We start from the raw sequence: 65,984 nt of genomic DNA, 5'->3' as shown, positions 1-65,984 counted from the left end.
ACGTATTGACGAGAAGGGCCAGAACTTCATTGGATCATCTATAGACGATGTCTGGTAATAGTTGGTTTAATTAAGACTCATGGCTCAGTTTCCCTGTGCATCTGCTACATAGAAGCAGCCTTAATGAGGGAAGCAGCTTGGGTACATATGAAATCCTAGCACACACACGCAGAACGTCTTGAACTACTTTGTCATACTTTCCACTTATCTTGGCCCTAGGTCAGACTGAATACGGTTACAGTATAACTGACGCCAGAGAGAACTTGCCAAAAGCCACTCTCAGGAAAGTGGCATTTTGTTTGTCTTATGGCATGCCAGTTAATACAAAACATTATTAAATAATTAAAATGTCCTTTTAACTCCTTCACAGCAGTAATATATCTGTCGTAAATTCTGTGCAAACTACGTCCTGGATGTGTACACTTTTTCAAGAAAATTAGCAATTTAACAGGTAACTCACTAAATTGCAAACTGCATAGAAATCAAAGTGAATTCAACGTAAATTTCAAATTGTTAGTCAATATACCTTAACCTGAAACACTTTCCAAATAATCTATGTTTCCATTTAGGAATACTGGCCAAGATTTTGAAAGACACTTATTTTGAATTCCCAACAATTCACACTTCAGTAAATAATGATGTTTGGAGTTCTGTACAAAGAGAAATGACGGAGCAAAGTTCTAAAAGTGGAGCAATCAAGTTCCACTGTGACTGTTAGAACTTTGCATTACATTGATCAGTCATTAAAAGGACACTGTAGCCACCAAAACAACTTTAGCCTAAAAAAAATTCTAGTGCCTGGAAAACAAAGTTATTTAAAAACCCCGGCTGTCACTTACGTGTGTCCAGCGCCGATGACCCTTGGTACTGGCTCAGACTCCACCTTCACTCCTCCGACAATGGCCGCGCTCGCATTAGGACTTCCCCGTAGGAAAGCCTTATACTGGGAACTCTCATTTAGCAGTAAAACAGTTTAGCGCTGAATGGAAGGACTGCACCAGGGGACCCCAGACACTATAACAATTTCAAACAGATAAAGCAGTTACAGTGCCTACAGTGTCCCTTTAAACAGTGAATTGTTATTAATAGAAAGTCATATTACAAAATATGGACAAAAATACTAATTTTGCATGGTGACACCATGTTCTTCATTTTAATTTCTGGCCATATGCAAACATTGCACATCTCACAAAAAGACGTATTTTTCCATCAGTGATGACTGTGATGGTGGAAGCTGCTTGGAACTTCGCCCTTTGCCATATTGTCCACAAAACTGCTCTCTTTTTCTCTCACAAACATCCTCTATGGAATTCCAGCATAGTCTTTATGTGTTTTTTTGTATTCATCAGATTCAAATTTTTAAGACTCAAAAGTGACAATGCCACTTTAAGGGCAAAGACATATTGTGAGGTACATTAAACAGGTTTAAGACAAACTATTATTACAGAAACGGGGAACAGTCCACTGGTATTAATTAGGTGATGCTTGGTCTCCAGTCGTGTGTACATTGGCATGAACAACTGTATCATAGACATGCTATATATGGGCGGCAGGAAAACTCTCATCAGTTACTATAGAGACTGTGTGTTATGTTAACAGAAGAATAAGTGGTAGCCAATTTGGCACATTGCAGCACTTTCTGACCTACCACCACTACTACTGGCTAGCAATGTTTCTCTGTGGGAGAGATAGATTAAACGGGTACCAGGACCGGTAAATAATTACAGACAGACAATTTTTCCTAAAACATAAAACCTAGTGTCCAGTTTTACAGAACTCTGCATCTTAAAGGGACACTCAAGGCACCATAACAACTTAATTGCAATGAAGCTGTTATAAGAAGAAAGTTCCAAGTGCCAGCTTACCTGAAGGGGTTAAACCAAAAAACGGTTAACTCCAAAGTCTTCTACCCGCGTCTGGTAGTTCTGCACCTGTACTTCAGCTTGTTGAAACGGATGAGCTTGACATTCTGTTTGAACAGTCTCATACACAGAATAGCAATATATATTTATACAGTGAGGGTATATGGGAAGCCAATAGAAGCACGCGCGTGCACACACACACAGAGTAGATTGCAGGTTAATTTAATTGAAAGGAAAGAATATGAAGAGGATACACCAGTTCAGTTTTCACAGTTGTTCCGTGTTGTATGCATAGACGACATGTCTGTCTGCAGTGAGCTAGCTTGTCTCTAAAGGTGAAAAGACAAGGTGCATGCAGTGTTTGTAGGAAACTCCATCAGAACATTCCTAGAATAAAACTGCTTTTTGATGTTTTCAGGATAGAATTAGAATCGAACCATGTTAAGGGACGGGAAAAACAGTCAAATAAAAAATAACCCCATCCAGGTGCAAATCAATTAAATAGACAAGTTACCTACCGTTTACACATAGATAATCCAACCAATTAAACTATATATATATATATATATATATATATTTATAGATAATAGACTATTTGCAACATTAACAATACAATGAGCTTTAACAACTTTGTACTTAGTGCTCCTTTAAAGGGATACTATAGGAGCTTTAAAGGGACACTCCAGGCACCCAGACCACTTCTGCCCATTGGAGTGGTCTGGGTGTCAACGCCCACTACTCTTAACCCTGCAAGTGTAATTATTGCAGTTTTTTATAAACTGCAATAATTATCTTGCAGAGTTAACGCCACCTCTAGTGGCTGTCTACTAGACAGCCACTAGAGGTCACTTCCTGACTCATAGCACAGATTATCTGTGCTAGAGCGTCGCTGGACGTCCTCACGCTGTGTGAGGACCTCCAGCGTCGCTCATTTCCTCATAGGAAAGCATTGAAAATCTTTTTTAATGCTTTCCTATGGGAAGACCTAATGCGCATACGCAGCATTGGGGGGTGGGAGGGAGGGCGAACCTGCAGTGCCAGGAAAACAGATTGTTTTCCTGGCACTGGAGTTTTCCTTTAACTGTTTTGTACTTAGTGCCCCTTTAAAGGGATACTATAGGAACTTTAACTGGTTTGTCTTACTGGAGTGGTCACAGTGTCTGGAGACCCCTGGTTTCATCCTTCCATTCAATATAAAATTGTTATTAATGTTTTATTGCTAAATAAGAATACCGAGCAGCATGGGCATATGCAGAAATGTATGTTGCGGGGGCATAAGTGTAAAGACCTCTGTGTGTCACTGTCCCCTCTCAGCCCCTCAGTGTGTCACTGTCCCCTTTCAACCTCTGTGTGTCACAGTTCCATTTCAACCTCTGTGTGTCACAGTTCCATTTCAACCTCTGTGTAACTGAACCCTCTCAGCATGTCACTGTCCCCTTCTTGTTCCCTGTGAGTCCTTCCCCAGCCCATTTTTGTTTCTCTGCCCCTCTGTGTGTCTTTTCCCCCTTGCCTAGCCCCTCTGTGTCTCACTGCCACACATGAAGAATTACAGAATAGTTTGATTCCATTTTGATAAAACCCTAGTGGTGAAACGCGTTAATGGTTTTAAATATTGTGTATTTTATATAATAAATATGTTTTGGCTATATTACTGTGCCACACTCTTTTTATACACATTTATTTAATTATTTTCCTGGCATTTTACTTATCAACTTATCCTGAGGGGATTTTACCACCAATACTATATCCAGAGTGCAGCGATATCTGCACTCCCCTTGTGAGTATATTTTCTCATTTTTTATCCACTAATTCATCATATTATCAGAGAGCACTATTTGCTGTTTTATTTTCCCCCTTCTTCTGAGAGTTGGACACCATTACCTTTCGGAGAACAAGCATCGACATATCCTACAAGCGGGGATTATTACGCTGTATGCCTGTTACACCTGAGCTGGCCATAGCTCATTCAAATGTGAGTGTAATATCTATTATTTAATTTATTATTAATCACCTTATACACTCCACACGATTTGTCCTCTTCTTGTGTTTTTCATATCACGAGACGATCAGAACTACTATAAACAGAGAAAATACTCTACCAGCGGAATCTGTGGAAAAGACAACTAATCCTCTGATATTTTTTGGGACTATTTTATTTATTTATATATATATAATTTTCAACACATATATACTTTTTTATCTCCATTTGGCGCAGCCTTTCTTTTCCTTGTTGTACACTTTACCATAGAGGGTTACCCTCTGTAAGGCCGCTGCCTATCTTTTGTATTATTAGCGCTAACCTTTTTTATTTCACAAACATTGACACACATGCAAATACACAAGTGATGTTAAACTTGCTTTGTGTGTTTTTTTTTTAATTCTACAATAATTTTTGAAAACTAAGGCGAAGATGCATTATGCTTTGTGTATCAATGTCCCCTTCCCCAGCCCCTCTCTGTGTCACTGGCCCCTTTCCCAGCCCCTCTGTGTCATTAGCCAGTTTCCCAGCGCCTCTATGTGTCTTTGTCCCCCCTCCCCAGCCCCTCTATGTGTCTTACTTCACCCAAACTACTTTGTGTGTCAATGTCCCCTCTCTACCCCTCTGTGTGTCACTGTCCCCTCTCTACCCCTCTGTGTGTCACTGTCCCCTCTTAGCCTCTCTGTGTGTCACTGTCCCCTCTTAGCCCCTCTGTGTGTCACTGTCCCCTTCCCCAGTCCCTCTCTGTGCCACTGGCCCCCTTTCAGCCCCTCAGTTTGTCACTGGCCCCCTTTCAGCCCCTCAGTTTGTCACTGTCCTCTTTCCCAGCCCCAGTGCAGTGTGCTCCACTCTTGCTGGTCACCAAAAATGGCTGGTGGGACTCTAAAGTTCTGCTGGCTGACCACTTTTTAAAGAGACTTTTTAACAGAGATCTGTTATTTTTGCAATATATCTAGAATGTTGTTATTTCAGCTGGTTTTGTAGATTTGGGATGTACACGAGGTACACGAGGTACACAAGGTGCACGAAGTACCGATACTTTTTTTACGAGGTTTTTTTTTTTTTTTTGCTCATATATATTTCTTATTAGCTGTTTATCTATACATTGACAATTTCTAGATATATTTTATGTCTTGCGAGTCACATGCACACATAAAAAGAGTGCAGCCAGGTCGTGCAAAGATTGAGGAAGAGGTATGTAAGTTATTATTACCAAAAGAATGAATATATATTGTCATCAAATGTCCTATGGTAAAAATAAAAAAAAACCTTGGTAAGATAATGCCTTCCTAATTTAAAGGGACACTATAGTCACCTGAACACCTTTAGCTTACATAGTTACATAGTTACATAGCTGAAAAGAGACTTGCGTCCATCAAGTTCAGCCTTCCTCACATATGTTTTTTGCTGTTGATCCAAAAGAAGGCAATAAACCCAGTTTGAAGCGCTTCCAATTTTGCAACAAACTAGGAAAAAAATTCCTTCTTGACCCCAGAATGGCAGTCAGATTTATCCTTGGATCAAGCAGTTATTACCCTACATTGAAATTTATATCCTTGAATATTCTGTTTTTGCAAGCAGTTTTGGTGTATAGACCATGGACGTTTCAGCATGCAAAGAAAATGTACAAGGTATTAAAAGAAGCTATAGCTTTTTTTTTTAATGAAAAAAATGTAAACTAGATTGTGTGTTTAAATAAGAGTTACAAATTAGTTTCCAAAATACCAGAAAAGAAGACTTAAAGCAAGAAAGCAATTACAAGAGTATAAAAAGCTATCGATTATTGACTAGCTTGAAAATAAACAATTCCTACAGAAGAAACAGAACAATCTGTTTTGATAAAGTTTAATAAATCATGTAAAATAATAGCATTACATCAATGCACAGACAGTGTTACAGAGCTGCCTAAAATGTAGCCAGGTTTATAAAAAGGCAGTAAATGAGCTCACAGATACTGTGAATAGTTACTTTAAATCTCAGGTGCAGAACATTTTATCCTAAAATATCTGCACTAGGATACAAATACATCTTTCTACATATAAAAAAAAGAAACATACTGAACAGCTTTCACAAAAATCGAATTCCAGATTCTGCAATCATGAAAGTCCGTCTAACAGCATTCTGATTCTTTAAATGACAGGAGGTCATAGAAAACGTCTGATCATTGCTATCAGTTCTCGGTCCCTTTGAGAAGAATATCCTATGTGTGCTGACCTGCTGCCACAGTTTACAAAGATAAGGTTTATAGTCTGCTGGGACACTTTGTGTCTTCGCAGTATGAGAAGACCTCTCGCTGCCATCATAAAACGACTTCTGCATCAGGGTTTGAGTTGAAGCAAACAGAACGAGCTGGTACTCTTTAAGCAGCTTATCGAGAAGCTCGGTACATTTCCTTAAGTTTACTTCTTGTTTCCAAGTAATGTCTCCTCCGTTATTCCTGTCGATCCAATAAAAAGATGAAAAGCTGTCTATGATCAGGAGGCAGAGGGACGGGTGAGTGCAGAACATATTTTCCAGAGAGTAGAGAGTGAGGAGGAGTTGGACGCTGTCATTACAATACACTAGGAATAGCCTGGCCAGACACAGCTTGACTGCTTCTTCGGAGCTCTCCAAGAGTCTGTGTTCGAGGATAGTAACCAGGCGCAGGATATCAAAGTGATGGTCCGTGTCTATAAATATCACTTCTACTTGAAGACCGCCTTTTGACTTTGGCAGGATGCAGCGCGATATCAGATGGTAAAACAGTTCTGTTTTTCCTGTGCCTTCTGGACCATGGCATTCAATGATGTCACCTGTGGGTGGAGGAAAAAAAAAAAAAAACCCTATTTCTAAAATTCACTGAATATGTTATTAATTAAAAAGGCATACTATCCCTCTGCTGCTAAACGTCCAATGGCAGCCTTCAGAGATGAGAAATAGACCTGAGATATGTTGGGAGGGATCACAGGGAAAATTGCACAGATCACACATCACTGATTCGGATTCTGACAGCTTCCACTCTTTTAGGTCAATGACATATTGGGGTGTCTTTGCATTATTATTACAGAATCAAAACCCCTACTCTTTTAGGGAGGGAACTGACACGAGCAGGCAGTTCTCTGATTAATTTGTGATATTACTAAAGAAGCACATAACATGCTGACACCTTAAATGTATTAACTCAATGATGCATTAAAAAGAGTGCTAACTCCACCAGAATATGTGCTACAGATCACAAGCTATATCAAACGGTTTCTGTTTGTATGATATGCCTGTTTAGGAAAGGAGATCACAGAAAATAGAAACGTTTAAATGCAGCCTGCCACCCATAAACTAGATTCACCTTTAGGTAGGCGTAGATTTCATCTTAACATTGCGCTCGGAACATGTAGCAAATGCCCAATTAAACAGATTTGCTGAAATTCAGATACTTTCCTCCAGTATCATTCTAAAACAGACGGGCAGAGGTATGTGCATTGTATCCCATGATTTCAGGCATGTGAATGCAACTTAAAACATACCTCCCAACAGGCCAGGATTTAACAGGACTTTTCTGACGCCACGCCACAGACCAAGATGAAGCACAGCACGATTGCATTAAGACGTGCTCGAGCTACACAGCGGAAACGCAGGACATTGAGTGCTGTCAAATGACTTACCATGAACTGGGTATTCTTCATCAGCAAAAATCAACGGCTCGAGATCCTTCAAGGAAGCACGTCCTTCAAGTCTAGCGAGAAGCTATGAAAACAAAGTAAATCCGTGGTTGATATTAGGTTTGTTTGATAGAGAACATCCATTCTGCACACCAAAACAAATGGAATAATGGATATTGATTAACAAGGGTCAGCTTAAATAAAATATCTTTCATTATTTTCCTTTGTAAATTACATGCATTTATCTCCTACCCCCCAAGGTCTTGAAAGGCATTGGACTGTCCTGAGGAAAAGTCCTGATCATAACGGAAATGTTGACCATTGCTTGTGAGATGGAATAAAATAAGATTTTTTTTAAAGGTTTTAAAAAGGGACACTATAGCCACAAAACAACTTTAGCTTAATGAAGCAGTTTTGGTATATAGATCATAACCCTGCAGTCTCACTGCTCAATACTTTGCCATTTAGGAGTTAAATCAGTTTGTTTATACAGCCCCAGTCACACCTCTAGAAACACTTCCTGAAAATGAACCTTGGTATTCTAGGTTCCTGTATTGCACAGTTTGTTTAATCTAGAATTTCTTATTTCTCGCTCTGTTAATAGCGTCCTAGACCCTGCAGGAGTCTCCTGTGTGGGAGTCGAGTTCAAATACAACAGCAAGAGATAAAAAAGTCTAAAGCAAGTTGACATCTGATTGAACATAAAACCACTTGTTTCATGCAGGCTATGTGAAAAAAACAGAAACAAAAGTGATTTAACTCCAAAAGGGCAGAGAATTGAGCAGTGAGAAAGCAGGGGCATGATCTATACACAAAAACTGCTTCATTAAGCTCAAGTTGTTTTGAAGCTTATGGCTGGTGCAAGAAAAACGTCTGGCATCTCTCTCAGTGAGTGAATTTTTTTCAGCATCTCCCCCACCCTCACCCACCCATTAATTCGCTTAAAATAAGGTGATTTAGTGGGTGAGAGAGGCGAGCGGAGGCTGAAAAAAAGCTTTCCTAGCTGAGAGGGGTGCCAGAAAAAGCTAATTGACAAAGTTTATAATAGGTTTACAAACCTTTATTATATATTTCTTTATACTTTTCGTGTTTTTTTTTTTTAAGTTTATATATTTGTATAAAAGGGTTTGTTTGATGGTTTTAAAAAAGAAATATAACTACAAGTGATACATGTCGTTGTTGTTATACATTAAGATAAACCTGTCTTGACAGGTTCACTTTAAGACAAATCCTTAATAACAAATTAAGAGGTTTAATGGCTAAGAGCTTTAATGGTCTTTTCCCCCACTATTTTAAACACTTAAAAAAAAAATAAAGCCACAATTAAAGATAAATGATGGTAAAACGGTATGTAAATTTTAAGACAAGACTATCTTGTGCACAGTTGAATGCAATGCTGGTTTCACAGTCCACTGCGTGTTCCAGTGTCGCACAACACCTGGATGGAGATTAAACGCACATTTCTCATTTCATATATGGAGAATTTTTCATTTGAGTACCAATAAGGTGAACACAGCATGGCTCTCTTACCAATACTGCTGGTTAGCTGGCCTAGAATAAAATGGCATGTATCAACAAAGATATGTCTGTTTTACTCAGAAATGGAAAAATACATTCGTTAACTTTTAGTTTCTATTAAAGAAGAAAAAGTTAAAATATAAATACTGTAGTCACCAGTATATCCATGCTTGACATTTTCTACCAAACATTTTCACATTTCTGCGCATCCCAAGTGCAGAGAGGAAGCAATCAGATGGAAATGAGCACAACAAAAATAAAAAGAAGTTTAATTCAGCCATAAACCTCGGTCAATTAAGAGACCTACATTAATCATGAAATAAATTATGATCACCCTCAGTACAATTTAATTCTTTATGGGCAATGCATGCAGTAAATCCTAAACACCCAGGGGCAAGAGGGCTTGCGTCTTGTGATTGAATCATACATCACTTTTCAAAAGACATCGGCAGCTTACATTTCAATATGTGGGTTATTTTAAACCTGCTATTTCTCTTGTGTGTCTTTACCCCTTCCTCACAGATTGTAAGCTTTTTTTGAGCAGGGCCTTCTTGAGCTCTTATTTTGCATTTAAACTGCTTGTCAAGTATTCACATTTTTTAATTGTAAAGCGATGCAGAGTAAATTGGCGCTATATAAATGACAATTATAGGCACTATTTTTTTTTGCAATGTAAAATTATTTATTGCACAATGGTTTTATATAATAAGATTCATAACAATAACATGAATTCTTGGAGAAGAATAAAAAAAAAGCGTATTGTTTGTACATATACTATTTGTAACGACAATGAACACACTGTGCACAATGTAACAGTTGGATATACATTGAATTATTATTATTATTGGCATTTATATAGCGCCAACTAATTCTGCAGCACTTTACAATATTATGAAAGGGGGGGGAAATTTACAATAAATGAGACAATTACACAGTGACACAGGAACAGTAGGTAGATGAGGACCCTGCTCAAACGAGCTTACAATCTAGAGGAGGTGTGGTACAAATACACAACAGGGAAGCAAGGGTGACGGACACCAAACAAGGTGGAAAAGTAGCAGAGCTGGACGTGAGAGTGGAGTATGGCTCTTTAGGAGAGCAAGAGACAGACTTTGGTAAAGTATAAAAAAGTTACTCTGGGAGTCCATAAGCATTTCTCAACAGATGTGTTTTGAGGGACTTTGTAAACAATTGAAGACTCCGGTATCAGTGCGGTGCGCGAGGGAGCTATAGAGGAAGCACTCTGGGGAGAGTGCTCCCTCGCGCGCCCGCCAGCCTGCCCGCCCGCCGGGTGATACCAGGGCCAGCCTCGGGGGCCCCTGAGGTGGCCAGCTGCCAGCCCGGTGATACCACTGGACCCCAAAAATTCCCCTCAGCTCTCCCAAAGGTAAGGCGGCTGGGGGGAAGGATTACATTTTTTTTTTTTTTTTATTAATTGAGTTTATTGTTTTCGATCATAAAATAGAAAGGGTGGGGGTACAGAAAAAAAAGGGGTAGGGTGGGGGATTCAGGGTTACAGTACAAAGGATCAGATACAACACAGTGACATTCATATTTCATATTAATCACCGCCTATCTATGTACGCAGTGGTTTGGGCGTAGTGTAGTCTCTGCTCGTCCCAATTTAGAACGGGCGTTACCCATACCCCTCTTTTCCACCTTCAAGTGTAACTCGTCATTGAGACAGTGTAGCTATCAGCCTTTTATAGGCATGCAGGGGCGATGCTCTGGCTATCTTGTGTCTGTTCGTCATGTGATACGTGTACCTGCTATATACCTTAACCTTGTTGGGCATTCAGGGGGGTCAAGAAGTCTCAAGTGTCGGCTGTCTACTCGACGAGGCTCTCCACCTACACGATTAATGCCTCCTATATATCCCCCTAAGTGTGGCACTCTGTGATGTATTACGTAAGTGTCAAGGCATTGCTCCGCCTGAACCTCCCAAATTAAAGCATAATAACGGAAAAAACAAATAGAATACATTTAAAAAACAATCTAACATAAATCTAACATGAGGGAGAACCATAACTGCTTGCTATCCAGCAGCTATTCGGATTCCTATGGCTGTCGTCTTAGGCGATGGCATCGACCAGGATGGGGGGGGGGGGAGGAATAAGAAGCTCCCTGCCCTAAAGTTCTCTTATTTTTTTTTTTGTGTGTTTTTTTTTTTATAGTTAGTAACAGGTGTGTGCATGATCTGGCTCTGAGGCCTATTGAAGGTTTTATGGAGGCTGGAACTGAAAGCGGCTACACCAAGGTTCCCAGTTTTGAGATATTTTATGTTTTTGGTCGGCAGTTATCGCCGATGAGATGTCATATACATAATTTAGTCGGATTTTGTCCATGAGGTTCTTTTCAGAGGGGCAATTGGTTGATTTCCAATTGAGCGCTATAAGAGCTCTAGCTGCTAGTATCACCTGTGCGGCCAATGCTTTCTCCTGCTTCGTCCAGCTGGCGGGAAGGTCCAACCATAGGCAGGCCCCAAACTCCAGCGGGAGAATAATATCTACTTTGCTAAGCAACCTAGAAACCTCCAACCACAATGGCCGAATAAGGTCGCATCCCCACCATATGTGGAGCGTCGTGCCTTTTTGTGCTCGGCATCTCCAACATCGGTCAGAAGTGTTTGGGTATATTTTGCTAAGTTTATCCGGCGTCAGATACCATCGGTACATTAGCTTTCTGTGAGCTTCAATATGTGAGTAGCACGCGGTATACCCAGTCAGTGCATTGACTAGTGCTAGCCATTTGTGGGGAAGAAGAGTTGTCCCACTTTCTTTTTCCCATTGGGACATAAATGATAGGTTTGGGGACAGTGGGAAGTTCGATATTGCTTTGTAGCACCTGGAGAGCAATTTAGGCCTAAGGGGGTATTTCCAACATGTCATAAGGAGATCGCATTGCTGAGTAGATTCCCCAGCCTTGCCCTCTGTGGTCCTATCTACATGCTCCAATAGTGCGCTTTTAATTTGGAGGTAAGGGAACACATATCTAGGAGCTAGGCTGTACTTCTGTTGGAGCTCAGCAAAGGGAGTGATTTCCGTACCAGTAAACAATTGGGAGACACTAGTGATGCCCGCTTCTGCCCATGTGGATAGTGAGAGCCATGGTAACACTGTGGACATGGCGTTTAATGGCGCCAATCTGTGAAATCTAGGAGTCTTAGTCTGAATTGCTCTAAACTTATCCCATATGTGTACCGTCAGTTTTGTTGTGGAAAGGAGCGTGCGCGCCTTCCCCCTTTTAGCTGGTGGGGACCACATGTGCTCTAGGAGTGTCTCCTTAGGCCATTGTTTGCGTTCCATGTCGACCCAAAGTAGTTGTCCCTTGTCTGCATGGAGATTTACTGCCTGGGATAGTATGGCTGCCAAGTGATACATGGCCACCTGCGGCACCCCCATCCCTCCCATCTGGAACGGTCTATACAAGGTGTGACTCGCTACTCTCGCACGTTTGTTCCCCCATATAAAGCTATTAATAATGGACTGGGCTTTTTTACAAAAACTTTGTGGAATAGTTACAGGCAACATACGAAATAAGTACAGTAGTTTAGGTAGGGCCATCATTTTCACTGCATTAACTCTCCCTGCCCATGAGAGCATCACGTCTTTCCAGGAGTTCAGGTCTTTGCGGATGGTTTCCAAGAGAGGAATATGGTTTAGTTTGTATATAGTATGTATCGATTTGGCAACTCGTACTCCCAAATAGGTTACCGACTCCGTCCTCCAATCGAAATCGAAGGTCTTTCTTAACACCTCAGCATTCTCCAAAGGGAGGTTAATTGGCAAGGCTTGTGTCTTAGCCGTATTAAGTTTGTAATAGGAGATAGAGCCGAAAGATTGTAGGATGGGCATAAGGTTTGGGAGTGACACCTCTGGCCTTGTCAGTGTCAGCAGAATATCATCTGCGAACAATGAGAGTTTGTATTGATGTTCGTCGATATTGACTCCGTGGATGTTCGGGTTCTGCCTAATGATCTGAGCTAAAGGTTCTAGACATATTATGAAAAGCAGGGGGGACAAAGGACAACCCTGTCTCGTTCCATTCGAAATTGGGAAGGGTGGGGAAATGAATCCCGCGTTAGTGACACTAGCTTCTGGGAAGGTGTATAAGGCCATAATCGCTTTTATGAATGCGGAAGGAAAGCCAAATTTGTCTAGTGCCGATTTCATGTATAGCCAATTGAGCCTATCGAAGGCTTTTTCCGCATCCAACGCAAGCAGCAGTCCTCCCAGTTTGTTAGTGTTGAGACCCTCCAAGACGTTAAGAAGAAGCCTAGAATTGTCTGAGCCCTGCCTGCCTTTGACAAAGCCAGATTGGTTATAGTGGATTAGAGTGGGGAGTAAGTGTTTGAGTCTAGTTGCCAGGATTTTTGCATATAGTTTGGTGTCAATATTCAATAGGGATATTGGGCGGAAGTTAGCACATGCTGTGGGTTTTTTACCCGGTTTAGGTAGTGTAACTATATGAGCTCGTAGCATTTCGCCAGGTAATTTACCTTGTGTGAAGCCTTGGTTAAACAGAGACACTAAATGTGGGGTAAGAGCAGTTTGGAAGGTTTTATAGTATATGGAGGAGAGTCCATCGGGCCCTGGTGATTTCGCGTTGGGTAAGTCTGTGATCATTTGTGTAACTTCCTCAACTGAGATTGGTTTAATCAGGTCAGGGATCTTATCAGTGGGCAGCGAAGGTAAATGGATTGTTTCTAGAAATTTATTTATCTGTTCTTGTGTTGGTTGGGATGTCAGGTTATCATCTTTAAGATTATAAAGTGTGCGGTAGAACTGAGCAAATTCCTGTACTATTTTATCTGGGTTTACAACTTTCTGACCCAGGGGATTGTGAACGTAAGCTATTTTGGTTGCTAGGCTACGCTTTTTAAGTCTAGATGCAAGTACTTTCCCTGCTCTGTTTCCCTGCTCATAGAATTTTGCTTTAAGTCTTCGTAGAAAGAAATTTGTTTTAGCCACTTCCAGTTCTTGTAGTTGCGTTCGTATGTCTGTAATCTCTCTAAGATGCGTCTTTGAGGGTGTTTGTTTATTGAGTGTATTCAGTTTTGTGAGGCGGCTAGTGAGGGTTATATACTTGGCTATACGCACGGCTTTGGCCCTACTCGCATGCTTAATTAGTACTCCCCTGATATATGCCTTATGGGCTAACCACAAACTTTCTGTGGATGTGTTTGGTTGAGAGTTGGTCAGAAAATAGACTTCCAGTTCTCTATGGAGGTCTTCTAATACTTGGGGGTCACTGAGCAGGCTTTCGTTAAGCCGCCAAGTTCCTCTCCCTTTAGCAGGGAATTGTTCGTTCAGGTGGAGAATGATCGGCGCATGGTCCGACCACGATATCAGGCCTATACTAGTATTGACAACGTTGCCAATCAAGGAGGTAGGTATCAAAAATCGGTCTATTCGGGAGTACGAGTTATGAGCCACTGAGTGAAATGTGAAATCCTTTTCTTGCGGATGTGTCACCCTCCATGGGTCTATAAAATTCTGCTCTAATAGAAGTTGATTGAGGTGCCCCGAGTTTGTTTTTCTGCCTATCTCAGTAGATGCCTTCACTGTGTGTGAAGAGGATGTATCCAGTTGAGTATCTAAGATGAAATTCGTGTCCCCTCCTATTACTACATCCCCTAGTCTGCCTTCGTCCAGTGCATTGAAAATAGTAAGGAGAAATGTGGTTTGTGCTGTATGAGGGCCATAAACGTTAATTAAGGTGTATGGGGCGTTATTCAGCAAACATTGTATAATTAAATATCTTCCCTGTTTGTCTGTGCGTTTTTTTACTAGTTCAAACGCCACATCTTTCCCGATAAGGATCGACACCCCCCGCTTCTTTTTAGAGAAGCAGGGGTGAAAGTCTAGGGGATATAGAGGGGAATTAAATTTGGGTCTTTTACCCCACTGGAAATGGGTTTCTTGGAAGAATACAATTTGGGCTTTAGCCCTTTTCGCTTCCAATAGTGCCAGTCTCCTTTTATTTGGGGAGTTGAGTCCTTTAGTGTTCAATGACAGAAACGTCAGCACCATTATATTACATACAACCTAATATGCTGTCTAGTATTGCTGAATGGCAATTCATACTCCTTTAACTTAGTCCCCCTGTCAGTTACCATCTCCCTGGGGCTCTGAGTGCAAGCCTCTTTATGTGTCCGTACTATGATTCCCTCAATCAAGACAAAGAAAAAAACAGTAAGATTTAAGAACTGAAGAACAAAATAACAGAACAAACATATATACAGTTGCCTGAAAACCACGTGACAAGCACACGGTAGGCAATCAGAATTGGTGACGTATACTGTATACGTCTGAGTGGCCTGGCTTGGGCCACTGGGGGGTGAAGTATCGGGTGGTACCATCTGTTGGATACAACATGTCATAGGGGACCTTCCCTATCCATGGATTTAACCTTAGACCGAGTCAGAGATGGAAGTCTCCAAGTCGAGATAATGAAAGGACCTGACTTATGTATCGCTGACTCGCTCCCTACATATTTCGGCTTACCTTCTATGTCCATTTATACTTATATATTTTTAACCGTGTTAACTTATGGGAATATGTCAAACATGCCCGGTTATTTTCCCGTGTATTTTTTTTTTTTATTATTATTATTATTATTTTTACCTTTATTTATTTATTTTTTTTATTATAGTTTTTTTTTTTTTTGTTGTTTTTTTTTTTTTTTTTTTTTTTTTTGTTGTTTTTGGTTATTATTCTTCTTTTTTTTTTTTTATTCCTTTTTTTTTTTTTTTTCTTTTTCTTTTTAGTGTGTTTAGTTTAACGTCTCATCCCATTATGTGATTTCTACCTGCATCCCATTTTACATTTACGGGATCCGGCCTCCAAAACACCTTCCCTCTCATTTAAAAGAGATGGAAAGAACTAATGACAATATAAGTGTCTGTGCCGTGACAATATAAGTGTGCCGTTCACTTAGCTGCGTCAATCCTGTGCCAGTCTCCAGCTACTCGGGATGGATGGGCTTGGGTGTTCTTTTCCGCCGACTCTGGTTGCGGCAAAGGAATGTTCCACTGTGTTAGCCCGTTCCTCCCGTCTTCTGGGTTGAGAAACACCCTCTCCACTCCATTTCTCCGTGCGATGAGGCGTGTCGGGAAGCCCCATTTATACTGTATGGACGCCTCTCTGAGTGCCTTGGTGATAGGGCCAAAAGCTCTTCGTTTAGCCATCGTCGCTGGTGACAAGTCGGTGTATAGCTGTATGTCCTTGAAGCGTTCTCCTAGGTTCCGCGCGTCTCGCGCCGCCATCATCAGCCTCTCTTTTGTCGTATAGAAATGCACCCTTACGATGATGTCTCTGGGCACTGCCGCTGGCAGGCCCCTGGGCTTCATCAGCCTGTGTACTCTATCTAGCTGTAACTCCTGCTCAGAAGCCTCTGGTAGTAGTGCCTGAAAGAGTTGGGTGACATAACCTCTTAACTCCGGTTGTTTAACCTCCTCAGAAATGCCGCGCAGGCGGATGTTGTTTCTGCGGGCTCTATCTTCTAAATCCACCACTTTTGTCTCCAACTGTTGGATTTGAGACTGAAATGTGGAGTAGGCGTCAGCCAGGGAATTATGTGCTTCTATGACCTCCTCCATCTTGTTTTCCAAATGGGCCGTGCGGTCCCCAATAGCCTGCACATCTCTTTTAATATCAGCAGCTAATTTTTGGAAGTCAGCTCTCATAGTGTGTTTGAGGTCTGACAACAGGATCCTAATGTCCCCTTCAACTTGGGGAATGTGTTGGAGGCGAGATACCGAAGTGACATCACTTGCCTCTGATTCAGATGCTGGTGAGTGCGCCACGTCGGCGCCATCTTGGAGCAGCTTGCTCGATGATGAGAGGGCCGAGATCTGCAGATTCGCGGCTTTCTGCCTCTGCTTTCTGGCTGGTTTGGACGACATCGCGGTCTGCCGGTGTTTAGCCGTGGAGGCAGCCGTTTTTTCCGGTCTAATGCTGTGGATACAAGCTGTTAAGGTACCCGGTCCGACGGAGCTAGTCTCTTACACGTCCAGCTTCGTCCGTGCCTTAGCCACGCCCCCCCATTTTTTTTTTTTTTTTAAACGTGAGTGTGTGTGTTAGAGTGTGTCAGTGAGTGCGTTACTGAGTGTGTTAGTTTGTGTGCGTCTGTTAGTGAGTGTCTGTCTCAGTGAGTGTGTATGTTTGGTAAAGTATAAAAAAGTTACTCTGGGAGTCCATAAGCATTTCTCAACAGATGTGTTTTGAGGGACTTCGTAAACAATTGAAGACTAAGGGAGCAGTGGCATACATACCGGGGCCCAGGAGCTGGCCACCTCAGGGGCCCCCGAAGCTGGCCCTGGTATCACCCGGCGAGCAGGCTGGCTGGACGCGAAGGAGCACTCTCCCCGGAGTGCTTCCTCTTCAGCTCCCTCGCGCACCGCACTGATATCGGAGCCGGAAGAGGACGTCATCTTCCAGCTCCGGCATCAGTACGCGGCACACGAGGGAGCTCTCAGGGGAGAGTGCTCCCTCGCGCGCCTGCCAGCCCGGTGATACCACTGGACCCCAAAGAATCTCCTCAGCTCTCCCAAAGGTAAGGCGGCTGGGGGCGGGGGATTACATTTTTAAAAAAAAACTTGAGTGTGTGTGTTAGAGTGTGTCAGTGAGTGCGTTACGGAGTGTGTTAGTTTGTGTGCGTCTGTTAGCGAGTGTCTGTCTCAGTGAGTATGTATGTATGTCTGTCATTGAGTGTGTGTCAGTAAATGTGTGTGTCTGTTATCTATTGTGTATGCGTCTGTTCGTGAGAGTGTGTCTTAAGCACTTACCTTTCTCCAGCGCCAGACTCCCTTGGCGCTGGGGATCTCTCCGCCCTGATCCGCCTCTCAGCTCCGAATGCGAATGCTGTCAAGGAGACAGCCACTAGAGGCTGGATTAACCCTCAGTGAAACATAGCAGTTTCTCTTAAACTGCTATGTTTCCAGCTGCAGGGTTAAAACTAGAGGGACCTGGCACCCAGACCACTTCATTGAGCTGATGTGATCTGGGTGTCTGTAGTGATCCATTAAGTGTATGTGTATCCGCATGCACTGGCGTACATACCGCGGTCGTAGGGGTTGCAGCCCTGCGACCAGGTGCCCGCCGCCATGTGTTGCGGCCCCAGCCGCGGGTCAGTTTTTGCACCGGGGCCCCATGGGTTGTGTGTACGCCACTGTAAGGGAGAGTCTGACGGGGGAAGGCAGGCTGTTCTAAAAGAAGGGAGCCACCCACGAGAAGTCCTGCAAGCGCGAGTTAGTAAGTGTGCGAGCAGTGGACAGGAGAAGGCCACCAGCAGAGCAGAGAGACCGAGATGGGGCATATCTATGAATCCGGTAAGAAATGTAAAAGGGGCTAGAGTTGGTTAGAGCTTTATAGCTAAGGGTTTTTTGAATTATTTTTGAAGTATTTTGAATTTGAGGTTTTTTGAAGTATTTTGAATTCACACCTATAGTATACAGGAAGCCAGTGTAAGGATTGACAGAGGGGCAGGGTATGGGAGGGACGACGGATGGGAAAGATCAGCCTGGCAGCAGCATTCATTACCGATGGTAGCGGAGCAGATCGGCTTTTGGGGAGACCAACTAGGAGAGAATTACAGTAATCCATGCAAGAGATTACCAGAGCATGAACAAGCTCTATGGCAGAATCTTGCATGATAAAGGGGCGGATGCGAGCGCTATTTTTAATGTGGAATCGACAGGTTTTAGCAACATACTGGATATGTGGGGTAAAGGTGAGGCCAGGATCAAAGATAACACCAAGACAATGAGCTTGCAAGGATGGACTTACGCAAGCACCATCAACTTTCAAGAAAGCGAAGGAGGAGGAAAAATAAGAGGCTCAGTTTCAGAGAGATTGAGTTTCAGAAAGCGGGAGGACATCCAATCAGAAACAGTAGAAAGGCAAGCAGTGGCAAGTCGCAGGACCACTGGGGAGAGCTAGGGGAGGAGAGATACATCTGGGTGTCTATGGTGATTTGGAAAGTTACAGGGACAAACATAAGACTTGTTATTTTCTATTTTTGTAAATTGCCATTTGCCATTGAGACAGTATGGCAGCCCAGAAATGAAAATGAACCCACATGACATACCATTTGCTACCAGAATAGTGCCAGATTTTAAATTGATAAATATTGTCCTATATATGTATCAGAAGTCACCAAACTGCTACTTTATTGTGACTCCCACCGTCCATAAGAATAGTTTTATAATAGTGTGTGAGTCTATTGATTTGCCGGGTTATCCTACTCTGCAAAGAGACAACCCTGCCAGGACAAAAAACACCACTGAATATATTAGTGTGAAATAGAGGGTTTGGCTGTGCCTTGTCTGTACCACGATTTGACAAAGGGCACAGGGGTGTTTACAAAACAATATATAGCCTGCATGGTATTCAAAAAGTGCTGGATCATTGTAATACATTTTTCTTGAGGATATATCCACTCACCTAGCACTGGGTCATACAACTCTGGGGCAAACTTCTGAAACTGGTGCAGTCAGCAGCAAATTCTACTGTTCCCATGGAAACTGCCCCACTTTCAGAACCCTGCCCCACAGCTGCTCCTAACTAATGAAGATTAGGGGCTGCCAGCCAGATGGCCCATGTTTAGCAGGACAGAGCTTTCTTGCAGTATGCAACATTCACATCCTGCAATCAAACCAATTACCCATAGCAGTTCCTCTGAGGTTCCTCATTGGAGGGTAGGCTGTTTTCATTCTTGACGCATATAAATGCTTTATACTGCAGGATGGGTAGGTGGTTAACTTTCTGAAGCATATTAAGGTTTTATACTGCAGGATGGGTAGGTGGTTTCCTTCCAGCAGCATCTGAATGCTTTTTACTGCAGGGTGGGTAGGTGGTTAATTTCCTGAAGCATATGCATGCTTTATACTGCAGGGTGGGTAGGTGGTTTCTTTCCTGAAGCACATGAATACTTTATATTGCAGGGTGGGTAGGTGGTTAACTTCCTGAAGCATATTAATGCTTTATACTGCAGGGTGGATAGGTGGTTTCCTTCCTGAAGCATGTGAATGCTTTATACTGCATTGTGGGTAGGTGGTTGACTGCATATGAATGCTTTATACAGGAGGGTGGGTAGGTGGCTAACTGCATATGAATGCTTTATACAGCAGGGTGGGTAGGTGGTTAACTGCATATGAATGCTTTGTACTGCAGGGTGGGTTGGTGGTTAACTCCCTGAAGCATATGAATGCTGTGTACAGCAGGGCAGCCCTTTTCATGCACAGTCCTATTTCCATTGCTATATACAGAGCTCACAGCTCCCCCTACCTGAGTGCCAGATTCCGCCTTCCTGTAGCCATCGGCCATTCTGGCGGAGACCCTGACTTGCCCGCTGGCCCAGGAAGAGGAACTCAGCAGCTCGCTTCCTGGATCCAGTGACGTCAAGGGAGGGGGCGGGCCTTCGCGTTCGGAAGACGTCAATATTCCTGGTAAGCCATTGGTTGGCTTTTTGCGTCATCAAAGTAGGGCGGGGCCAATTCACCGGGTAGGTGGGGTTCGGTGCAGGGCACACGGTGGGCGGGATCTTGAACTGGGCGTGGCTTCCTGAACCTGGGTGGGGTCTCTAATTGGTTGGGGTGAGGCTGACTGCTTAGTAAATGTAAATAGCTAGCAGAGCATTATGGGAAATGTAGTTTAAAATCCCACTGTCTAAAAGCAATACCAGGGGCATGTTTATTGATATCCCTATCACCCTATCCGTAAAAAGAAAAAGGGGGACTTATGACTTTTCATCATTCTTTACAGTATTAGTAAATAACTAACAGCACAGTAAACATAACATATTAAAGGGACACTGTAGGCACGCAGTCCAATTCAGCTCATTGAAGGGGTCTGGGCGCTGTGTCCCTATTGCCCTTAGTGATGCCATGTTTACATAGCAGCTCTCAGTCCGCCCTCAGTGGCTGTCTACCGGGGGCGCGTCCGGGATACAAATTGACCTTTGTTCCGTTATCTGACATTGGACTTCCGCACGCTCTGCATGAAGACCTCCAGCGTCAGATTTCACTATGAGTAAACATTGAATAATGCTTTCCTATGGAGAAATGAAAGTGCAGCCATTGCTGCGTATGCGAATTAGGTCTCTCCCACCGGCTGACGTCGGTGGGGGAGGAGTGTGGGCGGTGCCTGACTCAGTACCGAAGGACATCGGTACCGGATTCAGGTAAGTGGCTGAAGGGGTTTTGACCACCCAACCTCGTCACACTCACCACCGCTAATCCTGTCACAATCACTCACTATCACAATTACCCCCAGCCTCCAGAGCTATCACACTCACCTCCAACCATGTCACACTCACCACCGCTAATTCTGTCACAATCACTCACTATCACAATTACCCCCAGCCTCCAGAGCTATCACACTCACCTCCAACCATGTCACACTCACCACCGCTAATTCTGTCACAATCACTCACTATGACAATTACCCCCAGCCTCCAGACCTATCACACTCACCCCCAACCACATCATACTCACCACCGCTCATCCTGTCAGAATCACTCACTATCACAATTACCCCCAGCCTCCAGAGCTATCACACTCACCCCCAACCATGTCACACTCACCACCGCTAATTCTGTCACAATCACTCACTATCACAATTACCCCCAGCCTCCAGAGCTATCACACTCACCTCCAACCATGTCACACTCACCACCGCTAATTCTGTCACAATCACTCACTATCACAATTACCCCCAGCCTCCAGAGCTATCACACTCACCTCCAACCATGTCACACTCACCACCGCTAATTCTGTCACAATCACTCACTATCACAATTACCCCCAGCCTCCAGAGCTATCACACTCACCTCCAACCATGTCACACTCACCACCGCTAATTCTGTCACAATCACTCACTATGACAATTACCCCCAGCCTCCAGACCTATCACACTCACCCCCAACCACATCATACTCACCACCGCTCATCCTGTCAGAATCACTCACTATCACAATTACCCCCAGCCTCCAGAGCTATCACACTCACCCCCAACCATGTCACACTCACCACCGCTAATTCTGTCACAATCACTCACTATCACAATTACCCCCAGCCTCCAGAGCTATCACACTCACCTCCAACCATGTCACACTCACCACCGCTAATTCTGTCACAATCACTCACTATCACAATTACCCCCAGCCTCCAGGGCTATCACACTCACCTCCAACCATGTCACACTCACCACCGCTAATTCTGTCACAATCACTCACTATCACAATTACCCCCAGCCTCCAGAGCTATCACACTCACCTCCAACCATGTCACACTCACCACCGCTAATTCTGTCACAATCACTCACTATGACAATTACCCCCAGCCTCCAGACCTATCACACTCACCCCCAACCACATCATACTCACCACTGCTCATCCTGTCACAATCACTCACTGTCACATTCACCCCCAGCCTCCAGACCTATATATATAGTGGGTGGGATAGAGGCTTAAATAATGTAATAATAATAATAAAAAAAAAGAAGTTATAAAAATCACCTTTCCTTCCCCTTATTACCTTGCCGGGAAGTAAGTGAGCACGCAGATCCCTTGTGGGTCAGTGAGAGGGGGTACGCCGCAAGCTAATCCCTGGTGGTACAGCCGGCAGGTTATTTGGTCTGTACTTCTCCGAGCGTCCCTCAGCCCAGCTTCCTCACATCACAATCCCAGTCTTCCCACTACAGGCCATTGACCTCCCACTATATCCTCTATCCCCCCACTATAGCACCTATCCCCTCCAACACAGCCCCTATCCTCCCACTACAGCCACTACTCCCCCAACAGCACCTGTTTCCCCACTACTGCCCCTGTATCCCCACCACAGTCCCTTATGGGAACGTTTACTTTGCTTGTTTACAAGAGTTTCAGCCAAAGCTGCAGTAAACCTATGATTACTTTCTTTTCATTCAGTATGGGTCTTTTTGGTCTATGGTTGCTTTACAAACAAAGCCAGATCATAGAAGCGAAACATTTGGTTAACATCTGCAATTTCCCTATCTGTGTTCTGACTCACTGAGGGCAGACCTTGAAGTAAAGTTTGAAACTCAAGATAATCTCTTCCAAAAACAAGGTGATAGGGCAACCTATGAACCACCACTACAGTAATAGTTTCTACCCGTTCTAGTGTGGAAACTTCAACCATTGCAATGGGTTAATGTACATTACTTCTATGAACAAACAACACACCACCCACTGTTTTACCTTTCTACAGACTAGAGTGTCCCACTAACATTCCTGAAACAAGAGTTATGGAACTACCAGAGTCTACTAGTGCACCACCTTCTTCTTGTAATTCAGCAGGACTGACACATGGAATGTCTGTGTACCCTCCACAAGACCAGTTAGACAAATCAGTCTGAAAAAGTTCCATGAATCTTTTCCCAGGCCACACCGCATTGGTTCATGTGTAGTGGGCCACCTTGCCCTCACGTGTTCTGGTTCACCACACTCAAAACAGTGTATTGGAACTTTCCTGGGCTCATTTCATCTCACAGGATCCCTGTCCTTATGGTTTAAGCCTTGTTTGTGCACCTCAAATCATGACTTGGTTGCGGCTTCATCTAAGTGAGTTGCAGATCTATGAGACCTTTGACCAGTCTCCCTTTTCAGGTAAGGTGGGTTCACTGTGACAACTTTGGGAATTCTCGGTGACTCATCAAACCTTTTGGTAGCCATATATCGATCCACTTGGCATACCATGTCATCATAGGTAGCAGGGTTTCCTTGACTGACCCATTCACAGAGACTTCATGGACATTTTCTCAAAGAGCTTCCACTATCTGCGCAGAACTTTGGCTTTTCGTTTTTTGCCATTAATGGGCTAGATGAAATCAGGTCAAACATCCTGGATTAGGGAGCCTTTACTTAATTAAACTGCCACTTATAGAAGCATTGAGCTTTTATATTTATTGTCACACCCATCCGGGCCATAATTTCAGCCTTTAGTTAAGGGTAATTTGCAGCACCCTTATCATCCAGGTCATAATAAACTTGTTGCATTCGCCAAGTAGGAAAGGAGCAATAATCACTGTCCACTGGCTGGGGGGGCCAGTCTTCATGGGTGGTTGTCCATTTAATTACTAAAATGTAGGTCTCCACGTCATCTGGATTCATTTTCTGTACACAGTGGCTTGCCCGTATGTTGCTTGCACCCTATTCTTTGGTATTGACATGGTCAATGACCCCTTTAAGCATGGCATTGTCTGTTTTTTGCACTTTAATCAAAACTCCAATTTGCACACCCAGGAGTCTATTCCATTCATGAAGTTCTGCCACTGAGGCTGCAGCTTGTCTGTTAATATCTTGGTGCAAAGCAGTAGGTTGTAGCAGAGCGTTCAAAGCCTCCTCCATTTTCTGTGAGTTCTATACCTTTAAGACCTATTTAGCAATGTGGCCGCTACAACAGGTCATCCTACTTCTGACACCACTGTTTATAAGCTCACTGCAGGAACAGCCACTCCAATGCATTTTATAGGTTTTGATTTACAAAACCAATAGTTTTTAACCTCCAGAGTACTCTCTCCTCTTAATACATAATCAAACCAAAAGTAAAGCCGAACCTACTCCTTTTAGGAGCCTAACTAAACAGAGATATTTATTTTCTAACAGTACTGGCCAGCTAAGCTGGTTCTAGTGACACAACAATAATTAAACAGTACTACGTTTTCCTTCCCACTAAGGCTCAGTTTCACACTACTCTGTAAGATCAGCAGCCCAGTGAGAAAATCTCAGAAGACTAAATTGGGCCGGGCAGTGTTAATTAAATAGCACGGAAACTGCTACAAGTATTAAAACTAAAAGCTGGAAAAAGTGCACATAAATATATTTGGGAATCAGCTATGCATCTACAAGGGAACACATTAAACACCACATATTGAATCACAGTACAATAAAATAACTATATGTTGCACTCGCCCTACCAATACTTTGAAATCGGAGAGAGAGGCTTTGATTGGATTGACATCTGACATATCAATTACCTTTCGACCTGCGGATAAAGGTGGGGCCATTGCTCTCACGGACTACGAGGATTACAAGTGTGAGATTATTAAACATATCATATCCAGAACATTAAGCTATAATGGTTATATTAGTGTCCATTTAATATGTGTGGAAAGGGATTTGCCCTTTCCCTGACAATAGAGCTTACAATCTACCAAAATTAAATGTTGTCTTTACATTTTTTTGCACCAGTGGATGGAAGGAAGGGACTGGTGGCCAATTTTCCACTATAGTTACCGCCAGATCTGTAAGTAAGTGGGGTTACAGCACTAAGTACATCAGTATACTATTTGCCTTTATTTATTTATTTATTGATAAAATATTTTACCAGGAAGGATACATTGAGATTTCGCTAGTTTTCAAGTATGTCCCTGGCCCACAAAACACTGCATTGTTACAATAGGGTGCAATATTAAAAAAAAAATACAATATACAAACAATATATGTATATATATATATATACACACACACATAAATAAATCTAATACATAAACCTTAAGGTTTTTCCCTAAGGAAATTATCAGCATCATTACCTGAGGTAGTGGCTTCTTTGGATGATTTGATGCGGGGTAAAGTGCTAGGTGCTAGAATGGATTTTAAATTTTGTGTTTTTTTTGTAAATAATCTGTGATTTAGTCGGTAAGATATTTTTAAAAAATTGATCTTGTTTTAAAATGGGCCAACATTTCCTGATCATTCTCTCTATCTGATGTGCCTTATTGTTGTATCTTGTAATAAAGGAAGTACTGAAATCTCTGTTTATTTTTCCGGTAAATTTTTTTATTTAACTTTTTGAATTCTTTAAAAGTTGAGTTCTATCCTTATTGTCTGTCTCTCTTTTGGATTCATTCAATAGTTGAGGAGTGTAATGTCTATCTTCAAACTTTTTATTTAAAATCTTAACCTGTTCGCTAAAATCTGACTTCTTCGTGCAATTCCTGAGGAGTCTTGTCTGTTGGCCTTTTGGTATATTCTTCAGCCAATTTGGGTGGTGGCAGCTTGAATATTCTATAAAGCTATTGCCATTGTTTTTTTTTACAAAAAAAACACAACATTTAAAATCCAGTCTAGCACCTAACACTTTACCCTGCATCAAATCCTCCAAGGAGGCCACTACCTCAGGTAAGGATGCTGATAATTTCCTTAGGGAAAAACCAAAAGGTTTTTTTTAAATGTGGGCACCGTAGCACATGTAAATTTCAAAAACAAAAAACAATAGAATTTAAATGTACTGCAACTAAGGAGATTTTTAAAATTAAACATTTTATAAACTGTCAAACAAAGAATGTAATTTATCTTCTTAATGTAAATGTGGCATTCAATATGTGGGACATACGATAAGGAAACTACGTGTTAGAATCCTGGAACATTTTAATGGCATTAAAAGAGGAAATATAAAACCCAGCGTCCCTAGACACTGTATAAATTGCCCTGATTTTAACTTCCAGGATTTTAAATGTATAGGGATAGATGCTATTATCCCCCACTGGAGAGGAGGAGATATTGAGAAGGTTTTAGCTATGAAAGAAGCAGAATGGATACATAGACTTAAAACTTCCTCCCCTAGTGGTGTAATGTGGATATAGATCTGTTGATTTTTATGGATTGATTGATTATGCACATGTTTTAAATTTTGTATCCTTTTAGAAAAGACTGGAATTTCATTTAAAGGACCACTCTAGTGCCAGGAAAACATACTCGTTTTCCTGGCACTAGAGTGCCCTGAGGGTGCCCCCCCCGCCCGGCTCTGGAAAGGGGAAAGGGGTTAAATCTTACCTTTTTCCAGCGCTGGGCAGAGAGCTCTCCTCCTCCGATCCGCCTCTTCTCCTCCCCGTCGGCTGAATGCGCACGCGCGGCAAGAGCTGCGCGCGCATTCAGCCGGTCACATAGGAAAGCATTCATAATGCTTTCCTATGGACGCTGGCGTGCTCTCACTGTGAAAATCACAGTGAGAAGTACGCAAGCGCCTCTAGCGGCTGTCAATGAGACAGCCACTAGAGGACATAGGGGGAAGGCTTAACCCATTCATAAACATAGCAGTTTCTCTGAAACTGCTATGTTTATGAAAAAATGGGTTAACCCTAGAAGGACCTGGCACCCAGACCACCTCATTAACCCCTTAAGGACCAAACTTCTGGAATAAAAGGGAATCATGACATGTCACACATGTCATATGTCCTTAAGGGGTTAAGCTGAATTGGTCTGGGTGCCTAGAGTGGTCCTTTAAGATATATATATATATTTAAATTTTATATCTTATATTTTATGTATATTTTTTTCTCATCATTGGTGTCTTTTTAAATAGCAGGTTTTAACCCTAGTTTATTCTCATTCTATATATTTTTAATGTTCCTGTAGTTGACATAGAAACATAGAAACATAGAATGTGACGGCAGATAAGAACCATTCGGCCCATCTAGTCTGCCCAATTTTCTAAATACTTTCATTAGTCCCTGGCCTTATCTTATAGCTAAGAGAGCCTTATGCCTATCCCATGCATGCTTAAACTCCTTTACTGTGTTAACCTCTACCACTTCAGCTGGAAGGCTATTCCATGCATCCACTACCCTCTCAGTAAAGTAATACTTCCTGATATTATTTTTAAACCTTTGCCCCTCTAATTTAAGACTATGTCCTCTTGTTGTGGTAGTTTTTCTTCTTTTAAATATAGTCTCCTCCTTAACTGTGTTGATTCCCTTTATGTATTTAAATGTTTCTATCATATCCCCCCTGTCTCGTCTTTCCTCCAAGCTTTACATGTTAAGATCCTTTAACCTTTCCTGGTAAGTTTTATCCTGCAATCCATGAACCAGTTTAGTAGCCCTTCTCTGAACTCTCTCTAAGGTATCAATATCCTTCTGAAGATACGGTCTCCAGTACTGTGTACAATACTCCAAGTGAGGTCTCACCAGTGTTCTATACAATGGCATGAGCACTTCCCTCTTTCTACTGCTAATACCTCTCCCTATACAACCAAGCATTCTGCTAGCATTTCCTGCTGCTCTGTTACATTGTCTGCCTACCTTTAAGTCATCAGAAATAATCTCCCCTAAATCCCTTTCCTCAGATGTTGAGGTTAGGACTGTATCAAATATTTTGTACTCTGCCCTTGGAATTTTTATGTCCAAGATGCATTATCTTGCACTTATCCACATTAAATGTCAGTTGGCACAACTCTGACCATATTTCTAGTTTACCTAAATCATTAGCCATTTGGCTTATCCCTCCTGGAACATCAACCCTGCTACATATCTTAGTATCATCAGCAAAAAGACATACCTTACCATCAAGACCTTCTGCAATATCACTAATAAAAATATTACAGAGAATGGGTCCAAGTACAGATCCCTGAGGTACCCCACTGGTGACAAGCCCAAGCTTCGAATATACTCCATTGACTACAACCCTCTGTTGCCTGTCACTCAGCCACTGCCTCACCTATTCAACAATATTGGAATCCAAACTTAAAGATTGCAGTTTATTGATAAGCCTTCTATGTGCAACAGTGTCAAAAGCCTTACTGAAATATAGGAAAGCAATGTCTACTGCACCACCCTGATCTATAATTTTAGTTACCCAATCAAAAAAATCAATAAGATTAGTTTGGCATGATCTCCCTAAAGTAAACCCATGTTGTCTCTGATCTTGAAATCCATGTGTTTTTAGATGTTCAACAATCCTATCCTTTAACATGGTCTCCATCACTTTCCCCACTACTGAAGTAAGGCTTACTGGCCTATAGTTGCCTGACTCCTCCCTATTACCGTTCTTGTGAATGGGCACAACATTCGCCAACTTCCAATCTTCTGAGTTGGTGCCCTTGTTATGCCCTCCAGCCTGAGATTTTTTAATATTCTTCTTCCTTACTAATCTTGATTACCCTGTTGTTTTCATAAAATAAAATATGTTTTTGTGTTATTTACTATTTAATTATATATATTAGTTTTATTGGTATTATATACTTTCTGTATCGTACTATGCCACAAAATAAGGTTTTTAGAAGTATTTTGAGTAAATAAAATTGATTGATGCAACTATGTTTATAACTATTTTTAAGAATGTATTAATGTATTATTATATTAGCACATTAAGAATGTACAAGAGACTGTTTCCACTCCGGTTTTTGTCTTTAGTAGATGAGCGTTTGCTCACAATAGTCAGTCAGATCAAGTGGTCTGACATTGACTAATGTCCTCGGGCATACAGCAACAATAAAGTTTTTCTGCGTGTCAGGCTGGACGTGCACGCATGCGCGGTAACGTTCACTATCACGTTTGCCGCAATGCGCATGCGCACGTGGAAAAGCCGTGCGAAATTGAAGATTTAAAAAGCTGGAATAACCGAGGACCCACAGCTCTTGAAAAAGTCGTTGAGACGAAACGCGTTGAGCGTAGAAGCTTGCCAACACTCCCTGAAGACTTGACTTATACCTGTCATCCTTGCCTGGTGCCTCTTTATATACAGATCTATAAAGAAAGGATTCATACTTAGAAGGCATTGACATTGGACCTGTTTTTAAAGGGGACTTAATCCTGAAGGGGTTGACAAGCGTGTTTGCACAATTAGATATATGTCTCTTTGTGCCATCTTCCTCGTGAGTGTATATTCCTGTGTGTCCTACTTGTCGGGTTACAACTACATGTTTGTTCGTCCACCCACTATAAAGTGCTGCGGAATTTGTTGGTGCTATATAAATAATAACATAATAATAATAATAAATAATAACATAATATTGCCATAGAGCTCTTAAAAGATTTTAGATTGAATGAAGATTTGACTGTGTCCCTGTGGTTATTAAATAATTGCGGTGCCCTCTAGGAAAATGAGGATCGAGCCGCTTTATTTTTGTATTGCGGTATGCTAAATATCGTGCTAGTATTGGATTGGAGGTTATACGAGGTGGAAACAGCCGGGGAGAGCATTCTACTCAGGTAAGGTGAGAGCTTCCCAGAAAAGCCCTAAAGCACAAGGCTGGAAAGGTGAAGAATGAGTCGGGATTCCATTGATAGCCGGTTTAGCTCATTTAGCATGTCACAGTGGTGGATCAAGTAATTACATTCTAGTACAAAGTGGCAGAACGAGTTATTCAATGTATTACGTTTATTAAGGTGGGTTTGCGGTGCGAGTGCATAAACGACATCCCCATAATCAATGACCGGTATCAGCATTTGTTGCACTCTGTTTCCTTACTGTAAGGCTTAGGCAGGATTTGTTTCTGTACAGGGCACCTAGTTTTGGATAAAGTTTTGAAGAGATTTTTTTCAATGTGAAGGCCAAAGAATAGATTGGGGTCTAGATATTTATAAGAACAGACTGCTGTCAGTGTGCTATTTGAATTTGTTCTGATACATGGTTGTTGATTTTGTAGTTTATGTAATTTAGGTACAGTTCCAAAGATCATCGTAACAGTTTTGTCAGCATTACCCGCTATCCACTTTTCTACCTCTGTGAATTGGTTTGGAGCACATCCTCAAGCTGCGGTAGATTGGGTTTACTAGCGTAGATTACAGTGTCGTCTGCATACATGTGTACAGTTGAGGATTTGCAGACGTTAGGCAGATCATTTATAAATAATGTGAATAGCAGGGGGCTGAGTATGGAGCCTTGGGGAACACCACACGTGACTGGAAAAGAGAGGGAGGCGCTATTAGAAATGGTCACATATTGCAATCGGTCTGATACATATGATCGAAACCAGGTTAGTGGACGATCACCAATGCCTGAGTTTTTAAGTTTTTGCAAAAGAATGCCGTCGTCTACTGTGTCAAAGGCCTTGGCAAAATCAAGTAAAATAGCTCCAGTTAAGTCTCCTTGTTCCATGCCAGTTTGTATGTCACTGCAAGCTTTTAAGAGGGCAGTCGAAGTTGAGTGATTTGGACGAAAACCTGATTGATCAGGGGTCAGATCATTTGATTGTTGATAATATTCACATAGTTGCGTTTGGATGCATTTTCCAAGATTTTGACAATACTGGGAGTAATGATATCAAAGAAATAGTTAGATACCAAAGTATTGTCACCACTTTTATGGATAGGTACTACTTTTGCCGTCTTCCAAAGTATGGGTATGTGGACAATACTATGACGACTCTCTGTCCTTATGGATTGCTATGACAATGCTCGACACTCTGAAGTTTATGTTTTTAATGTGAATCAAGCTTCAATCTTCCGGCTGCTCCTAGATGGTTAATTGAGCATGATGGGACCAAAACAGTATGGGTGCCAAACATTAGTCATATCTGCCTTAGACGTTTGCTCTCCTGGGTACCTGTTTTACCGGCCATGGAATTAATCTCTATTAATGTTCATTGTACAAATAGATGTTTGTAATTATTATGACCATTTGTATAGCTCTGCAGGCTATAGAAACATTTGCAAATCAATCACTGTGTCACTAGGAACAAGAAATAAATGTAGTTGCAAAAGTACACATTGAGCCTTAGGATGTAGATTTGTTTTGTTTTGTAAGAATATTTTGATTTCTAAACGTGGTAATCAGCGTCTGGCTCTAGTGAACATACTTTGATAAGAATATCATTAGTTATGGAATGTATTTTAAACCACAGGGCTGGCAAAATGTTCTACAACACAATGTGATTTGGTTAAAAGTGTGAAATAGTACGGCTAGGGTATGAACTGGTATTTACATTTCTGTTGAACCTCCACACAGGATTCTCCATAGACCTTTTGGCTGTAGTCTATAAATAAATATAAAATCCACATATTTTATTCACTCCTTAGTGCTAAAGCCTAAGGTTCAAACCAGAAAAGTAACTAGAAACCACGGGCCCCGGTACAAAAACTGCCCTGGCCCCCCACCCATAGTCTACCCCCCCCCGCCAACACCCCATACATCTACCCTCACCCTCCCACACGTTGCCCTCCCCACACATGAAGACAAACAGATACACATGCAGACCCAGAAAAACACATACATACATACATACACACACACAGACACACACAGAAATACATACAGACACACACACATACATACAAGCACACATATACACACACACATATATACAAACACACACATTAATCTCACTGACACAAGCTCATTGATACACAGGCTCACAGACAATCTCATTGATAAACATAAGCTAATTGACATAGAAACACAAGCTCACTGATGCACACAAATAGGCTCACTGACAGACAATCTCAATGACACACACTGACAAGCTTACTGGTACACACACACAAATTTAGTACAGACAAACTTACACGCTCACTACAGACAAGCTCACTGACGCATACACGCTCCCTGCAGACAAATTGACACACACATGCTTCCTACAGAAGAGCTCACTAACACACATGCTCACTACAGACAAGCTCACTGACACACACATTCTCATTATAGACAAGCTCACGATCACACACATGCTCCCTACAGACAAGCTCACTGCACACTCATGCTCCCTACAGATAAGCTCACTGACACACACATGATCCCTACAGAAAAGCTGACTGACACACACACACAAGCTTACTCACTAACAGGCACACACACACAAACTCCCTCACTAGCAGGCACACACACACACACACACACACACACACAGATGCTCACTCACTAGCACGGGGAATGCGACCGTAATTGCTGTAAATTTTGAAGGGAGACTGACAGGTCTTCCTCTGGCCGCCAGCCCCCTAATTGCGGCAGCACCAGCCCCCAGCAACTCCATCTTTACTCCCCTCGGACTGACACAGGCTGTCTGAGTCCGAGGGGAAAATCATTTAAATGAACGCCTAATTTAGGGCTGTCTGATCAGTCCCAGCCCCCAGGTGCCGTGGCACACCAGGAAATTTCCCGGTATCCCGGTGGGCTAGTCCGGCCTTGATTGTGACATATGTATGGAATGGAAGATTTGCAACAATGTCATGGATGCAATTTTTATTTCTGTGGCAAGTAAAAAAGAGGAAATAAAATCAAAAGTTTATATTTGGATTGGTATTGGTCTGGCACACACGGGGGAGGCACAGGCGTACATACCGCGGTCACTGCTGCGACCGGGCCCGTCACTCCAGGGGGCCCGGCCACCCTGTGAACCCCTGTGACCAGGTACCTGCCATCACCATTTGCGGCCCCATGTTAAGGGGTCCATTGGGTGGCCCATGCTGCAGGGCCACCCGATGGATATGGATTGTCAGGGGGCCCGGTCAGTGCTGGGCACTTTAACAGCGCGACCGGACCCACTGTGATGAGATCAGACAGCTGGGAGGAAGTGATTGCACGTCACTCCTCCCAGCTAACACACAGACCACGCGGGAGTAAGAGAGGAGGGAGTCAGAGTGGGAACTCTGAATCCCATCCACCTGAGCCACCACTGGACCCCAGGGAAAGTTACCCTCCTGCACCTAAAAGGTAGGAAACAGGAGGGTGACTTAAAATGTTGTGTGTGTGTTTGTATGTATGTGTGTATGTGTCTGCCTGTATGTATGTGTGCCTGTTTGTGTGTATGTATGTCTTTGTATGTATGTGTGTTTTATGTGTGTGTGTCTGTCTGTATGTCTGCCTGTATGTGTGTGTGTGTGTGTGTGTGTGCGCTTGTCCGTTTGTATGTGTGTGTGTGTGTGTATGTATGTGCCTTTGTGTGTATGTGTGTCTTGTATGTGTGTGTCTGTATGTGTGCCTGTATGTATGTATGTATGTATGTATGTATGTATGCCTGTCTGTGTGTGTCTGTCTGTATGTGTCTGCCTGTGTGTATGTGTGCCTGTCTGTTTGTGTGTATGTGTCTGTGTGTGTGCCTGTCTGTGTGTGTGTGTGTGTCTGTCTGTATGTATATATTTATATATATCTTCCTGTCTGTTTGTATGTATGTATGTATGTCTGTGTCTGTATGTATCTGCCTGTATGTATGTGTGTGTGTGTGTGTGTGTTGGGGGGGTTAGTGTGGGGAAAAAGGAGGGGGGCCATGGGTCAGTTTCGCACCGGGGCCCCATGGATTGTGTGTACGCCACTGGGGAGAGGTCACTTATTATTCCAATACCACCCTTTGTCTGACTTAGAAACCAGAGCGGAATACAGGAGGAGGTATAATTATTATTCATCATGGGCAAATGTTTAATGTGTTTAGAAGGGGCCAACATCTAATTTTGTGTAAGTTGCCAAGTTTCCTTGCCAGAAACAGAAACAGGAACAGACAACACTGTTACTTAAAAAGTGTTTGAGTAATTAGGACTACTATTAATTTCTCCTGTTTTATTTTTTATCTGTTGATTGGTGTAAATAATTTGTCAGCTATTTTTTGTATGCACCGTGACTATTGTTTGTTCCTAAGAAATATTCCTTTATTAAGTTCTGCCACGTTACCTGGTTGCATGTTACCTGAAGTGACCAATTTATTAGTGTTTTGAACTTGCATAGAGATTGTGCTAATTTGTATATGGTGGGTTTTTATTCTAAGTTACTTGGGGGACCAAGGCGCCCCATTTATAAATTGTCTTGGTGGTGGCAGAGTTAAAAAATAGTAATATTTATATTATCATAATTAATTGTGGGTGATGTAAAGGGGGATTTGTATCATTATTTCAGTTCTAGTGCATACAAATAGTGAATTTTAACCAGGCTTCCCCAAACTCTGGCCCTCCAGATGTTGCTGAACTACAACTCCCATGATTCTATGAATGAAATAGATAGGCTAAGAATCATGGGAGTTGTAGTTCAGCAACATATGGAGGGCCGGAGTTTGAGGAAGCCTGATTTTAACCCTGCTCTATTTGTGATAACCACTGACCCAGAATACACCATTGAGATGAAGTGGTCCTTTAACTGGATTGCAATGTCATCAACATTGACCTAATATGTTCCACGTTTTAGTGAATAACGTTCATCTTCAATTTATACGTTGGATATAAAACTATATTTTAATAAGGTAACACTGAACAATTGAGAGCTTCTGTTTGTAGACAATTCATCACGATCACAAATCATTCAAATATCATAAAAAGAAAAACGTATTATTATATATATAATGGGAACAAACTGTTAGAATGACGGGTTCACTTTAAATTTGAGTAGAAACGCTACATTTATGTATAATATCAGTTACTGAATAATACCTAGAAAAAGACGGTTTTGTGGATGTGAAAGGATAGGAAGAGAAATAGAGAATATGGCTCTGTTACATACAACACTGATTAATCCTTAATTGGAAGTGGAAGGAGCCATCTGGGCTAATATAATGCAGACACGCAATGTGTGTGGGTGGAACTTATATTCATAAGATAGCATTTAAAAAAAAACAATTATATTTCCCCAAAACACGCAAATTAATTATATAAAATTATCATTTCTGATTTTTTTAAACCCACAGAAAGGCCCTAACAAATCCATAGTTTTGGCGCAATATGAGCAATTTTGTAGAAAATGTATGTAGCTGGTTTTAAAATGGGTAACCCCTAATAAGACTTGTGCATAGTGACCAAATTTGGCTCAGCTGTAATAATTTTCCCCAAAACAAATTTTTTTTTGGGACACCTGAATTATGGCCGAATGTGGCCGAATTTGGAAGAATCGAATGTGGAATGCTTGGACACTTGGGCCAAAACTAAAGTAAGGTCTAGTGAAATTGATGTTACTCTTGAATATTGTTAAGTATTATTGACTCAGAAGAATGGTTCACAGTTTAATGCAATATCTCTAAACAACTTCAGTCACTCCAAAGGTTATGCCGTGTCACTAAAAACATTTCATTGTTCTCCATCCAATGGATGCGTTCCATATTTTTCTGATATGCTCGGAGCGTTTTGGTAGAGGCTAGCCACCTCCTTGTCCTCCACGGGCAATCTGTCTGTGCAAGACTTCTAACTGGCCTTAGCCTACCTGAATGTGTCTCAATCTACAGGACCCGGCGCTGTTCATTCATACTATTTATATTATTTTCATTATAACCTGCTTTTTTCTAGTTTTGATGGATGTTGTTTGTGGTTAAGACTCATTATTCCGCAATTTATAACAAATTCCAAGTATTCTACGAAGCTGCAATCTGAGGAAATCACACAAGAAAAACTAATGACAACATTCTCAATTCAACGAAAAGTAATTGCACTCTTGGTGACAAACTGGAATAAAAAAAATCTTTTCCATCTGGTACTCTGCGTTCTGGCTTTTAACTTATGAATTTTCTTCTCTTAGCAAATACTAGTACTATTTCTGCTAAGCTCTGATATTATCTTGGCATCAGTACAACAATGAAACAAACTATCACATGTTCTCATCATACACTCAAATAGAAATCGATGTGGACATGGAACATGATATAATTTAAAAACAAACCATGTTTTTTTTAAAAGAAAAACTAAACAAATGCTGGTATACAGGTTTTTGTTTTCAAAATGATCAAGCCAGCAACACGAAGGGGTTTATTCTCTAAACCGAATTTCATATTTTTTTTAGAGATGAGATGGCACAGCACCTAGTGTAGTTAATCACCCCCCCCCCCAAATAAAAAAAAATTAAGACTTCGTGTCTATAGAGAATCAGACCAGGCAGTGTAAGCCCAGAATGTGATGTAGCTGATAGGTCAGGAGGCCACGAGACGTAACACTGGAAGAGGAGAAAACAGGAGAAAACACAAAACTGGGAAAGAGAGACAAACAAAGGGGCTGGTATAAAGGAAAAGATACACAGAGGGGAGTTGTAAGAGACACATGAGGGGCGTAAAGCACACAAAGGTAAAAAATGGGAGATAAGATAAAGAAGGTAAGACAATCAAAAGAGGGGATCAGAAACACATGAGGGGGGTTAAGAGAAACAGGTGAAAGTGCATTTTTTTGGCAGTGGGAAGGAATGCATCAGGAATGAGGAGATGCTTATTGGCACGGTGCAGCATCTTGCCACACATGCGCAATAGCCTCCCAATCCTTTCCTTTTTGAAAGCACCGGTTTGGCTGAGATCATCAGTGTAGCGGATTGGTATCGGGCTGTCCTACAACATGTATGGGAATAATTGTATTTGGTCATATTGCTAGTTTAATGTGTGTGAACATGCATAGAAATCATTGTATCCGGTTATATTGGCAGTTGAATGTGTGTAAAGTACTTTATTCCTCTGGTTGTTCAGTAGAATCATTCGAATGAAACTACCGAACAACCAGACCACCCTGTGTAAAGTGTGCCTTCAATTACCGTTTGCAACAATGTTGCAAATGGGTAATTACCTATTCGTGCAGTGTGGTCTTTGTCCTCTGGGTGGCCGCCATTCGAGATACGAACACGTGGCGGCGGCCATCTTAAACTGCCGAACAGCGGTGTTTTGCCGTCGAGTGTCTGGAACCGAAATCGGACACTTGACTAGGCAACCACCGCTGAGACCTCCAGACTCCTAATACTTCGTGGGGAAACTACCGAACGGCCCGCCGTTCGGTAGAAAGAACCCCACGAACTAGGGGATTCATCCGAATCCCCGTCAGGCCACTTAACAGCAATACTTCACCCGTTTGTATTCGCCTGTTTGTGACCGACCGCAGGGCCAAAATGCATGGAACTGTTTTCGGATACTTTACCCCTGCGGTCGGTCAATACTTTAAAGTCCCATAACTCCCGAACGCTTTATCCGAATGGGCTGATTTTAAAATATGTTGTTCCTCCAGACTAGGGCTATCTGGAGATATTGGATTTGTGGATGTACCCCAAGTATTTAGGGTACATCCAAAACTTGGGTAAAACTATGTACATGATAAGGGGATTATGATGCTAGAGGAGGGGAGGAGATGTGTGGGAGGTTACTGTTCACAGATTGGATAATGTCTTAAGTGATAGAACCTCCTCCCTTGCATGGGAGAGGGCTTTATAAGGAACTGTGGAATAAAGCTTGTCAGTTCTACTCCTGAAACTGTGTGTCGTCCAGTTATTGGGATTGCGATGGGGATATTGCTGTATTACTCTACCTGCTAGAAACCTTGCCTGTGGACTTATCATCACCTTGTTCCTGAGCCTCACTGGGATCTCTAGTGGAGAATAGCTGTGAAAGATCGGCTCTCCGCTACAATCAGTTTTGATGATCTCAACCAAAGTGAAGAGCGCACTCATAGGACTTCAAAATAAACAAGATAATATCATTTTTTACAGCTGTACAACAGCATACATTCACCATTTCCATCCCATTAGCTAACATTTCTCAATATGTCAATGTAGTTAGACTGAAACATTGATTATATACAAATGCACGTCTGCATAAAACGTTTGCTGTTTTGTGTATTTTGAAGCTTTCTTTCACATTAGAGTAATAGCCCATGTGTTTCCTAGGTTAATAAGGGCTAATAAGTATGTCGGGGTTTAGAAAAATACCTCTCTCTGTCTCATTAGGGATTTATATACCTGAAGCTAAAGGTAGCAAGGTGAATAGTTAGTGTAGGACCCACCTAAGAGGTTTGCCTTGACGTTGCAGGTGGACTTACACCTAATGGTCATTGGAGTGAAACAAAAAACCCCTATTTGTCTAAATATACGCATGTATTTGGGGTAGTGCGCAGGTAGCTATTTTCTTTGTTTTTTTTAGTTCTTAGTTTTTAATGTTTACATTTTACTCTATATCTGCACACTATGCTGGCGTGACGCATTATTGGGCTGGTATATGTTTTCCATGGCTTCTTTTCGTTCCCAGGCCAGCACAGGTATTCCCAACCCGTGTCTATATATCTGCATGTGTGTCAGTGTGTGTTTATGTGTGTCTATATATTTGCATGTGTGTCAGTGTGTGTTTATCAGCACTGTATATAATACATATAATATATACCTGGGGCAGATGAGAAACAGGGGGATCACCTGGCAGAAGAAGAGCAGTACACTGTATGGAAATGGGCGGCCAAGGGGTACACAAGGGAATAAGGGCTAGGAACCACTAGTTTAGCAGATAGCGCCCTTATTTGTTAATTGGTAGGTTACCATATTATCTTCTTTTTGATATTTTAGCTGTTTAATAGATTGCTGCCTAATTTGGTATGTGTACATCACAAACATTCTTCATGCATGCTATGTACATGCAGTATAGACATTCTATCTAAATGCAGCATATGCATTCTGTATACATGCAACACATACATTCTATTGCATGTAGCACATACATTCTATATACATGCAACACATACATTCTATATACACATAGCAAATACATTCTATACATGTAGCACATACATTCTATATACATGCAAGACACACATTCTATATACACATAGCAAATACATTCTATACATGTAGCACATACATTTTATATGTAATTGTCAAATTTAAGGGTGCCAAATAAGGCAGTGAGCTGTGTTTAGTAGATAGCTCCCTATTTTGGTATACTTAAAAATGGCAATCCCACTTATAGAATGTATATGGTGCATGTATATAGAATGAACATGCTGCATGTATATAGAATGTATAAGATGCATGTACAATCTGCCTGTTGGCACCTGGCTGGTTAATTAAAAAAAAAAAAATATTGGTGGAAAAAAATAATATAGATTAATATTGATTAAAAAAGATAGCATAACATTGTATCTGGATTAAGCTGTATTTGTCACTGGTGAAAGCAAATATTACAGTCACGTCTGATTACATCAGAACGAGTACAAGAAGTGACAGAGGCCTGTGGCCCCTGGTCTAGGATCTGTCCTATAAAACGTATCTGTCAGTTCCATAATGATTAAAGTAAGTACTCTGGCATTCTGTGACAGCCCTGTCTTTAGCATTATCCATTCTTAATTAAATGTGTCTAAAAGTGTCAAGGGCATTAAATACCCGGTGTTTGGCATATATCTGGCATTATGTCTCTGTTAATTAATTAGCACATCCCATTGTTTTTCTCTCTTTAACCTGACATATGCTACGTTTAGCAGACACAGATGGGGTTAAACCTTCTCTAATTTTTATTTCAATTTTGCTCGGTTGGTAAGGTCATTGGATTAGAGGTGCTATAGACGTTCTCCAGCTTTCCACCAGGATGCAGGTTATGTTATCAAGATATATTATTATTAAATATTACATTTATATAGCACCAACTTATTCCGCAGTTCAGCACAAAACTGTTCTCTAGGAAGTTCAAATGTCAGGAGTCATTTTTTTTGTAGATGAGCGTTTAATCCCCATATGGGTCAATTGGAACGATCACTCTGGTCACCAGTGATTGACAGGAGACATACATGGGAAGGATTAACAGAACATATGCTGACTTAACCTGTGAATGTCGGGGGGAGAGTTATTCTTAAAGGGACACTCCTGGTAATGACTCATGATATGCGCAGTGTGTAGGTTAGGTTACAGTTAATTTTTACTTACCAGATAATATATCCACTGTTTCAGCCTCTCTCTCCAAACATTCTGTGTTTCCGTTTTTACTCCAAAAATAATTCTGAACCCAACTCTTCTGAAAGTTGTAGTTCTGCTGCTAGAGTTCTACAATTGAACGATGACAACTGAACTCAAATTCCCAGAAACCTTTGCTGTGCCCATAGAACATGACTAATGGATCAACTCAGCAATGCTATGGAAAGCTAACTGAGCACTGCGATTGACAATCATTTCCTGCAAATTATCGGGATTTTTATAATGCGTTATCATTCAGTACAATGAATTAAAAAAAGAATAAGCCATCTCCGGTATTCCTTTAAATCAGAACTGTCTCTTCTCTGAAAGTAATATTACAATCGACTTTAGCCCTGGCACAGACTAGGCATACAATGCAAATGAAGAGGAGAACAGAAATGTTGTTACATAGAAACATAGAAACATAGAAACATAGAATGTGACGGCAGATAAGAACCATTCGGCCCATCTAGTCTGCCCAGTTTTCTAAATACTTTCATTAGTCCCTGGCATTATCTTATAGTTAGGATAGCCTTATGCCTATCCCACGCATGCTTAAACTCCTTTACTGTGTTAACCTCTACCACTTCAGCTGGAAGGCTATTCCATGCATCCACTACCCCCTCAGTAAAGTAATACTTCCTGATATTATTTTTAAACCTTTGTCCCTCTAATTTAAGATTATGTCCTCTGGTTGTGGTAGTTTTTCTTCTTTTAAATATAGTCTCCTCCTTTACTGTGTTGATTCCCTTTATGTATTTAAATGTTTCTATCATATCCCCCCTGTCTCGTCTTTCCTCCAAGCTATACATGTTAAGATCCTTTAACCTTTCCTGGTAAGTTTTATCCTGCAATCCATGAACCAGTTTAGTAGCCCTTCTTTGAACTCTCTCTAAGGTATCAATATCCTTCTGAAGATATGGTCTCCAGTACTGTGTACAGTACTCCAAGTGAGGTCTCACCAGTGTTCTGTACAATGGCATGAGCACTTCCCTCTTTCTACTGCTAATACCTCTCCCTATACAACCAAGCATTCTGCTAGCATTTCCTGCTGCTCTATTACATTGTCTGCCTACCTTTAAGTCCTCAGAAATAATCACCCCTAAATCCCTTTCCTCAGATGTTGAGGTTAGGACTCTATCAAATATTCTGTACTCTGCCCATGGGTTTTTACGTCCAAGATGCATTATCTTGCACTTATCCACATTAAATGTCAGTTGCCACAACTCTGACCATTTTTCTAGTTTACCTAAATCATTTGCCATTTGGCTTATCCCTCCTGGAACATCAACCCTGTTACATATCTTAGTATCATCCGCAAAAAGACACACCTTACCATCAAGACCTTCTGCAATATCACTAATAAAAATATTAAAGAGAATGGGTCCAAGTACAGATCCCTGAGGTACCCCACTGGTGACAAGCCCAAGCTTCGAATATACTCCATTGACTACAACCCTCTGTTGCCTGTCACTCAGCCACTGCCTTACCCATTCAACAATATTGGAATCCAAACTCAAAGATTGCAGTTTATTGATAAGCCTTCTATGTGCAACAGTGTCAAAAGCCTTACTGAAATCTAGGTAAGCAATGTCTACTGCACCACCCTGATCTATAATTTTAGTTACCCAATCAAAAAAATCAATAAGATTAGTTTGGCATGATCTCCCTGAAGTAAAACCCATGTTGTCTCTGATCTTGAAATCCATGTGTTTTTAGATGTTCAACAATCCTATCCTTTAACATGGTTTCCATCACTTTCCCCACTACTGAAGTAAGGCTTACTGGCCTATAGTTGCCCGACTCCTCCTTATTACCTTTCTTGTGAATGGGCACAACATTCGCTAACTTCCAATCTTCTGGGACTACTCCTGTTAACAATGATTGGTTAAATAAATCTGTTAATGGTTTTGCTAGTACACCACTAAGCTCTTTTAATAGCTTTGGGTGTATTCCATCAGGTCCCATTGACTTATTTGTCTTTACTTTTGACAGTTGAAATAGAACCTCTTCCTCTGTAAACTCACATGTAATAAATGACTCATTTATCCTTTTTTTTAACAGAGGTCCCTTTCCTTCATTTTCAGCTGTAAATACCGAACAAAAATATTCATTGAGGCAGTCAGCTAGACCTTTATCCTCATCTACATACCTTCCTTCTTTTGTTTTTAATCTAACTAATCCTTGTTTTACTTTTCTTTTCTCATTTATGTATCTAAAACAAGTTTTGTCCCCCTTTATTTTTACTGACTGTGCTATTTTCTCTTCTGTGTGTGATTTGGAAGCTCTTATAACTTGCTTAGCCTCTTTCTGCCTAATCTTATAGGTCATTCTGTCTTCCTCACTCTGGGTTTTTTTATAATTACTAAATGCTAACTTTTTGTTTTTTACTATTTTGGCCACATCTGCGGAGTACCACAGTGGTTTCTTGAATTTTTTGCTTTTACTGACAAGCCTAATGCAATTTTCTGTTGCCTTCAGTAGTGCAGCTTTTAAATAATCCCATTTATTTTGGACTCCATTTAAATTGCTCCAGTCGGATAATGACTCCTTTACACATATTCTAATTTTAGAAAAGTCTGTTTTTCTAAAGTCTAAAACTTTTGTTTTTGTGTGGTGTGACTCAGTCCCTGTTCTTATATTAAACCACACTGACTGATGATCACTGGATCTTAAACTTTCACCTACAGTAATATCTGATACCAAATCTCCATTTGTTAACACTAAATCTAGTATGGCCTCTTTACGAGTTGGCTCCTCAACGACTTGTTTTAGAGACAATCCCAGTAGGGAGTTTAGAATATGTGTGCTCCTGGCACAAGTAGCTATTTTTGTTTTCCAATTCACATCAGGAAGATTAAAGTCACCCATGGTGATAACTTCCCCCTTCATTGTCATTTTAGCTATTTCTTCAACTAGTAGATTATCTAACTCTTCAATTTGTCCTGGGGGCCTATAAATCACACCTACACGAGTTCCTGTGTGATTACCAAATTCTAATGTAACCCAAACGGACTCTATGTTCGTCTCACTAACCTTTATTAGGCTAGATTTTATGATATCCTTCACATACAGGGCCACCCCTCCCCCTTTCTTGCCTTCCCTGTCTTTTCTATATAAAGAGTACCCTGGTATTGCTATGTCCCAGTCATTTTTTTCATTATACCATGTCTCAGTAACAGCGACTAAATCTACACTATCAGTTCCCATTATTGCCACAAGTTCATGGATCTTATTCCCTAAACTTGTTACTCTGTTCAGTGACAGAAAAGGGCAACGTTTATAAGAAAGACTGATAGGGAACCAAGACGAAGGGGCCCAGTTTCAGGATACAAGTAAATACAGCAGTGTGCATTTCTACATTTAATTTTATTCTTCCAAATTCATAAACTCATATTTGGTAAATACAGCGGATACGTAAATATACTATGTAAAATCCTGGGAATTGAAAGTTCTCCTTTAAGAAAAAATAATTCCTTAGTTGAAGTATAATTTTCATTAGTCAGTCTGAGCTAATGCAAACATCACATACAGTTACTATAAAATGTAGTTAATGGTGAAACCATTTGTAGGAGTATAGCGCCACCTGCTGCCCTGTGGCTTTTACTGATAAATGGAATGTGTGACAGTGGTTACAATGTATACAGTGTTACCGAATGCCTAGTGTCCCAAGTTTAAATTACTTACATTTGATATAAGTTATAAGACGTAATCATGTTATTTTGCTGTATATGCATAGTAATCTAGGCTGAAAAAAAGTATATCAAATTCATCAAGTTCAGCTTTTAAAACCTATTCCTTTATCAAAAAGAAGACAAAAAAAATCCAATTGTAATGATTTCCAATTAAAAAAAAAAACTTTTTTAACTTCATAATCTTACAACTGTATTTTGATAAGCATGTATGTTTCTCCTACTTTGCAAATATTGCAATTAAATTATTTTAGGCATCCATTATATGATCCACGCTGTCCCATGGTGCCTCCCCCCTCCCTCCCCCCAATCTAAGGAGTTAAAGGAACACTATAGTCACCTAAAACACTTTAGCTTAAAGGACCACTATAGTGCCAGGAAAACATACTCGTTTTCCTGGCACTATAGTGCCCTGAGGGTGCCCCCACCCTCAGGGTCCCACTCCCGCTGGGCTGGATGGAGAGGAAGGGGTTAAACACTCACCTTTCTCCAGCAACGGGCTCCCTCGGTGCTGGAGAATCTCCTCCCTCTTCTTCAGTCATCGGCTGAATGTGCATGCGCGGCAAGAGCAGCGCGCGCATTCAGCCAGTCCATTTGAAAGCATTCTCAATGCTTTCCTATGGACGCTGACGTCTTCTCACTGTGAAAATCACAATGAGAAGCGCGGAAGCTCCTCTAGCGGCTGTCAGTGAGACAGCCAATAGAGGCTGGATTAACCCATAGGTAAACATAGCAGTTCCTCTGATACTGCTATGTTTACAACAGAAAGGGTTAATCCTAGGTGGACCTGGCACCCAGACCACTTCATTAAGCTGAAGTGGTCTGGGTGCCTGTAGTGGTCCTTTAATGAAGCAGTTTTAGTGTATAGATCATTCCCCTGCAGTCTCACTGCTCAATTCACTGCCATTTAGGAGTTAAATCACTTTGTTTCTGTTTATACAGCCCTTGCCACACCTCCCCTGGCTATGATTGACACAGCCTGCATGAGAAAAAAAAAGCTGGTTTCACTCTCAATCAGATGTAATTTACCTAAAACAATTTTATCTCTTTCTCTGTAAATTGCACTTTAATCACATACAAAAGGCTCTTGCAGGGTCTAGCAAGCTGTTAACAAAGCAGGGGATAAGAAATTCTAAATTAAACAGAACTAGCAATGAAGAAAGGATAAACTTTAGATGACTCTTTACAGGAAGTGTTTAGGAAGACTGTGGAAGTCACATGCAGGGAGGTGTGACTAGGGTTCATAAACAAACTGATTTAATTTATTATCTCACTGGCATTGCTATTTGTTTAACACTGGGTGTTTCACCGGGAGAAAAAAGTAACTGGAGATCATGGTAAAGAATACATGTTTGTGGATCAAGGCAGAGAGAATAATAATAGAGAGGACGAGAGCTTTGAGAACGATGAAGATGAGATCACTGGCACAGATACCAATGGTAATGGGATAAATGGCACAGTTACCGATGGTAATGGAATCAATGGCACAAATATTGATGGTAATGTGATAAATGACACAGATACTGATGGTAATGGGAGCAATGGCACAGATACCAATGATAATGGGAAAAGGTGGGAGATGGGTCAAGGACATGAAAAATTATGGGTTAAACAGTAGACAAGAAATTTCGGTTCTTCTGAATAATTATTTGCAAAGATAAAAATTTAGTTTTGGATGTCAGTTTCAATCAGTGCGCCGTGATATATGTACATAATATGATATTTTGTACAGTTGTCCTCAAAATTATTCAACCCCCTATTGAAAATCAGATGTACTATCAACATTTACAGACTTTAAACTGTTTGCAATGATTAATCATACAAAAGCAATTAAAATATCTCAACACAATGAATGCTTCAAGGGGTTTCCCCAAATTCAAATGAAAATGTAACTTATAATAATTTCTCCAGTTCAAAATTATTCAACGTTCAGAATAGAATCCTGCACAACAGCACAAATATGCAAAACAGGTGTTGTCTCAAGCAAACCTGATGGAACTAATCAAGCGCTCCATTAGTTGCACCAGGTGTGCTTGACCTGGAACACTTGAAATATCTGAACTGGCTAGGGATTTGTTGAGTGTCATGTTTGACTGCATATTAGAAATATAAGTCAAAAGAATGGTCCAAAAAGTTAAGACAAGAGATTATTGCCCTGCACAAACAAAGAGCAGCATACAATAAGATAGCAAAGGCACTGAATGTTCCTTAAGACACCATTGAGATAGCATAGCATGGAATTGCATAGTTTGCAAGTTCAAAGTTGAAGGAACAGTAGTTACACTACCAGGACGGGGCAGAAAAAGGAAGCTATCAATGTCTGCAACCAGATTTCTGAGAAGGTAGGTTGTGAAAAACCCCTGAGCGAGTGCCAAAGACTTGCAGCAAGACTTGGTGGGAACAGGCCCTGAAGTTTCATTGAGCATAGTAAGACACGTGCTAAACGCAGAAGGTTTCAATGCCAGAACTCCAAGCCGTACACCGTTACTGGCCCAAAAGCACAAGAAAAGTTGGCTCCAATATGCTCAAAATCATATAAATAAGAAGTTTTAGGATTCCGTTCTGTGGAGCGATTAAACAAAACTGGAACTTTTTGGCAGAATGGATGAACGATATGTCTGGAGGAAGCATACGCATACGCTGAAGCATACGCTGAACGGAACACTCTGCGTACAGTTAAACATGGTGGTGACTCGGTGATGCTCTGGGGTTGCTTTCTGGGGTTGCTTTCCATTCTCTGGCACTGGAATTCTACAGCGTATGGAAGGCAAGATGGATTCATTGAAGTATCAGGAAATCCTAAGAGAAAACGTTATTCCGTGTGTGAGACAGCCAAAGCTTGGGCATTATCCTTTCAGTTTTGAGACTGGAGAAGTTGGGGAATTTGGGGAAACCTATAGAAGCATTCATCGTGTTGAGCTATTCCAATTGCTTTTGTTTGACTTGTTCATTGCAAACAGCTAGATGTCTGTAGAATTTGACAATAAACCTCATTTTCAATGGGGTGTTGAATAATTTTGATTACAACTGTATATATTTTGCAGTACACCGATAAGAGCATTTTCCTACCATTGGGTTCACAGATCAAATGAGATAAAGTAACCAATAGAGGGAAAACAGAAGGAGCAGTAAAAATAATATATAATTACATCTAAATATAAAATAGATAAATGTATAAACATAGATTTTTATTTTTTCTTACGGCTCCTCCTTTTTGCCTGTATTGCTCACTTCTCACTTGATCTGTAACATCCTCTAACTGTCCTCTAACCATCATTCCCCCCCTCCCCCCCCCCCCCCCATCAATCATTTTTTGGTACCTTGGCATCACAGGCAGAATTTAGAATATTGACCCCCTTTAAAGGAGTGTCCACATAGTGTTTTAGCTGCTATTATTATTCAGTTACTTTTCACTATCTATTAAGCGGAATGGAGTGCAAACTGTGTTAAATGTCCAAGACACACTAATCCAGATAGCGTGAAAGCAGAGTCAAAGCAGTCCATGGGGTCAAAATCCAGACATCAAGGTTGAGTAGTTGAGACAATCCAAGGGTTAGAAAATCCAGAAAGGCAGTGAAATATAGAGTGTTCACTGATAAACAGCACAGAGCAACTGAGCAATGATAGCTCAGCTGTTTACTGTTTAAATATGGCACCTATCAGAGGCCACGCCTCAGGGCCGCCATCAGGGGGTGACAACCATAACAGTTGTCATGGGCCCGGTCAGCGCTGTGGCCGTTGTATAGCGCGAACGGGCCCCTTTAAAAAAAAAAAAAAAAAAGAGCAGCCGCAGCAAGTGCTGCTGGGAGGAAGTAGTCACTTTCTCCCAGCTCACTCCGCGCGGGAGGAGCGCGCGCGCGCGGCAATGAGGGAGAGCCAGCCGACTACTCCCATCAGCCCGAGCCACCCTCCTGCAAAGAAAAGGTAAGAGACAGGAGGGTGGCTGGAAAATGAGCTGTGTGTGTGCATGTATGTATGTATGTATGTCTGTATGCATGTCTGTCTGTGTATGTCTGCATGTATGTCTATGTATGTATGTCTGTCTGTCTGTGTATGTCTGCATGTATGTCTATGTATGTCTGTCTGTCTGTGTATGTCTGCATGTATGTCTATGTATGTCTGTCTGTCTGTCTGTGTATGTCTGCATGTATGTCTGCATGTATGTCTATGTATGTATGTCTGTATGCATGTATGTGTATGTCTGTATGCATGTATGTCTATGTATGTATGTCTGTCTGTATGTGTATGTCTGTATGCATGTATGTATGTCTGTATGTATGTCTGTGTGTCTGTATGCATGTATGTCTGTCTGTCTGTGTCTGTCTGTATGCATGTATGTCTGTCTGTATGTGTATGTCGGTATGCATGTCTGTATGTCTGTATGTATGTCTGTGTGTCTGTATGCATGTATGTGTATGTATGTCTGTCTGTCTGTGTCTGTCTGTATGCATGTCTGTCTGTCTGTATGTGTATGTCTGTATGCATGTATGTCTATGTATGTCTGTCTGGATGCATGCATGTCTGTCTGTATGTCTATGTCTGTCTGTCTGGATGCATGCATGTCTGTCTGTATGTCTATGTCTGTCTGTCTGTCTGTATGCGTGTATGTCTGTCTGTATGCATGTATGTCTGTGTGTCTGGATGCATGTATGTGTATGTATGTCTGTCTATGTGTGTATGTCTATCTGCATGCATGTCTGTCTGTCCGTATGTCTATGTATGTATGTATGTCTATGTCTATATGCATGCATGCCTGTGTGTATGTCTATGTATGTATGTATGTATGTATGTCTGTATGTATGTATGTCTGTATGCATGTATGTCTGTATGCACGTATGTCTGTATGCATGTATGTCTATGTCTGTCTGACTGCATGCATGTATGTCTGTCTATGTATGTTTGTGTATGTCTGTATGTATGCATGCATGTATGTCTGTCTGTATGTATGTCTATGTATGTATATATGTATGTCTGTATGTCAGTATGCATGTATGTGTGCATATCATTATGAACGTAGGTCTGTGTGTATGTGTGTATGGATGTCTGTATGCATGTATGTCTGTCAGTATGTCTGTATATATGCATGTATGTCAGTCTGTATGTATGTATATATGTCTGTATGCCATTATGAATGTATGTCTGTATGCCATTATGAATGTATGTGTGTATGGATGTCAGTGTCTGTATGTATGAATGTGTGTGTGTGTGTGTATGTATGTATGTCGGTGTCTGTATGTATGTATGTGTCTTTATGTCCTCTTGCATGTGTGTCTGTATGTATGTTAGTATGTGTCTGTCTGTCACTATGTATGCCTGTGTGTATGTCTCAGTATGTGTGTGTCAGTATGTATGCCTGTATGCGTGTATGTCTGTTTCAGTATGTGTGTCTGTTAGTATGTATCTGTGTCCTTTTGTATCAGTGTGTGCGTTTGTGTCTGTGTGTGGACTCAGTAGGCGGTATTTTGAGGCGGGCCCCAGACCCTGAGCTGAGTTAGGGGCCCCAAAATTTCTGGTGGCGGCCCTGCCACGCCTCATCTGACACACCTCTGTACCACCCCTTTACTGTTGTGGCTGTCAGGGGGCTTGAAGTTGCCATGGGAGTCTGGGTGGTACTTTATTTGTAGCTGCACCCCTTGTGATGTCTTGTGGCCTGGTTTGAGAGTGCATATCTTCCAGACGTCTTGTGTTGGCCAGGAAACTTGACCAGAATTTGGATTGGAAGTCGTGGCCTGCACCAATTATTCAAACATGTGCAAGTTCAGGAGGCTGTTGTCCGGACTCCGGACGTGCCAACAAAACAGCGAGGAAGCTGAACCAAGTCATGACACACATAATTTTTACTTGTGTTCTTCATCACCATAGGTTGTGTTTATTGTAGCAGCATTGCCATGGAGTATTTTTTTGACACTGGAATGAGTCTAACCCAGAATGTATTACTGTATATACTCGAGTATAAGCCGACCCGAATATAAGCTGAGGCCCCTAATTTTACCCCCAAAAACTGGGAAAACTTATTGACTCGAGTATAAGACTAGGGTGGGAAATGCAGCAGCTACTGGTAAATTTCTAAATAAAATTAGATCCTAAAAAAATTATATTAATTGAATATTTATTTACAGTGTGTGTATATAATGAATGCAGTGTGTGTGTATATGAGTGCAGTGTGTGTATGAGTGCAGTGTGTGTGTATGAGTGAAGTGTGTGTATGAATGCAGTGTGTGTGTATGAGTGCAGTGTGTGTGAGTGCAGTGTGTATGACTGCAGTGTGTGTGTGTATGAGTGCAGTGTGTATGTATTAATGCAGTGTGTGTGTATGAGTGCAGTGTGTGTGTATGAATGCAGTGTGTGTATGAGTGCAGTGTGTATGAGTGCAGTGTGTGTATGAGTGTGTATGTATGAATGCAGTGTGTGTATGAGTGCAGTGTGTATGAGTGCAGTGAGTGTATGACTGCAGTGTGTGTGTGTGAGTGCAGTGTGTGTATGAGTGCGGTGTGTATGTATGAATGCAGTGTGTGTGTATGAGTGCAGTCTGTATATGAGTGCAGTCTGTGTATGAGTGCAGTGTGTGCAGTGTGTATGTGTGAGTGCAGTGTGTGTGTATGAATGCAGTGTGTGTGTATGAGTGCAGTGTGTGTGTGTATGAATGCAGTGTGTGTGTATGCGTGCAGTGTGTGTATGAGTGCAGTGTGTGTGTATGAATGCAATGTGTATGAATGCAGTGTGTGTATTAGTGCAGTGTGTGTGTATGAATGCAGTGTGTATGAATGCAGTGTGCGTGTGTATGAGTGCAGTGTGTGTGTATGAATGCAGTGTGTATGAATGCAGTGTGTGTATGAGTGCAGTGTGTGTCTGTATGAATGCAGTGTGTGTGTGTGTGATGCAGAGTGTGATGCAGAGCCTTGGTGGGGGGTGGGCATTTTTAATATTTTTTTTATTATTATTATTTTAATTTTTTTTGTTATATTATTATTTATTTATTTTTATTATTATTTTATTATTATTATTTTTTTTTTCGTCCCCCCTCCCTGCTTGATACATGGCAGGGAGGGGGGATCTCCTTCCCTGGTGGTCCAGTGGCATTGGCAGTTCAGTGGGGTGTTTCCCTTTCCCCTCTGCTTCCCATCTTTAACAATCCTCTTCATCTATCTCCCCGTCATTCATGTTGTTCTCGCTCTCTCTCCATGGAACCTTTTCTCACTATGTATCATTGTATACCTGTGGGTTTTTTTCTGACTAGGTACCACCATTATCTCCTCGTCAAAAAACTCCCCTCTACTACATTGCCTCTTGTCCCTCGTCAAGTTTCAACTTGATTCCAGCTTTCTATATCAATGATACTTAAACTTTCTTTGTTATTGACCCAAATTTTACTTCTGAGTGTGAGTTTGATGGATATTACGTACCGTATATACTCGAGTATAAGCCGAGTTTTTCAGCACATTTTTTGTGCTGAAAAACCCCAACTCGGCTTATACTCGAGTCACTGTCTGTATTATGGCAATTTACATTGCCATAATACAGACTGGGGGCTGTGTGCAGTTACTTACCTCTCCTGCAGCTCCTGTCAGCTCCCTTCTCCTCCGCGCCGGTCCGTGCAGCTCTTCTGTCAGCTCACACTGTAAGTCTTGCGAGACTTTGGGTCAATAACAAAGAAAGTTTAAGTATCATTGATATAGAAAGCTGGAATCAAGTTAAAACTTGACGAGGGACAAGAGGCCATGTAGTAGAGGGGAGTTTTTTGACGAGGAGATAACGGTGGTACCTAGTCAGAAAAAAACCCACAGGTATACAATGATACATAGTGAGAAAAGGTTCCATGGAGAGAGAGCGAGAACAACATGAATGACGGGGAGATAGATGAAGAGGATTGTTAAAGATGGGAAGCAGAGGGGAAAGGGAAACAAAGATATAGAATCTAAAACAGAAAATAGAGGGTTATGGAAGGCAGACATGAGGCATATAATAGAGCAAATAATACGTTGGCAAAAAGCTGGAAACCTGGTCTCCATCCAGCAAAGAACATATAAAAGTTATTGGTTTCTTTAGCTTTGGCCTTTAATGTCATCAATATCTGTAATGAAATGGCGGGTTTAAAACATTACGGATAAATGTCATTGACTTTAAATACAATTGTTGCTTTAACTCTGATAAATTCTAGAGACATATTATATTTTAATTAGGATTTGGAACGTTATATATATATGTATACACATGGCATGCTCTTTATAACACATTTTAATCTCTTTCAGTGCTCGGGAACATAAAATCAATAAACTTTCTCGGCTATGTTTGCCCAATGAACTATGCTACATCTGTTTTATTTGCCCGATTGAGTTAATATTCGCTTTAACCTCTTTTTAACACCTTCCATACCGAGTTCAGTCCCTGCGGAGCAGTAAATAAAACACAGCATTTATTATGATCTCTTTATTTAGATCTTCAATTACAGGAGTAATAAAACGACTAAACCATTCAATACAGATGGACGAACGACAGAACAGGAACCTGCATAAAGTAGTTTAATGAGGGAATTTACAGCATTGTTTAAAACAAGACATTTACCCTTTTCATGGGGTGTGATGCAATATTTCTTTCACATTTATAGTAAAGATTTCGCAAAATACATCTGCCTCCTTGGCCGACATCATCAGATCTGAGCCAATATGCTGCTTTTCCGTAGGAAAGAATTGGATTGGCTGAGATTGCCAAGCGGGGGTGGAGAGCAGAGCCAAACGCTGCCCTGGCCAATCAGAATCTCCTGATAGAGAGGCATAGAGATGCACAGAGGCTGTATTGTAAACACTGCCTTTACTATGAAAAGACAGTGTTTACTAGAAAAAGCCAGCAGGAATTGGCTATACTCACAACAACAAATACAATAAGCTGTAGTTGTTCTGGTGATTATAGTGTCCCTTTAATTCTCCCTATAATTCTGTATGCTTTCTCAATGCTCCCTGCCATGTACAAAGGATAGGGCTTATAACAATGATTGACAGGGAGCTAAGATGGCGGTAACGATCTGCAGGATAGTGCATTTCAATATTCAACTTTATTTTGACACCTCACAAATACATATTTGTTAAATACATGTATCAGTGAAGACTTGTCTGTGAGACACCCGAGGCCCTGCCCCACCAGTTTTTATGTGGGGAAAAAAATTATTTGCAGTAGTTTAGGACCATTAAGATTTTTTTTTTCTGGAGATACCATTGCAAATATTAATATAGTGCCAACATATTCTAAAGCGCTGTACAATAGGATAAAGACAAACATTTAAAGGACCACTATAGGCACCCAGACCACTTCAGCTAATGAAGTGGTCTGGATGCCAGGTCCATCTAGGATTAACCCTGCCTGCTGTAAATGTTTACAAATGGGTTAATCCAGCCTCTAGTGGCTGTCTCATTGACAGCCGCTAGAGGCGCTTCCATGCTTCTCACTGTGATTTTCACAGTGAGAAGACGCCAGCGTCCATAGGAAAGCATTGAGAATGTTTTCCTATGGACTGGCTGAATGCGCGCGTGGAACTTGCCGTGCATGCGCATTTAGCCGATGACGTCGGAAGGAGGAGGAGAGTCCCCAGCGCAGAGGGAGCCCGGCGCTGGAGAAAGGTGAGTGTTTAACCCCCTTCCTCCAACTTCAGCCCGGTGGGCAGGGGACTCTGAGGGTGGGGGCACCCTCAAGGCACTATAGTGCCAGGAAAACGAGTTTGTTTTCCTGGCACTATAGTGGTCCTTTAATTCCAACAACACATGTAATATATGGAAACTTTAGGTGAAGAGGGCCCTGCCCAAAATAGCTAACAATTTAATGGTAATGGGGTAAGCCCAAAAATATGGGAAAAAATAAGAATCTCTTTAATTCAGTAATAGGATTCTGTACTGTAGGATACCTTCCCTTGTTTGGTGACTGTCTGTAGAAGCTTTCTTGAGAGATACTGGGCATGTACAATAACAAACTAAAATATGGACAGATTTGAAATCTGCCCTGTTTCAGCATGTTGTGCACATGCCTAGTATCCTTTAAAAAGTACTTTTACGAGCCTCCCATTGAGTCACCATTCGGGCAGCAGAGCCAGCTGCCCAAGAGGGGAGGCATGCTATTGCTCCCTGTGTCAGAAGCTGATATTGGCTTTAAAGAACCAGGAGGTGGGGTTACAATACCAAAAGGAGAGAAAAACAAGGAGCCCTCTCGGAAGTAGCTCACAGAGAGAGCACAGCAGCAGCAGATCCTGATCCCTGCCAAATACCTCAAATAGCTTCAGTATTTGCCTGATATCTGATTAAGCAAGGGAAATATATATTTAAAGCACTGGGTATCTTGACGTGGCACGTAGTAGTGTTACTGATTTTTTTTTAAATCTGGTTATGCATCATGGGAATTCTAATCCTACAATAGTTTGGGGTCTACATTTTGCTTCCCCTTGTCCGACGCAAGAGGAAGAAGGAGAGATCTACACAAGCCAATGGACCAGCTCTAACATTATGCTTGACACATTATTTGTTTTGTTTACTTTGTGAATCTGTCATATTGTAATTACTAAAATATATGTATTTAAAAACAGCTATAAATGCTAGCAACCTCTGGAATGCAAATGTAAAGCTAGAAATACAATGGTAAAGTGCATTCACTCCAAACCCCCGACTGTAATTATATGACCCATTGAAACTTCCTGCACTGTTTGGAAGCATGTGGTCAGCTGACATATTCAGCTCACTTTTAGGCAGTAAATTAGAAACCATTGGTTTCTGGTATAGAAATGTATTCCTCTACAGGCTAGTAACCATTCCTAGAGAATAGGTGAGGCTTTATGGACTACATTTCATTCTTCAAAATACCTGAAAATAAAACGTTCACACCAGATTTTGATGATGAAGTAGTTAAATAGGGTGATACAATTTTTGGGATCAGTGTTTTTGTTTGCACCGGGTGGTTTTCAGAGACAGCGAGAGTCCATGCTGTGAAATTGAATAGTTGCCCTCTTTAGTACAGCAGGATTTACAGTGCCCTAAAATTGATAAAACAGTTTGGACATAGAACTCTCATTCAGAATTTTTTTTTATTTTTTTCATGACCTGATAGCTGATCAATGTAATAATTTTTTTTTTGCATTGTATTCGTGGCAGTACAGAACCATGGAGGAAATCCTATTAGAGTTATTACTTAAAATGAGAGTTCAAAGGGAATTTCAAATTCAAGGTCAAAAAAGCTGAAAATGAAACATTCTCTAAGTCAGCCATGCCATCAGTTAAACTACTCTGGCCTTAAATGTGAAACTCACCTTGAATTCTCCCATAAGCAAATAACCCTGTAATGTGCATGCACTCGTAGGGCATTTTCTGGTAGATTTCCAAGCGTTCCCGTGCAAGCTCCCACTTTATTGGTCGAGAACATTGCCCCGAACACTCCAAGCGCTGAAGAGTTAATTTAGTTCACCCCCGTTAATACTTGATAGCAGTTACTAGGGTGAAGAAATGAGCTGTCACTTTCAGAGATGTTAAAATTCCTCTTTAATAATAATAGGGGCAGTGAAGTTACTTTTTTTTAACTTGTAAATATTTCTTTTCTTGATACTTTCTTTTTTTTTTTTTTTTAAAGTGTCTTATTTTAATGCTTCATTAAATACATTGACCGGGAGGATACACGCTGGTGATTACTGCGTAGCTTTAAACACATTTTCTCAGCTGGTAACTACAGGGATCAGAGGAGGGGACTTGGTATCTCGCAAGGAAAAGTGCACGAAGTATAGTTAGAAGAATTCTCATTTTCATTTGAAAGCACATAATATAAAAGAAAAATATTGTTTGAAATAAAATATCAGGGCTCATATAAATAATATTAAATTATATACTGAAAGACACACAGCCTCAAGTTAGCTTTGGTTTTATAATTGTTTTCTTATTGGGGTAAAATAATCTTATTTGTAGAGCAGAATGAATGCCTGATAAGGGACAGCAGTAATCTGTAAATTCCACAAGGAAACTATATCCTTTTTGTAGGAAATAATAAAAAATCAATTAACAAAAACTGATACAAGCGATATATAAGAAGGTATATACAACACTGTGGGCCTGTTGGGTACACATTTTGAGTCCGGTAAGAGTAGCAAGTCCGCAGGCTGAGAGTGTTGTTCATTAACCCCTGGGCCCAGGTGGGGGGCAAGGAATAAAATAACCATAGCCACTTTATATATGCTCAACATCACAGCTATCGTGCCATCAACTAAGCCATTAGAAATGTCTCATTGGATATGAACATAAAGTTACTGAAAGAAAATGAAACAGAAGTAAGGCAAGTATAATAAAAGCAAATCAAATAATTATCCCAATCCGCCTCATCCATTATCAGTTGATGATGGCGGAACAATGGGTTCTATTGTCAAGACATCCCAGGTGTGCAAAGTCCCAGATACAGTGTTGAATGCCGCAATCAGGTTCAAAGCCTGTCAAAAGGAGTCAGGGTTTACCGCGCAAGTTTTAAGGCCACAGACCTGTAATTGTGGGAGGAGTTTTGCCTATATAAAGCCTATTCCCCCTTTTACCTGGGCCGTTACCTCTCAGGTCATCCCACCCACCTCACCCCTTTATTTAATTAATTTTGACTTTCATTGTCCTCACTCACTGGATGTGGATGTTGAACGTTCTATTTACACAATGAAGACAGCTTCCCGTTGAGAAGCATTGGACTCAGTATTTCTGTATGAGAAGCATTTGATTGGCTGAAAGTGGTGCTTGCTGCCCATGCACTTTTTGTCCACAATGCTTCTCTGTGAGAAGCATTCGAGTGGACGAAAACTCGGCAGGAAGTCATCAAGCATGAGGAAGAAAAAGTGCTGCAAGTGTCTCAGCACTGGAAATAAGGTAAGTACATGGTTATAATCTTTACATCTTTAGCAGAGTAGGGGTAGGGAGCAGAGGTCCCAGTGATGGAAGAGACCATATTACATTTAGAAAAACAACAACATTATTTGGGGCGCTATAGTTTCCCTTCAAGGGATTAAATTAAGATTTGTTTCAAAATGTTTCTGTGAAGACAATGAATTAAATCAGATTATTCAATAAGATGTGCGTTTTATGCTGCTAAAGTCTAATTTTCTATGCAAGCATGTGTGGTGAAACACGGGGGATGACACAAAACTTGTGACACCCCCATTCCCAGTTTCTTCAGAGGAGGTACAGATGTTTTAACATTAATGGCTTTTAAACCCCTCAGTAGTTATCTTTTGTTAACAAAGGGTAACAGTTACTGAAAATATTAAACTGGTAGCTAGCAATATTTCATAAAATTGCTAAATTATATAAAGAAAATAAAGGAGATACATTGTATTTAGACATTATATGGTATTACATTATTATCATACTTCAGGAGTATTATCATAGTAGCATAAATATCATACAGAAGATGTGACAAAATTAGATAAACAAAAAGAAAGGCTTATAAGAATTTCTAAGAAATGTTTTGGCATTTTTGGGAATTATCAGTAACTAAACATATTGTGGACATAATATCCACATATAGTAAGTGCAGTTACCTGGGTGTAGTCAAGAAACTATATTTTACAGGCTATTGCAGGCTTCCAATGCAAAGTGAAAAGGAGTCCTGTAGTGAGCCCAGAGCCCATCCCTCTCCCATGCTGCGAGGATGAACTACTTTGAGTGTTGAAGGTGACTGATTGTCATTGTATCTTTCTTTGTTATACAAAGGAACCAGAGACTACAAGGTGAATATCAGGGCTGGATGGGGGGCACGGTAACTGAGAATACAGAGGCAAAAGGAAATGTAACTTGTTTTAGGTGCAGGATTTGGACGGAAGGAGTTAAAGGGAAACTATAACCTAACACAAAACAAAATTTAAAGGATCACTATAGGGTCAGGAACACAAACATATATTCCTGACCCTATAGTGTTAAAACCACCATCTAGCCCCCCTGGGCCCCTCATGCCTCCATAAATATAGGGAAATCTTACTGTATTCAAGCCTTAATCTGTAGATTTGCATGCTGTTTGTCTCAGAAAAAACAGCTGTCTGCTGACAATCAGAAGTGGTGGCCTGATCCAATCACAATGCTTCCCTATAGGATTGGCTGAGACTGACAAGGAGGCAGATCAGGGGCAGAGCCAGCATGATTCAAACACAGCCCTGGCCAATCAGCATCTCCTCATAGAGATGAATTGAATCAATGAATCTCTATGAGGAAAGTTCAGTGTCTGCATGCAGAGGGACGAGATACTGAATGTTTGGATGCATTTTAGGCAGCAATGACCCAGGAAGGATCTCTAACAGCCATCTGAGGAGTGGCCAGTGAAGTTATCACTAGGCTGTAATGTAAACACTGAAGGTAATGATGATCACCAGAACAAATTCAATAAGCTGTAGTTGTTCTGGTGATTATAGTGTCCCTTTAATTCTCCCTATAATTCTGTATGCTTTCTCAATGCTCCCTGCCATGTACAAAGGATAGGGCTTATAACAATGATTGACAGGGAGCTAAGATAGCGGTAACGATCTGCAGGATAGTGCATTTCAATATTGAACTTTATTTTGACACCTCACAAATACATATTTGTTAAATACATGTATCAGTGAAGACTTGTCTGTAGAGACACCTGAGGCCCTGCCCCACCAGTTTTTATGTGGGGAAAAATAATTATTTGCAGTAGTTTAGGACCATTAAGATGTTTTTTTCTGGAGATACCATTGCAAATATTAATATAGTGCCAACATATTCTAAAGCGCTGTACAATAGGATAAAGACAAACATTTAACCCCTTAAGGACCAAACTTCTGGAATAAAAGGGAATCATGACGTGTCACACACGTCATGTGTCCTTAAGGGGTTAAAGGACCACTATAGGCACCCAGACCACTTCAGCTCAATTAAGTGGTCTGGGTGCAAGGTCCATCAAGGATTAACCCTGCCTGCTGTAAATGTTTACAAATGGGTTAATCCAGCCTCTAGTGGCTGTCTCATTGACAGCCGCTAGAGGCGCTTCCACGCTTCTCACTGTGATTTTCACAGTGAGAAGATGCCAGCGTCCATAGGAAAGCATTGAGAATGCTTTCCAATGGACTGGCAGAATGCGCGCGCGACTCTTGCCGTGCATGCGCATTCAGCCGATGATGTCGGAAGGAGGAGGAGAGTCCCCAGCGCAGAGGGAGCCCGGCGCTGGAGAAAGGTGAGTGTTTAACCCCCTTCCTCCAACTTCAGCCCGGTGGGAAGGGGACGAGTTTGTTTTCCTGGCACTATAGTGGTCCTTTAATTCCAACAACACATGTAATATATGGAAACTTTAGGTGAAGAGGGCCCTGCCCAAAATAGCTAACAATTTAATGGTAATGGGGTAAGCCCAAAAATATTGGAAAAAATACGAATCTCTTTAGTATATTTGCAAAACCACAAAATATGAAGCGTTTAAACCCAAATTATGATGAAAATATTCATTTGTATTTTCCTATGTTCGCTAGAGCAATGACATTAGACATGTTTATATTTCCAGTTATTACATTGATTTCCTTATTACAAACTTTACAAACTGAATGCAAGTTTTCAAGTTCTGTTTTTACATGTGAACAGCATGAGATGTATTATTATTATTCTGGAAAATAACTAGACAGACTATTTAATCAGTGTTTAATATTTTAAAACGTATTCTCCTTTTCTACCTACCAACCTTCACGTCTTCTGCAAATACGTCTTCAAAACCTGCCTTAATGAGGACACTGCACCTTTCTTTGAAGTTCACAGATGAACTGCAATCAAAGTTCATAGGAATAGTGAGTTCTCTTTACTTATCCAGTTGTTTCAGATATTTTCACGTCTCTCAAAAAAATTTACTTAAAAATCTGAAAGCTGTAAAATTGTGCAGGTGTCGCCATGCCCTTGGGGGTTATCAGGCATTTTTCTATAGAAAATATAAAATTAAATGGTGGATAGGTCTTGGTTGTTTGGTACCAAAACTACATTTACTCACTTATTAACTGGACCAAAAATCCCAGAAGTCCTTGGTGTTGGCGCCTGGAGTCCCAAAACGGCAGAACTGCACCGCATTCTGAAGACTTGCAAATTAGAAGCACATCCTTTCTACATTAATTTATTGAAAAACTAAAAACATGGCTCACCCCGATCCTATTGTGTGACATATGTGCAAAATGTGGTCCCATCACTGGGCAGAAAGGAGGGAGAAAAAAAGCTAAACTATAACTCAGAGAAACACTGGACGTGTTTTGCATCTCTTTCCAGTTGCTTTATCATTATAAAATTAACATTGTACCTAAAAAGGCTTTCTAAGCACAATGGTGATTTCACTTTAAAAACAAAAACAAAAACATCATATTAGTTTGTTTGATAATAATATGTAAAATGCATTCGAAAATGTATACTAAATACAATAAAATAGCGCACAAAGCGTTTTGCCCTATCAACAGACTTATTATAGTGTATTACAGACGATGCTTATATACCAGAGTAAATGCATAGAAAAATGTGAAAATTTAAATTAAATTAAACTCTAAAACTTTAAAAGTAAAATGCATCAAAAACACTGTAAGGGCAGAAAGTAAGGAGGAGAGACCTCTAAAATATATAAAAAAGTAAGAAACTAGGTTTATTTAAACCAAGAACAGCTTACAATGATCTATTGGGGTGCAGCAAGATAGGGCCACGGCAAGGGCCACTTGATTGGCGTGGCTGCAGCTACAAATTATAGCCAGAATTCAGCCATATGCTGAAAAGAGAGAAGTATATAATGAGCAATGGAAGAGCCGTATTCGGCCGGTGAATGGGAATTATAAAATGGCTACGGCTCAGTTTTTTTGGACTGATATGTACTGTATTTATTGGCATATAACACGCACTTTTTCTCCCTGAAAATAGGGGGCAAATGATGTGTGCGTGTTATACGCCGAAATACCGATTTTTCGCTCCATAAGACGCACTTTTTTTCCCCTCAAAAGTGAGGGGAAATGTCTGTGCGTCTTATGGAGTGAATGTGAAGGTTTACTTAACTGTCTTGAAGTGTGGGCTGGTGTTCAGCGCGCACCGCGGTACTGGAACTTCAATTTCAGGTTTCGGTTTCCGGCGGGACTGAAAGGAAGTGCGCACTCAGTGTGCACACTTCCTTTCAGTCCCGCCGGAAACCGGAACCTGAAATTTAAGTTCCTCTACCGCGGTGCGCGCTGTGAAGCCGGCCCACGCTTCAAGACAGGTAAGTAAACCTTCACATTCACTCCATAATGTTGTCTCTATTCTGTCCCAGGTTTGTACAACTTCCCTTATGCTTAAATATCAGGAGGACGCTAGAATGTTTCATGTATTAGCTGGAGTTTTTATTAAAAATATTGGACAACCCAGTCCTCGAGTACCCCCTACCAGTCCATGATTTAGGGATTACCCAGTTGTGTGTAATGTGTTTTTAGAAAAAAAACAAAAAACATGTTAGACAGAACAGGGTAATCCCTAAATCATGGACTGGTAGGGGGTACTCGAGGACTGGGTTGTCCAATATTTTTAATAAAAACTCCAGCTAATACATGGAACATTCTAGCGTCCTCCTGATATTTAAGCATAAGGGAAGTTGTACAAACCTGGGACAGAATAGAGACAACATTATCTGCTAGAGAATCTCTTCCTAAGTAGGGAAAACATTACATTACTGTGTATGTGAGATAATAGAGTAACGAGTTTTCTCTATGTGAGATAATAGAGTAACGAGTTTTAGCTACTAGAGGATCCATGTTTTTACAATGGTTTAGAAAGTTGTATTGTCTCCTGATATTGTTCTCAAGTTTCTCAGGCAATCCCAATGCTTCCTTGGTGGGCGTCATTATGAGACAACAGTCCTCCATCGAGAAAGGGTTTGATGGATGAAAAGTATTTTTTTTTTAATTCTTTATTTTATTCGTGCAGATAAGTAACAGGAGGATGTGCATTGCCACAACAGCTGGTGCAACCAGGTTTATAGTCACATACGATCACATGGCAATAATAAAACATTGCACTTTTTTGTAGGTATATAAATAAACAGGATTCTTTCTTAAGCTTCATTACGACAAAAAAAATAACATAAAATGGAACAGTAGCTTGGCTTATGATATGACAGAGTAGGAACGTGGCTGGTCTCCTCTAACCAGCTAATATGCAGTGTACAGGCTGTGTGCTTACCCACATTAGTGAGCCTGGAGACAGACCAGGCTAAGTAAGTTACAGAGTGTCAGGGTACCTGAGGCCTCTACCTCTAAGGGAGGTAGAGATTTGGTGGTTTGCCCGTCCAGGCGAGCTGTTTCCTTCGTTCCTCGCGGTTCATCCAGTCACTTAAACACCGGCCGCGAGGAATCCACGTCCTTTTCTAGCGGGACGCTCAATACGTGACGTCATGACGCTATCACGAGCGACCTGTCACTCAAGTGTCCGATATCCAATCGGTACTTGTCAGAGGCGTGATTACCATCCAGAGCCAGGGTATTTAAGCTTACTTCTCTCTTCAGCTCATTGCCCTGTCGTGGTTCTAGCTTGTCTAGTCACTCAGTGCTCTGGTATTCTAGTTTACTCTATTTGGTTTTGACTCGGCTTGTTGTACTACCCTGCTTCTCTGTTCTCCCTTGACCCGGCTTGTCTCTCGCTTATCTGTCTTCCCGTTCCCTCGACCTCGGCTTGTCTCTGACTATTCTCTATTACTCTCGGTACGTTAGTCCGGCCATTCTAAGGCCCGGTATACGTACCTTTCCACTCTTTGTACTCTGCGTGTTGGATCCCTGTCCCGATCCTGACATTACGACAGGGCCAATGGATCCTGCAGGTACAAACAGTCAGCTTGGTTCTTCTGATCCCAGGTTTGACGCCATGGAGCATAGGATGGATCAGATGGCTCTAGCACTACAGGCACTTTTGTCTCGTGCTAGTAACCCACCTGAGGAGACACGTACTCCTTCTATTTCTCCTGCAGTCTCAGGTCTAGAGGTAGCCACTGTAGGTGCTTCTTCCCGTATTACCCCACCAGTGCGTTATGGCGGGTCACCGGAGAAGTGCCGTGGTTTTCTGAACCAGATTAGCATCCATTTCGAATTACAACCCCGCTCTTATCCTACAGATAGAGCGAAGGTTGGATTTGTTATTACTTTACTCATTGAGAAAGCTCTGAGATGGGCCAATCCTTTATGGGAGAATGATAATCCACTAGTCTATAATTATAATGCCTTTGTAGCTGCGTTTAGAAGAACTTTTGACCCTCCTGGTAGAAAGGTCAATGCAGCTAGATTACTGTTGCGCCTTAGACAGGACAATCGAACACTTGTGGACTATGCACTAGAGTTCAGGTCCTTGGCGGCAGAAGTTAAGTGGAACGAACAGGCTTATATAGATGTGTTTCTGAATGGGTTATCAGATGTAATTCTTGACGAGGTCGCTACTAGAGAACTCCCTGAGAATTTGGAGGATTTAATTTCTTTTATATCTCGTATTGATGAACGCATAAGAGAGAGGCAGAACACTCGAGATAGGACCCGTAGACCCTCCTTTAAACTAGCGCCTACCTTTCAAAATTCTGAGTTCGAGGACTTACGTATTTCTGAACCTATGCAGATAGGCAGTACTCATCTCACAGAGAGAGAGAGACAGTACAGAAGAAGGGAGGGTTTATGTATGTATTGTGGAGTCAGAGGACATTTACGCCTAAATTGTCCTAATCGTTCGGGAAACGCTCGCACCTAAGTTTCTCTAGAGGACAGGCCTTGGGTGTTTCTACTTTGTCCTCTATTCACAACTACAAAGAGTTCAGGCTTCTGTTACCCGTTTCTTTGAGGTGGGAGAAGGGAGTAGTAAAGACTATGGCACTAATCAATTCTGGAGCTGCTGAGAGCTTTATAGATCAGGGTTTTGTTGCCAAGCATGCTATCCCATCCCAGTTAAAAGAGACACCACTGGCTGTTGAGGCCATCGATGGTAGACCGTTACTTGAGCCTGTTATTTTCCATGAGACCATACCGATTAACTTAACTGTTGGCATCCTACATAAAGAGGATATATCCTTAATGCTCATTTCTTCTCCGTCTATTCCCATAGTCCTGGGGTACTCCTGGTTGAGGAGACACAACCCTATTATTAATTGGGAGTCAGGGGAGATAGTTTCGTGGGGAAAGAATTGTCAAGAAAAATGCTTGCGGAAGGTCTTACCTCTCGGATTAACTAACACATCGACTACCTCTGACAATCCTACAGAGACACAAATTCCGCCTCAGTATCTAGATTTAAAGGCAGTATTTGACAAAAAGAAAGCCGATACCTTACCCCCACACAGGTCCTTTGATTGCAAAATTAACCTACTCCCTGGTACCATGCCTCCCAGAGGTCATGTATACCCATTATCTACGAAAGAGAACTCAGTTCTAGAGGAGTATATTCACGAGAATTTAGACAAGGGATTCATCAGGAGGTCCTCCTCCCCTGCCGGGGCTGGATTTTTTTTTGTTAAAAAGAAAGATGGTTCTTTGAGACCTTGTATTGATTATCGAGGCTTGAATAAGATAACCATTAAAAATGCCTACCCGATTCCCTTGATCACCGAACTCTTCGATCGTTTGAAGGGCTCTACAATTTTCACCAAGTTAGACCTCAGAGGGGCATATAACTTGGTGAGAATCCAGCAGGGACATGAGTGGATGATGGCATTCAATACTCGCTATGGTCACTATGAATATACGGTTATGCCTTTTGGGTTATGCAATGCACCAGCGGTATTCCAAGATCTGATAAATGAGGTTCTTAGGGAATTTCAGCAAGAGTGCGTCATTGTATACCTAGATGATATACTTATACATTCTAGTGAGATTGAGACTCATCACAAGCAAGTCAGGAGGGTTTTGCACAAGCTTCTTCAGCATGGTTTGTACTGCAAGTTGGAGAAATGTAGCTTTGATCAAACCCAGGTAACCTTTCTCGGCTATGTGATCTCTGGGGAGGGATTTAAGATGGATCCGGATAAACTCCAGTCCATTCTAGAGTGGCCTTTACCCAAAGGTCTTAAAGCCGTACAGAGATTTATTGGTTTTTCCAATTATTATAGGCGCTTTATTAAGGGCTATTCTTCAATTATCGCACCTATCACTAATATGACCAAACAGGGGGCTGATACTAAGAATTGGACTACTGAAGCTCTTCTTGCGTTCAAAACTCTCAAGGAGCTTTTCGCTTCCGCTCCAATTTTAGTTCACCCCGACACTTCCCTGCCTTTTCTGCTTGAGGTAGACGCATCAGAGACTGGTTTAGGTGCTGTCCTATCTCAAAGGTTGGGTGTTGATAAACCATTACATCCATGTGGATTTTTCTCTAAAAAATTGTCCGGTACTGAGAGCAGATATGACATTGGTGACAGAGAATTACTAGCGGTTATCAAAGCTTTGAAAGAGTGGAGACATTTATTGGAAGGTACTTTACATCCTGTTACCATTCTAACAGACCACAAAAATTTGTCTTATATCGGAGAGGCCAAGCGTTTGTCCTCCAGGCAGGCTCGTTGGTCATTGTTTCTTACCCATTTCAATTACGTTCTGACTTACAGACCTGGCTCAAAGAATTCTAAAGCCGATGCGCTATCTCGCCAATTTGAGCCTTCTGCTTCAGTTGAACCACTTGTGTCCTCCATTGTACCCAAATGCAATATTATTGCTAATACCAGTCTTAAAATTCACTCTCCGCTACTTGACCAGATCTTGAAGTCACAACATCTAGCTCCCGGAAACACTCCTGAGGGAAGAAACTTTGTTCCTCCTGAACTTCAACTGGAGCTCTTACAATGTTTTCACGAAAGTAAGATAGCTGGTCATCCTGGTATTCGCAAGACATACTCTCTGATATCCAAGGATTTCTGGTGGCCTTCACTTCGAAAAGATATTGAGGAGTTCGTCGCAGCTTGTGAGACTTGTGCCAAGACTAAACTACCTCATGCTTCTCCATGTGGCCTGTTACACCCCTTGGACGTTCCTGAG

At 41.3% G+C, this 65,984-nt stretch overlaps 1 protein-coding gene across 1 annotated transcript; it reads right to left on the bottom strand.

Annotated features, from left to right (window-relative positions):
• Positions 1-5,663: 5,663 nt before the first annotated feature.
• On the bottom strand, positions 5,664-20,393 carry XRCC2 (X-ray repair cross complementing 2). Its single transcript, XM_063450811.1, has 3 exons — positions 20,282-20,393; positions 7,479-7,560; positions 5,664-6,632 (listed from the first exon to the last, which is right to left on the bottom strand). Exons 1-3 carry the CDS (start codon positions 20,318-20,320, stop codon positions 5,908-5,910), a joined length of 846 nt encoding a protein of 281 aa, XP_063306881.1. The 5' UTR covers positions 20,321-20,393; the 3' UTR covers positions 5,664-5,907.
• Between the last annotated feature and the right edge of the window lie 45,591 nt (positions 20,394-65,984).

The sequence above is a fragment of the Pelobates fuscus genome, chromosome 4 (assembly GCF_036172605.1).
Source record: "Pelobates fuscus isolate aPelFus1 chromosome 4, aPelFus1.pri, whole genome shotgun sequence".
NCBI lineage: Eukaryota > Metazoa > Chordata > Amphibia > Anura > Pelobatidae > Pelobates > Pelobates fuscus.
Note: the sequence above shows the minus strand (reverse complement) of the source record. Positions and strands in the feature narration are given on the sequence as shown.

Bases quoted from the DNA above. Each gene is read 5' to 3' on its own strand.
- XRCC2 (XM_063450811.1), bottom strand. From the start codon at position 20,320: ATGGCCGATGGCTACAGGAAGGCGGAATCTGGCACTCAG. The intron at 7,561-20,281 runs GTAGGGGGAGCT...TTGTTTTCATAG, and splicing joins AGGCGGAATCTGGCACTCAG to CTTCTCGCTAGACTTGAAGG. The intron at 6,633-7,478 runs GTAAGTCATTTG...CTCCACCCACAG, and splicing joins TGAAGAATACCCAGTTCATG to GTGACATCATTGAATGCCAT.